A 71,152-nucleotide genomic window follows, 5' to 3' on the forward strand; every position below is an offset into this window, starting at 1 on the left:
AATTTTATAGACATACTAGTATTAACACAGATTATCTGATAGAAATTCTGACAAAATCCCACTGGGGGAACAGGGAATGAGAAGGGAGCGCATAAGTGGTAGGGGTCGGGGAGGAAGGGGAGCTAAGTTCCATCCACACTGCTGGGAAGTTCATCTTCGGTGGTGGGAAGTTAGAGAGTCTCTAAAACAGAAGCATCTAGCAGTATTACTACAGGTGTGTCATTTAGAAATGTGTGGTAAAACCAACAGGGAAAACATAGCAGAGATGAAAGTAGGAACACCTGGAGGTTAGGAGATGGGGGAGGAGGAGGCCTGGCTGTTCTCCTATCAAACTATCCAGAACAATGTGATGCTTCGAACATATGTACATATTACTTTAATAAAACACAAACCAAAGATAAAAATGAACAAATGACTAGTTGTTCTACCGAGTGAGAGATCTCTTTCAACCACTAGGTGGTGCTATTGGCCACTTGTGGAAGCTGGGCAGGGCCTGTTGGTCAAGCATTTCTATGGAGTTTTCCAGTAAAGCAGAATGAGATTTTATAAATAAAGTTAGGAAGGAATTAAAGCTGTTTATTTTCTTTCATCTTCAAATGCCATCCCTCTTCACGGACAGGGAAGGAAAAAATCATCTGCCCTCAGTGGTGCAATAATTGAAAGCTCAACGCTGGGAACAAAATCCCTAGTCTTCTCGCTGTTGCGTGCTAGGAGCACAGATGTTGTAAAATCAACTGTGCAGCCAACTGTGGTAAATGTCTCTCTGGGGCACCCAGGCTGGACTCACGAATAAGGATATTCAGGGACGGGAAGCTTGTCTTAGGAAAGCCAGAGCTACACTGCGTGCTAACGTCAGAAACCAAAGAGATTCAGTGGAAAATGGATTTGGGATCCTCTGTTGACAGGTGGGATGCTTACTGACTCAGGAAACAGAGAGGTAGGCATGGAAATCAGGCATGAAGAAAGGCTTATTTAACACATCCTGCAATTACTAATGACATCTTGATAGCCTGATCGATGCTGTTTTTCCCCTCAGTTCTGTTTCCCTTGACTATTCTGGATGGGTGGTCAGTGGGACCCGTGGGAACATGTTTCTTAGCCTCCACTGTGCTGAGCACACGTTTTTCTGAGATAAGGAAATATTTTACTAAGGAATAAAGCTGTTACACTGACCACAATGTTTTCTTGCCCCTCATCCTTTCAGTGTGGTGCCCCCCCATTACTCCCGCAACCCCACCACAGCAAAGCTCCCCTCCAGCCATTCTGTCTTGTTCTGGGTCCTCCCCCTCCTCCTCCCTCACCCCAAATGTGAGCGTGGCCCCCAGTTCCGGCCTCTTCTCTCCCTCTTCACCCTCCTCTGGATATGTAAACTAGCCTAGGAGTTCCAGTCTTCTCCTCACTGCAGATGGCGGTCCCTACCCCCGTCCCTGATGCCCTCCTCAACTCGGGCATCCGTTCCTGCCTCTTCTCAGACAACTCCATTTAAGAGGCTCGTCCAGCCTGTAGGCAGCATGCACTGCATCTACAATCAAAGTGTATGTCTCCTTTCCCAGCCACCTGCTCCTTCTGATTTCCTGATTCCCATCATGAGGCACGCATGCATTCGGCAAGCATTTGCTGAATAAAAGGCATGATGCCAGACACCGGGAAAGGAAGGATTTTAAAAAAACAAGGACCCCACCCTCAAGATGCTTGTAGATTGTAGGTAGAGGGGAGAGACGGGTAATGAACTCCCAGCACCCCGTGATCAGGGCTTTAGTGGAGGGAAGAAGGGGCAACATGTGTACTCAGCATCCCTGGGGAGCCTGGGGAAGCTTAGCACCGCTCAGGGAGGAGCCATCCGGGTCCCCTCCCCTTCTCTCTGCTCCGCAGTGCTGGATCTGCTGAGTCTTCCTCAGCTGTGTTTTCTAGCCTGTGTCCTCTCGCCAACCTCAGTGTGCGTAGGTGTCACTTGGGGATTTTGTTAAAATGAAGCAGGATTGGGGTGGAGCCTGGAATTCAGTATTTCTGACAGGCTCCCAGGAGCAGTGCTCATACCACTGGCCCGTGAGCACACTATGAGTCGTAGTGAGGGTCCTGCTGCCCCCACCCTTGTCGTGACCTCAGGCCAGCCCCATCGCATAGCCCAGACTGCACTCCCCTGTCTTGGATCCTAGCCTGGGCGATCCGGTAGTCACCCACTACAGTGCCTATGTAAAAGAAATGAAATAAGATTTAAAATTCCATTTCTTGGACACCTGAGTGGCTCAGTCAGTTAAGCTTCTGCCTTCAGCTTGGGTCATGATCTCAGGGTCCTAGGATCGAGCCCCACGTTGGGCTCCCTGCTCACTGGGGAGTCTGCTTCTCCCTCTGCCTCTCCCTCTGCTTGTGCTCTCTCCCCATCTCTCTCTCTCTCAAATAAATAAAATCTTAAAAAAATAAAAAATAAATAAAATTCCATTTCTTATTCGCAGTAGCCACATCTCACGTGTTCAAGAACCACACGTGCCATATTACATGGAACAGAGAGAGAGCATTTCCTTCATTGCAGGAGTTCTATCGGATGGCACTGCCTAATCTCTCTGCACCTAAACTGATTAGCTGCAAAACTAGTTACATACTGACTGGTGTCCTCACCAGACGGTAAGCTCCTTGAAGACACACACTGTTTGTCTTGCCACTTTTTTCTATCCCCAGAACCTAGCCCATCACTTTTTTCTCCTTTGACAAGTATTTATTTATCACCTACCATGTACCAGAAGCTGTGCTGAGCACTGGGAGCAAGTGGAGGTCAGAGGTGAACCACACCAATATGGCCTCTGCAGCCCCAGAGGTCCCAACACAGGGGCTCAGGAACGACTCACTGAAATGAATAAATGGGTGAATAATGTACAAAACGCCCCAGGAAGCTCTTCACAAAGATGACTTCCATATATCTCCCCAGCTCAGAAATCTTCAACTGTCTACCCCTTCTGCAGAATAAAGCACACATTCTGTGGCTTGGGATGCAAGGCCCTTATGCAGCAGATTTACTTCTCACCATTCTAGAGGCTGGGAGTCCAAGATCAAGGTGTCCGCAGGGCTGGTTTCTCCTGAGGCCTCTCTCCTTGGCCTCTCTCTGTGTCTCTCTCTTCACATGGCCTTTGCTCTGTGTGCACTTCCCCCCTCCCCTGCCCTGCCCACCCCCTCCCCCCATGTCTCTCTGTGCGTCCCAGTCTCCTTCTCTTATAAAGACACCAGATTGGATCAGGGCCTATCCTCACAGCTTCATTTTAACTTAATCATCTCTTTAAAATACTATCTCTAAATACAATCACCATCTGAGGTACAAGGGGTTAAGTCTCCAACAAATGAATCTGGAGAGTAGCGGAAGGGGGGACCCAATTCACCTGTAACAGTCAGGAATATGGTTTTGGAATCTAACAAAACTGGGTCATGAAAATCACTACTCATGTCTGTGCCACAGAGGACACTTTACTTGTCTGTGCCTCAGTTTCCTCATCTGAGAAATGGTGATACTACAACGTTCCTCACTAGGTGTTAAGAGTAAAACACTTACTGATGTGGAGCACTTAGCTGAGCTCAGTACACAGTAGGCACTCAGTTAATATAGTCCCTGTCACCATCCCTTCCTCACATTTCACCTGCCCTTTCCCCCGGCACCAATACCTCCCTTCAGGTCCCTGACACACCTTTTTTCATACACACCCTAACCCCTCATATTCAAATCCTCATCTTACTTCAGGGGTCACGTCAGATACCCCTTCTGTCTGTAGCCAGATGTCAGCCCTCTCCCCAAGCTGGGTTAGCTGTGCCATCATCCCAGCCAATTAGCACCTATGAAGTAAAGCCCAAGTTGTTAATTTGTCTGCTAACTTTTCCCGCACATGGGCTGACCCTCCCAATTAAATTATAAGGCATTGTAGATCAAAGCCACCATTATCCTTCTTCGTTTTTCTCACAGTACATATCAAAGTCTCAAACACAGTAGGCCTTCATCCACCAAAAGAGTTTGTAAGGGCAAAAATCCTGATATATGGTCAATATTCACTGATTGAATAGGGGTGTGGGTGGGTGGGTGTGGTCTTAGCATAAAGAAATTAGGAGAAAGAAAAACACCAAATTCAGGCTATTGATTCTCTCTTGAGGAAAGGGGACCTAATGCAGGGCGGATTCATAAACGTCGGCAACGTTGTGTTTTGTTTTTTTCAACTGGGGGCAGCTTCACGATTATCTGCTACCCTCTTCTCATACCTTTTTCAATTCTTAAATATTGCAAGTTAGTATTCATTAATTGACACATCTCTGGGGTTGATAGGTTGACTTATTAACATACACAACTAATGTACAAGGAATTCTCCTGACATGAGAGAAAAGACTTCAAATATTTGTCTTAGAAGAGTTTTAGTTAGGACTTCAGAGTATAACTCAACAAACTCTTTTAATTAATATTTTATCTGGCAGGAAATATTTATGAGACATTACCAGCCTCATAAATGCAAATGGAATTTCTATAAATAGGAGAAAAAAATAATTTCCTGTGTGTCACATTCGAAAAAGAAAACTTTTATTGTGATTCATCTCTCGCTCAGTGAAGGCAGGTAAGAGAAGCCGAGGCAGGTGGACAGAGACCGTGGCTCTGTACTCTAATTAACAGTGATGACACCCCCAAATTCTCGGTGCTTTCAAGTACCCCCTCATCAATTTTCAGACACTGAAAGATGCCCCCAGCATCTGCCAAGCCCCCTGAGCGGTCCTTGAGTTGTGTCTCCGATCCTTAAATATTGTCCATGCTCTCTGGGAGACTGAGGCATATGGAAAGGTTAAGGTTCACTCCAATTTGCAAAAACCAGTCAGGACAAGAACGCCCATATGTCTCATTTTTCAGATCTAGGTCAAGAACTGCACCCAGGTTTTCTGTCTCTTGGTCCAAGGCCCTGTTGCTGTGAGAATACTTACAAAACATTTTCCAGACCACTCTACATTTTGCTTCAAAGTCAGCCAGCTCCTTGATTTGGCAGAAGAAATCCCATGGTTTTTATATGGAATCCAAAAGCAATGGCTACCCCAGGACAGAGCACCTCATAGGCTCGGAAAATGCATATAATGGATGTCATCCAGACCACAGAGCTACACAGTCAAGGCTTCTCCCAATAGCTAGGAAATTAAGGAATTAAGAACTTTCTTCTCAGAGTATTAATCCATTAGATCAAAATGTAATGGATGAACAGGAAGACAGGCTAAATCTCCTAAGGGGACTTAGAGATTTCCTACTTAGGGCTGATTGCAGCCACACTGAACAACTGGACCCCTCTATGGAGAGAGAGGAGGGGGGTTCCAGGATGCAAACCCTGGCAGGGACCCTCTGCACTCTAACCCTGGGTAGTGGGCTGTGTGCGTCATGCTCTGTGTGGCAACAGGAGCCCCGGGGTGGCCCTCATGAGACCAAGCTTCCGGGACGCCGCCATGTTGCTGTGCTCACAGGAGAACATAGGCTGGGTGCACCCCAGTCCCCGTGACTACCATTTGTCTTCTTGTAATTTAATAAATCAGTTTTCCTGTTGTTGACAGTGTTCACTTGATAAATATTCATTGAGCACTTGTGTGAGATGCTGCGGATACAGCAGAGAACAAGACAGCCACAGTCCCTGCCCTGGCCGAGCCCACAGTCTCATGGACACCGACCTCACACACTTGATCAGGTGGGCCTGCTGGGAGAGAGGAGACACACTCGGGGCCTAGAGCAAGGGTGTTGACCCAAATTGCTGCCCTGAATGGACCTGTCCGCCAAGAAGCTTGCCGGCCCCTCCCCAGGCAGCAGGCCTCTCTTGGCAGGGGGTGCCCCATCCGCCGCCACTGCCTTTCCAGCAGCTTCCATGGACTGAGGAATAAACAGCACGCAATCATCTTTCCTCCAGGCAGGGAAGGGAGGAATCCAAAAGGAAACACAGCTGCTCTTCTCAGCCTAGGTTCCATTGAGGCAGGGGCTCCCCCCTGTGGGGGGCTTCTTTGAGCAGCGGGAGGGAGCATTTCCTGTTCTTCCTACCCAGCCAAGGGCCACATGCCCTCGGAGAGCACATTTGGGGGTGAGCAGAGAGCCCTGGGAGCAGAAGACCCGTTTCCTGTTGCCAACCAGACGACCAGACCATGGGCCCGCGAGAGCCAGGGGTGAGGAGGGTGCAGCAGGGTGGAGAGACCATGCAGCCCGGCCAAGGCCCTGCCCCCAAATTTCTGCCTTCCAGTTCCTCCCTTCTTTCCGTCCCTACCACCGCACCCACAAAACACACGTGGGCTCGCATGTATGCACAGTTGGGCACTCACACAGACACAGGTGCGTGTCACACATGCATACGCGGGCACTCACACATGCACACGGGGGCACTCACACACACGCACACGCGCGCTCTCACACAGACACAGGTGCACGTCACACACTCACATGTGGGCGCTCACACGCACACACGCGCTCTCACACAGACACAGGTGCGTGTCACACATGCATATGCGGGCACGTCACACATGCACACGGGGGCACTCACACAGACACAGGTGCACGTCACACATGCACACACGCACGCTCACACAGACACAGGTGCATGTCACACAGACACAGGTGCACGTCACACACGCACACATGCACTCTCACACAGACACAGGTGCACACCCACACATGCACACGGGGGTGCTCACACAGACACAGGTGCGCATCACACACGCACATGGGGGCGCTCACACATACACGCGCACTCTCACACAGACACAGGTGCACACTCACACACGCACACGCAGGTGCTCACACATGCACACGCAGGCACTGTCTCTCTCTCTCACACACACTTGCACAGATCTCCGTCCTTGGCCTCTGCACGGCCAGAAGCAGCCCCAGTACCACCAGCCTGGGCCAGCAGTGGGGGGGGGGGGGGGGGGGGGGCGTGAGGGAGGGGAGAGCTGCCCGCCCCTCCCCTCGGGTCCTCTCTCCCCCTCCGGGACCCCATTCATCCGGCCTCGTCCCGGAACTGCCCCTCCTGCCTTTGCCTGCGGCCCTTTAAGTCAGTTATTACACATTATTACACAGAGAGTCGTTTGTACTGGGGCCGAAGGGGAGGAGAGCCGGGAGAGAGAAGCGGGCGGAGGGGAGGAGGGGGAGAGAGGGAGAGCGGGGGAGAGAGAGCGTGCGAGCGTGAGCAGAGCCTCCCGCTGCCGGAGGAAGGGAGTGACTGAGGGGCTGGCGAAGGAAGGGACAGAATGGCTTAGAAGCCTCAGGCCACAGGACCCCACGCAGGGAGGAGCTCTAGGCAGAGTCGGAGGCTGTGGTAATGGCTGGGGCTGGAGAGTCCCCTCGAGGGCCCTGAGCGCCCCTGCACCGCCTCTAAGGGAGGTCCAGAAGTTAGCATCAGTGGGACCCGGCAGCTCCGATCTCAACAAGTAAGTTGTCTTCTTTTCCTTCTTCCTTTTCTCCCCAGCTCACTGGCTCTGGAAGGCAGGATGTGCACTCTCAAGGTGCCCATTGCCCCTGGCAGTTGGCTTTTGCCAGGCACCTGCCACTATGGGAGCCCAGTGAAGGGCTTAGGGCCAGTTTAAAGTTCAGCCAGGAAATCCCAGCTCTCCAGAGCCTGCAGGTGTCCTGGGCAGGTGTAAATGCGCTGTGCTGGTACCAGAGCTGGGGTACCCCCGGGGGGCCCTGAAAACCCCCTGCCTGCTATGAGAGGCCCAGGCAGTGGGGGGTGGGGGGCATCATTCCCCTGGGTAGCAGGTCTGCCTTCAAATGGAGGTGTAGAGGGCTGGGGTGGGGCGGCGAGCTCCCTCAGAGCCTCTGACCTCAGCTTACTCTTGCTTTCTTCTAAGTCTGGCCAGATTGGAAACGTGGCCTTGCTATTTCTGCCCTCCTTGCCTCCTGGTCACTTCCTGCATGCCTCTCTATCTCTTTCTAAACATCTTTCCAACTGTTCAGAAAGGGCCAGAAGTCCTGACCGCAAGGGTAGGGACAGGGAACAGGAAAGGCCATCATTATTCCTCTTCTCCCAAATCCATGTGTCTCCCTGGAGAACTGTCTCTGCTTCCCGTCAAACAGGGCTGTCCCCCCTCCTCCCAGGACGGGAGAGCAGCCTCAGGGTAGTGGGACCGGGCCTCCCCCGCAAAGTTCCAGGGCCTAGCTACACATCAGGTCAGGTAACGATAGCCCAGCCCCTGTTCTGAGAGCCCCTTTCCACCACCAGAAGATCAACAGGCACAGGAATATTGGCTTTGTGTCCGAATGTGCTAAGTGCTTTGCTCTCTTTGGATCCTTTTAATAGAACAGATTTTTGCATCTTCATCGAGCTTGGTGAGGCTGTGTAACTTTTGGGAGGTACAAAGCTTCCAAGTGAAATTCTCACCTGGGTCTGACTCCAAAACATACCTTTGTCTCATCGGGCTCTCTGGCCCACAAAGCACTTTTCCATGTGCGGGAGGGGCAGTGAAAAACAGCTAATATTTATGGAACCAAGGACTGAGCCAGACACATTCGCATGAGTTCATCTGGACACCAGTCCTGTGGGACGGAGGTCATTCACCAGCTTTAGCGATGAGACCGCAGCTTGAGTTCTGAGCAGGAAGAACGGCAGAGCTTACCCTCTAAACCCTTGTCCTCTGACTTCAAAGCCAGACTCTTCCCACTATTAAACACTAACCCTGAAAGGTGGGCTGACCTTCCCAAATCTGTGCCTTTTCCTCCAAGCCAGGCGTAAATCCCGTCAGCTGGCTGGATGAGACCCTGGGGCGCCCTCGAATCTGGTGGAAGGACCAAGCAGGGTGGATGGCGTGGGAGCTAGAGGGAGAGGCCCTTGGTTGGGTTCTGACACGAAAAGCTTTGTCAGGCTGCCCGGGATTTATTTTATTTTATTTTATTTCATTTTATTTTATTTTATTTTTTAAAGATTTCTTTATTTATTTATATGACAGAGAGAGACACAGTGAGAGAGGGAACACAAGCAGGGGGAGTGGGAGAGGGAGAAGCAGGCTTCCCGCGGGGCGGGGAGCCCGACGCGGGGCTCGATCCCAGGACCCTGCGATCATGACCTGAGCCGAAGGGAGACGCTTAATGACTAAGCCACCCAGGTGCCCCAGGCTGCCTGGGATTTTAAACTATTGATCTGCCCTGAGATGGCCCCACTCTGTTTCTTGGCAATAACATTAAGAAATTGTCATTTATTGAACGCTAACTGTGTGATACTGGGCATTTTGTGATGCCATGTGATGGGATTGTTTCTTCTTCTTCCATCCACTGCTTTTCCTGCTCTTCCTCCCAGCCTCCCCCGACCTCACCTCATCCCACCCCCTAAACCGTCCTGGACCCAAACAATCTGAAACTAAGTTCACAGAATTGAGACTTACAGCCTAAGGTGAGAAAAAGACAAACTTCTTTTACCTTGGAAGGAATGTGTTGGGACATTTATCAAGTGTTTATTACTTGCCGGGCTCCGTTTATTAATTATGAGGTGGATAATAAATTGTTACGACAACCTAAATGATCAGAACAGCACCAGGGCCACCACCGAAAGGGGAAACATCAGGTAGGGAGCTCGTTTGCACATTCCAGGGGAGGACAGTGCTCCCTAGGTCCCCTCAGCCCTGTTCTAGTTACCCTATCTAGCTCTCGGACAGAGAGGGGGCCACTCAGGCAGACTTCCCCTGTGCTCTCCAAAAGCCACTCTAACCTGCTGGTCCACCTCGCAGGCTTCTTGAAGGAGCCCGCCTGCAGTACACAGAGAATGAATGAACTCCGTCCAGCAAGCAGTGCCGCTAGAGGAGAGGGCAGGAGGGCAGGAGGACGTTGTGAGCAGAGAGAAGGGGCTGTCCCGGACACTGTTGCCTTCCCTGAGGATGAAGTCAAAGCTCACTGGGATTCCCCAGGGAGAAGTCTCTCGTGGGTACCCCCAGTCTGTGGGCACATCCTGAGCAGAGCCAAGCTCTTCCACTGGGGGCCCAGCAGAGATGTCAGTGTGGCTCCGTCACAGATGTTCTCTGCCCGCCTGTCCCCGGCGGACTGCGTAGCAAGATCCCTGTGGGGCTGTCTGCCAGTGCCTGCCTGGATTTCTCGGCCAGGGATGCAGGGGACTCTAGCGCTGTCTAGCCGCCTGTGATGGAGGTAACCCCACAACAGGGAAGAGACAACCAGAGCACCCCCTTCTCCAGTTCCCACTTACTCTGCCGATGACCTGGTTCTCACTGCCTTCTGTGGTCCAAGCCACAGATGGGTGTAATGTGCACTCACGTCCTTGTAAATAGCATCTACTTCTGTTTCTTGTTTTTAAATCAGTTCTATAGCCATTTATTTGATTGCTTAGCATGTGGCAGGAGTAATTAATGTTTGAAAACCTTGGAAACATGATCATTCAGGCAGCTTTTCCACTTCGGAGCATGAGCACCAAAGCTTACATTTTCTGGGCAATACTGATTGAATATTTAGGCTGGGGTGGGGTTGCAGGGGGGAGTACCATGGGGAGAAAGGAGGAAAGCATGAGGTGGTTCGAAGGAGCCATTTTTAGATTCAACTTTTCACTGTGTCTGAGCTACACATCGGGCCACGGAGAGCTGGTTTCCAAGAGAGGGTCTATCATCAGATGTGCTTTGAGACAGTTGTCAGCCATAGAGGAATTTTTCTGTTTTTCCTCAAGACAAGAGAAGTTCAGACATGGGAGTTCAAACACAAAGGATTGCAGTGTGGCATTTGAAAAAAAAAAAAAATGCCTGAATGTATTTCTCTAAGAGACTTGAGGGTGGCTTTCTCTGGGATTATTTTAAAACGGACGGGACAGCTGGCCCTTCCTGAGACCCTGGCTGCCGAGGGACGGAGCCACGGCCCCTGCCAGTGCCACAAGCTTATCTAGTTCCCCCTACCTTGACATTCTGATAAGGGAGCTATTCTAGTCCACAGAGCCCTGGATGGCAGCAACCCTTGCCAACAACCGTGTTAAGTTAAATGTCAGAGCCAAACCTTTAACACATGACCCTGGAGCTCCTGGCTGGTGCGTAAATGTAAAGTTCCATTATCATTCCAGACCAGAACGGGCTGAGGGTCAAAGGTCAGGGATCATCCGACCAGTTTGTCAGGTGGCCACAGCACTTCCTGGTCCCCGAGGGTCAACCCATCTGGTGGCCAGGGACGTTAGGGGCCAGGGCTGGGGAGTCAAAAGGGAAATAAGTGGAGGGTGGAGGGAAGGAGAGATCATGGCAAGCTTTCAGACTCTCCTTCTCGTCTCTTGTGACTTGGTTGTTGGAGGCCAGGTGTGTGCCCATCCCAACATCCTCTTTCACATTTTAGGCTCCTTACCTGAATATAAGTTGGCCCTAATGCCATCGTCCTGCATTATCTCTTGCTGCTCACAAAGGAAAAGGAGGGTGAGGAAGTACAGCGGAGAAATGCCGTCAGGGGCCTACCCTGTGTCCTGTGTATTTTGCCCTCAGAGTCTGTCCCTCCCAAGATGGTGCCTTTTTTTTTTTTTTAAGATTTTATTTATTTATTTGAGAGACAGAGAGAATGAGAGAGAGAAAGCACATGAGAGGGGGGGAGGGTCAGAGGGAGAAGCAGACTCCCCGCTGCGCAGGGAGCCCGATGCGGGACTCGATCCAGGGACTCCAGGATCATGACCTGAGCCGAAGGCAGTCGCCCAACCAACCGAGCCACCCAGGCGCCCCAAGATGGTGCCTTTGAGCGCTTGATGCTCAGAGTCTGGCCAGGAGGAGAGGCAGAAGAGCAACAGAGACGAGGTATTGCCTCTGCTCCAGGAAGCTGGCCATCCAGCAGGGATAGCAGATCCCACAGGTGCCTAGGTCCAGGAGACCCTGACAAACAAAGGTTATGCCAGCCAGCTACCCCGGGCTGCCACAGACAGCAAGGTATGCAGGCCTCACAGCCCCACTCAGGCTGCCTGAGTCACTTCAGAAAGTGCCCTTCATTGGACGAACCTCAAAGTCACTCACATATTCCTTTAAATATGGGGCTGGAGCTACTACCACAAGCCAGAGCGTGTGTAAGAACCTGTGTTACAGGATTGGGTCCTTAACACCCCCTGCCTGCCCGACCTTGGCGCTTTCTCCGAGGACTGACTGAGGAAAGCAGACGTGCCCACGGATATGTTATGGGATCAGGGATAAGAGCCATTGAAGAGAGGCAAAGGGGCCAAAGAAAGGCCAGGGAGGACCAGGGAAGGCTTTCCAAGGGGGCTCGAAGAAACAGTGAGGTGCAAGAGGGGAGGGAGCCCAAGGAGGGAGCTTCTGTGGCCCCTGAGACCAGCCTCTGCTTGCACTGGTCCTTCCTTCCATCTGTGTGGATATTCCCTAATTCTTTCCCTTAAACATTCACACAATAAAACAACATTTCCATCACAGCAAAGATCTCTTATGTTGCCCTTTTATTTATAGCCAAACTTACTTCCCTCCTGCCCCACCTCTTCCTTACCCCCTGGCAGCTATGAATCTGTTCTTTCTATAGTGTTTGTCGGCTCAAGAATGTTATATAAATAGGATCATATGGTATATTACCTTTGAGTTTTCTTTTTAAAAAAAAAAAAGATTTTATTTATTTATTTGACAGAGAGAGACACAGCGAGAGAGGGAACACAAGCAGGGGGAGTGGGAGAGGGAGAAGCAGGCTTCCTGCGGAGCAGGGAGCCCGATGCGGGGCTCGATCCCAGGACCCTGGGATCATGACCTGAGCCGAAGGCAGACGCTTAACGACTGAGCCAGGCACCCCCAACCTTTGAGTTTTCAATCTGTACAATTCTCTGGGGATTCATCCAAGGGGGTCTGTGTGTGATACTTCAGTGTGGTTATTGAATTTGTTCAACCATTTATCCCTTGAAGGATATCTGTTTGTTGTTTCCAGTTTGAGGCTATTTTGATTAAAGCTGCTCTAAATACATGTATATGGGTTTTTGCATGAACATAAGTTTCCATTTATTTGGGATAAGTGCCCAGAAGTGCAATCGATGGTTCACATGGTAATTATGTTTAGTTCTTTAAGAAACTGACACGTTGTTTTACCTTCCCATCAGCAATTTGGAGTGATCCTTTTTCTCTACATCCTTGCCAATGTGTGCTGTTGTCACTATTCCTCATTGTTGCCATTCTGGGAGGTGTGCAACATATCTCATGTGGTTTTGCATTTCCCTAATGGCTAATGATATTGACCATCTCTCCATGTGCTTGTTTGCTCTCCGTATGTTGTCTTTGGCTAAATGTCTTTTCATGTCTTACACCCATTTTCTAATTAGATGGTTTTACGGTTGGATCTTGAGAGTTCCTTATAGTGCAAGGTACTAATCCTTACATTTTCTCCTACTCTGGAGCTTGTCTTTTTGTCTTAACAGGATCTTTTTTAGCAAACGCTTTTAGTTTTGATGAAGTCCAATTTATAAGCGTTCCCTTTTATGAATGAGATTTTTGGTGTCAAGTCTAAAAATTCTTTGCCTGCCATAGATCTTGAAGGTTCTCCCAGGTTTCTTTTTTCCCCTAAAATTTGTATAACTGTATCATTTATATTTAAGGGCATGATTCATTTTGAGTTAATTTTTGTATAAGGTTTGAGGCTTAGTTAAGTTCATTTTTTTGGTCTATGGATATCGAATTGTTCTGGTGCCATTTGTTGTAAAGACGGTCTTTCCCCCATTGAATCCCTTTTGCACTTTTGTCAAAGACCAGCTGGGTATATTTGTGAAGGTCTATTTCTGGGTTCTGCTGCATTGATCTATGTGTCTCTCTCTCCTCCATTACCACATAGACTTAGCTATATAACAAGTTTTAAAGTTCAGTAGACTGATTTCTTCCACTTTATTCTTTTTCAAAATTGTTTCACCTATTCTAGTTCCTTTCCCTTTCTACAGAAATTTTAGCATAATCTTCTCTACATCTACAAAAATATTCTTGTGGGATTTTGATAAGAATTGCATTAAGCCTGCATATTCAGTTTGGGGACAATTGGCATCTTCACTGTATTGAATCTTCCAATCTATGAACATAGTATATTTCTTCACGTGTTTAGATATTCTTTGATTTCTTGCATCGACGTTTTGTCATTAACAACAATTCTTTCTGATCTGCCATGAACCAACAGTGCGACCTTGGGCATATCACTTAGTTTCTCAGACCTTCAGTTTACCCTCTGGTAAATGGGTATAAGAACACCTATCTTGAGATGGTGGGGACAAGGTTATATAAGACGGCAAAGGAGAGGTGTCTGACGGTACGCGCTCAATGACATACTCCCTTCAATAGATCCCATTCTCTGTTCTTTTTTTTCTTCTTCCCGATGCTCATTTCTGATGCCCCATTGACTAATTGCCTTTCACTTTGTCTTTGTTCCATCCTTTGTTTCTTGACCTGCTTTCACTCTCAATTCTTTAATTCTCTCGACTGTATTTTTTTCTTACTCTCACTGGCTTTTCCTATTCATTCATTCTCCCGTAAGATTTGTCTCATTCCTTTTTATTGGAGCATTTGGGGCATTCTCTTTTTCTTGTCCTTAGACTTTGAGAGTGACTAGGGCCAGTTCACCTGGGTTTCAATCCATGTAAATACCAGCTTTGGGGCACTTGGCTCACCCTTTCTGGTGCCTCAGTTTCTTCATCTGTAGAATGGGGGAAACAGTACCCATCTTAGGCTTTTTCTGAAATGACTAAATGAGTTAATACAGGTAAGGCATTTAGAATGCAGTCTGGTGTAGGGTGAACCCCCAATAGGTTTCAATTCTAATTACTGGGATGTTACCTACTGTGCCCTAATCTCTGGTCTTTTCTCCCCATCCACTCACCTTCTATCACCAAACCATCTTTTCACTTGTACATAAGTACGTTCATACTCACATTACCCTGCTTTCTGGTTGCCATCTTCTCTGTAACTCTGGCCTCCTAATCTCTAATCATCGTTGATAAATTGGCACCAGCCCAGGAAATCTGTCCTTTGGGCTGTAGACAGGAAACAAGTGTTTTTCATTTTGATTTAATTATTAATCTCCTTTATTATTTAATGCAGAATACTACTCACAGTGCAGGGTTACAATGAAGAGAATGTATTATTAAACTGCGCTGTTCGCTTTCAAAGAGATAGCGGGCTTAAAAAGGAAAAGTACTGGATAGACAGATACAAATGTGGGGAAAATGGAAAATGAATTAATTTGATTTTCATGCCCTTTTATTCACGATTTCTCATACATCATCCGCAGGGGGCTGGGTGGGTGAATCGGGACTGCGGCCAGTAAGCCATGGCCGAGTATTAGGAAGAACAGACGTCAGACCCCTCAGCAGCCTGCCAAGAAGGGCCATGAAATATTCCATCTTAAGCAAATGAGAGCCACACAAGTTGGGAACTTCAGTCACAAGCTTCCAGACCTGCTCCATAGAAGCATTCCTCAATAATTAGGTACAATATGAAATGTAATATTGCCGGAAAGGTACTCACGACATGATTAAGACTTTCAAATCTATATTCCGTACCTTGAATTAAACCTAATTTTGCCCTTTTAAAAATTGCCGGAAATATTTGGACTCCCTTAAATATATTCAAATAGATCTTTTAAGTACCATCAAAATGATCTTTTTGTCTCTGTATTTTCTCCAAAGAACTAAAGTCCACCAGCAAATGCCAAATCTGTCGGCTCCCATTTCAGACAAGAATTCTGTCTTCCTAAAAAAAAAAAAAAGGAAGAAAGAAAGAAAGAAATCCCTTGAGTGAAACACCATTTAATCCTTCTCACTTTCCTTTTTATCTTTATTGTGAAGTGTCAGTATTTTTGTTTCTTTAATGACAAAGCAAGCATGGGATTAGTCCGCAGTCCTTCTGATAGAGTACATGTTTCTCTACAGATACCATAAAATAATGCATGAGGTTTTATTACTTCCTTAGAATCATGGTGCCAAATCCTCCAAGGATGCAGTTGGAATGAGCAGTTAATTATCTTCCCTTGTCTGGGCTGCCCAAGGCTCTGAAGGCCCCAGGCTCATCTTCTGGTGGCCTTGGAGGCATTGACTGGATCCCTTCACGGCAGAGCCAGAAAAGTCAATGCCACCCGTTGGGCCTATTGTTATGGCATTTATATTACATAAAACTTCACATTCAATGTTACTACATCTACCATGTCATCATCTTGGAAGTGCCCTGGGTAAGCCACAACTCCCCCACTAGAAAGTGGGATTAATATTATAGGAGTCTCACAAGCCAATCCAGGAGTTCTGAAAGAGACCCAACAGAGATGCCAATTACTATTACTATTCCATCACAATTCCATATAATAATAATAATACTGGTTTATTTCAGACCTCATAGCCTGGAACAATGCGAGTTAGGCAACCAAGTGCCTCATACTACTATTTGGGAAGGTAGAATTTTCCTGAAACAATGGGAGCTATTTCATTAACATTAGGATTCCCTTGGATACTTCCATTTTTTACGTAAGAAAGAGACCCAGGGTTAGGGACCTCAGCAGCAATGTGTAATTCAGGGCAAGAAATGTGGCCAGAAAAGTCAGGATTATACTTCAGAACAAGATCACACTCTCTTTGGTGCTCTGGACTTGGAAGGCTATCAAGAGAGCATGGGCTCTGCGGGTCCGCCACCGGTCAGCCCAAAGCCGGGTTCAGCTGTTCGGGAGCCACATGACCTTCGGCACCTTCTCTGCCTTCTCTGACTCCCAGTCCCCTTTCCTGTGGAACAGACACACTGTACTGAGATGATTAAGTGAGTTAACATACACAAGGCACCTCTTCACATCAGCATGCACACACAAATTTCACTTCCCGGGCTATTCTGCAAAGAAAAACAAGAAGTCAGCATAACCAGCTACAGGCAACAAATTGAACACGTGCTTAGAACAATAGCAGAACGAGTGTAAAGGGCATCGGGAAAGCCGCACAGATGGGATAGATGCTCCCAAAGGGGCTTGCTCCTGTCAGGGTGTCTCTGACTCAAAACGAGGGACAGCTGAGTGACTTTGGGAACAGCCTCAGTCCTGCATCCATATCCCCACCCTGACTTTGCTCTAAATAACAATCCCATTCACACTGAGGGGCCGGATTCAAGGGCGCCCCTCGGAGGGACAGAAGCCGCCCGGGGGATGGAGGCCGGGATGCCTGGGCTGGGGAGATGCATGCGTCTGCGAGCTCCCCAGGAAGGGGCGGTCTGAGCCGGGCCGAGGCAGGGAGGCCCTCAGCTCCTGAGGCCTCCTCACCCGCCTGACACAGCGGCTCTCTTGCAGTGGCCTTAGCAGCTAAGCCATCAGGGACATGGTGTGCCGGGACACCCGCAGTGATGAAGTGTCCTATCTGACACAGCCCGTCCCTCCAACTACCCTGTCCCTGGCTCCATGTGCCAATGAAAGCCCTACAACCTGCTCCTGGCACACGGACTCCCACCTCACACAGCCACGGGAGACCTTTGCATTCCAGAGAGAGGGGTGCCAAAATTCACTTTGGCTATGGCAGATCTCTGCAAAGCCCCCTTTATGGGGTATTCGGCTCGGAGCAGAGCTATGAGTATGCATTCCCTGAGCCCCTGTGGGCCCCCGAGAGTGAGGAGCACGCTGGGCATAACACCGGCACATGTGGTCTAACCCTACTCGTGTCAGGGCGTGCCGGTCCCGTTAGACCAGGATTCCTTAGTCGCTGGTGGTCAGCAGCCATTCCATCTGAGCCAGAAATGAGCTTGGGAGGTGACCTGACCCATGTTCCTGTTCTTACAGCCCTCCTCTGGGGAGAGAGCTCGTTCCACCTTCCTTGAGGCATTTAGAGTTGGACTTTCTCCCCACTGAGAACCACCTGCGCCATGATGGAAATGGAGGGCTGCCATGCTCGCGCAGGATTCTACTGGCTACGGCATATTCGCAAAGGGTGCAGCTGGAGGGGACAAGGCCGCTAGCAGAAGGTGCACTGAGAGAAGGCAGAGGGGTCATGACAACCATCTGCACAATGGAGGAGACGGGGGAGAACGAGACTGTGGGCGAGGCGACAGGGCTTGTTGGGGCCATGGGAACCAGACTGATGGGCACGGGGGGGCCCGTCCGTGCACCCCTCTCCTTACTGTGGTGTGAGTCCCAGGTTGGCCCCCTGGCTTCCCTTGTACTGAGGGCTGACAGGCTGTGCTCATGGAAGACCTGTTAGCGAGGAGCATTTATTTGGCGCTACCACAGCTCTTCACACCATGCTCAGCATAACTCAAAGTCCAAGCCAACGTGTCCACGTGAGGAGAAAGCCTCTCTCTGGCTCAGTAACCCAGAAGTATAAGTGAGCAGCTGACGCACGGAATCTGACCCGCAGAGATATTTTCTTTGATTAACTCACGGTCCAAAAATTGTCAAAATAGTGGTCGATGGTGAAAAAAAAATTCAGGTTTAAAAGTCTTCACTTCTAGCTTTTCTGGAAAAAGAGAGAGAGAGGAAGGTCTTACCGCAGCACCTCCACATTCTTGCATGGCAGCAAGGAGCGCCTGCTGGACAGCAGTGGCCCCCACCAAGAAAGCGCGTGATCCCACCTCGCCTCTGTCCCCATCACTCCCTATTGTGTCCCCAAAACCCAGAGCAAGTTTTGACTGTGCTCATAGACTTGCTTGCCCAGAATAAAGAGAATTATATCTCTTAAAATCTCTTTATCACAAACCTGAAAATGAAGGTCTAAGCAGAGCTTATATTGGAATAAAAAAACGGGAGAAAATATATTATCTGTACATGACCCGTAAAACAAGCACGTCACAGTGTGTCTGTGTTGGAAGACGCCAGTCTAGCCCCTCCGCTCCCTGAGCTTCGTAGACAGCAGAGTTTGGTGCCAACCTCGCGGGTTCTGGTTACCACAGCATGCGCACCCCGCTCAGCCAAAAAGTTCAAGTATTCACCCCGCGCCTGGCAGAGGCAGACACACTTGAGATGAAGGAGAATCGCTATTAGTGGGATCCGTGGCTGCTGGTTAGTTTTCTCTTCCTTGTAAGGGGCCATAGTGTCCAAACACAGACATTTCTTTTTTTCTTTTTCTTTCTTCCCTTTTTTAAAAATTTAAACTCAATTAATTAACACATAGTGTATTACTAGTTTCAGAGGTAGAGGTCAGTGATTCATCAGTTGCATAGAACACCCAGTGCTCATGACATCACGTGCCCTCCTTAAGGCCCATCCCCCAGTTACCCCATCCCCCTCCAGCAACCCTCAGTTTGTTTCCTGTGATTAAAAGTCTCTTATGGTTTGTCCCCCTCTCTGATTTCATCCTGTTTTATCTTTTCCTCCCTTCCCCTATGCTCCTTTTGTTTCTTAAATTCCACATATAAATAAGATCATAGGATAATTGTCTTTCTCTGATTGACTTATTTCATTTAGCATAATACCCTCTAGTTCAAGCCACATCCTTGCAAAAGATTTCATCTTTTTGATGGCTGAGTAATATTCCATTGTATATCCATACCATATCTTTATCCATTCATCAACACAGACTTTTCTAGACGTGCAAGAGGCGCTCGGGGACTACACTTGAACAGGTGTTAGCCGGGACATGTGGACACCCTGTCTCCTTGGAACAATTAGGTGCCTGTGAGGGGCAAATATTGCCATTGTTAGAAAATGTCAAGGAGCCGCTGTAAGCCACAGCAGGAGCCACTCTGAAGGCAAGCAGGAGGGTGGATGGAAAGTACAGCCCTCTCGGGAGGAAAAAGGGAACGGCTCCGGGCAGCCTGGGCATGGGCAACACAGCAGCAAATCATGGACGGGTTTCATGGCACAGACCAGGCGTGTGTCCCTCTGGCAGTCTCTTGGATCAGGCATTTCAGGGCCTGACCCCCACCGAGGCTCAGATCCACTGACAGCCTGGTCCAACCTCGGGGGACTGAGGACCAATAACCCCAGAGGCAGACCTATTTGAGTATTCAAAGTGACAATGCATAGAAGTCACCTAGCACAGAGATGGCACGTAAAGGGTGCTCAGTACATGAGCTTCTCACGGCAAGTAGGCTCCCCTCACCGCACTCACCACATACTTTCTTCACCATGTCTTTCCTGACCCTTCCTCACTCACCCTGGCGAAGCCAAATTAAGAACTCCGTCTTAGTCTCTCTGTCACTCTCTACTGCACTGTGTTCCCCACCAGACCGTGACTCCCAGAGGGCAGAAAATACAGCAGTGGTCCCTAATATCCCCTGGGTCAGGGTCTCTGGGTGTGGGACCTAGGCATCAGCATGGGGTCCAGCTCCCGGCTGATTGCAATGTGCACCCACGGTGGAGAAGCCTTGTAACTCAGAGGACCAGCAGCATTAACAAGGCTGGGAGCTCCTTGATAAAACGCAGACTCCGGGAGCTCCAGACCAACCTAATCAGAATCTGTATTTTAACAAGATCTCTGTGACTGGAAAGCACAAGAAAGCTGGTGAAGTGCAGATCTACCTCCTCCTGCCCCCAGGGCCCAGCAGAGTGCCTACTTGCAGTGACTGTTTGGGGGAGGGGCTTCACTGATTGGAGGAAGGAAGGAAGGAAGGAAGGAAGGAAGGAAGGAAGGAGGGAAGGAAGGAGGGAAGGAATCTGTGTGTTACAGTTTTCAATGGGCTTCTACACCTAATATCTCATGCGCTATCACCCAGATAGTTTTTGAACTTGGGTTCAAAAAACAAAACCACAAAACATCCAGGAATTAAAGACTACGTTCCCATCTAAGTTGATAAGAATAAATAATAGCTGCAAAATGATTGGGATTTAAAATAAAATACCCTATGGGTTTTTAAAGATTTATTACTCTTGAGTTCTTCTGCCATTAGACCCCAGAATGCACTAAGGCTTTTTGTTTTTTAAAGGATGGTAATTTTGAAAGCCAGGAAACCAGGACTGGCCAGAGCCAGCCCATCAGTGTGGTTTGGGCACAGGTTTGGGGGGCTGGGGCCACCGGCCAACCCCTCCATGAATTTCTGGGCTGAGAGCCAGTCAGGTCTTGGTCCGGTCTTACTCTCCACCAGCCGCTAGTTCTGCAGCCAGGAAGGGCAGCTACGGTGGCCAGCGGGAACTACTATTAAGGCAGAGGCCAGAACTGCAGTTTCCAACATTTTGTCCTTGGGCAGGCTGCTGAGGAAAGGGGGGTCACGGAAAGCCCCCTGCTCTCATTCCTACACCTGCAATGGGAGTGTGGCCAGGGTCGTGCCAGACCCCACGGGGAACCCCAAGCCCACGCTCCAGGCACCCCCCAATTCTAGGGATTCACAGATTCCTGTTGCACCGGGGCTCCCCTGTCTGGGTCACCTCCCCTTCTCTTCCTCGCTCCTGGCTCCGGGCTCAGGGAGGCAGCTCATTCGCACCCACGAAGGGAGCAGCAGAGGATGCAGCCTCTGCAGGTCTCCCTGCAGGAGAATCACCCAGATCTTAGCACCAGAACAGCCTCTGCGTCCACGTAGAAGAGCCACAGACGAGAGAGTTCTTAGAAAGTTCTTCAGGCACGGCCTCTGGGGATCCCATAGAGACGGAAGCGAGCTGGAAACTCCTCTTCCAGCAACAATTCTGTCCATTGTAACCACTGTGGATTCTAGAGATTGTCCCCGCAGCATCTGTGTGACTTGTGGGCAAGTTATTTAAGCTCTCCCCCAGTTTCCCTCTTCGTAGAATAAGACAACACCTCCCCGTGGAGTAAATGAGGCCGCGGAAGAAGGATGCTGACCCACAGTAGGCACTCCTGAATTGCCTGAAGCTCTCCCACCCCACCCCCGCAACTCCAGTCCTGGATGGAAAATAAACACTAGCCTCAGCCAGCATTGCCCATGCACCTTCATTCAGTCTTCACGCCTGCCCTCCTTGGTTGGCACGGTCATCATCCCCATTTTGCTGAAAAAGTAACTGAGGCTTAGAGCAGTAACTTCCCCCAAAGTCCCTCAGCTCAAGGTGAAATCGGAAGGCGGGCACTCTGATGCCAGAGTCAGCTTTCCTAATCACTTATTACCTGGTTCCCCCTTCTATTCTGTGTTAGATTTTTATTTCTGCCTTGGCAAAGGACCACAGACTAAATGGCTTAAAACAACACCTAGTTTTTGGCTCAGCATTCTTAAGTGAGAAGTCCAGGCATGATGTGACTGTGTTCTTTGCTCAGGGTCTAACAAGGTTAAAATCCAGGTGTCAGCAAACTGCACGCTCCTTTGGAACTCCAGCTCCTGCGGTTGTGGTGGAATTTAGTTCTTAGTGATCATAGAAGGAGGTCCCTCTTTCCTTGCTGACTGTCACGGGGGGCTGCTGTCAGTTTCTAGAGGTCCCCACATTCCTTGCCACATGTCCCTGTCCATCTCCACAGCTAGCAAGGAGCTTCTCCTACTTCAAGGAAAGCCCACTCCCTTTCCGGGCTTATCTGATTAGGTCCGGCTCACCCCAGAAGGTCTCCCTTTCTTCAAGTCAGCTGTGCCGTGACATAGGCTCATCATGGGAGTGAGTATCCCATCCCCGGGTCCAGGGGCATATACAGGGAGTTTGTTTCAGGGGGCAGGAAACGTGAAGGCATCTTAGAGTTCTGCCTCCCTGTGTGTGCCTTCTCTATACCTGGCACATACACCCTTGATAACACCTTTAATACTTCCTGCTAATCTTGAAGGTCCTTGAGGGCACTGGGGCAACCACCATGGAGTGTTTTCATATTTTAACAACCAGTACAGCCATATAGATTCCTGTAGAACAGCATACAAACATCTAGTCTGAGACAGGAGTATATTCTCCTCCACTACCCTTCTTCCAACCTCATCCCATATCCCAAAACTCTGGGAAGCAGACTTTGACCCAGCAAATATAAGAGAGAAAGGAAGAAATCGTTAAGGATGTCTGCTGTCTTCATTTTCACAGTAGGGAAACTGAGTCTGAAACAAGACTCCCAAGCCACCCTGAGTGGCTCAGTCGGTTAAGCATCCAACTCTTGATTTCGGCTCAAGTTATGATCTCAGGGGCGTGAGGTCAAGCCCCACATCTGGCTCTGTGCTGGGCGTTGAACGTGGAGCCTGCTTAAGATTCTCTCTTTCCCTCTCCTTCTGCCCCTCCTCTCCCAACCCCTTGCAGTTTCTCTCTCTCTCTCAAAAAAAAAAAAAAAAAAAAAGGACCCCCCCCCAGGGCCCCCTTCCGGAAACCCCTGCTGATTTCCAAATGCAGTTTCTATCAAGATGTTGCCTCCACGGCTCCTGACTTTCTAGAAAAAGCCCCCCCCATGACACAGGGCTTTCTTTACTGTGTGTGTGTGGCGGGGGTGTTTGGGAATTCTTCACACAGAGGTCCACTTAAAAGGATGTCAGATTCACTCGTGCATCACCTAAAATACAACTTCCTTTGATTTTGCTTCTTTTGATTCTTTCTCCATTTGTGTTTCTATATCAAAGAATTTAAACCACTTTGCTGGACTTCAGGCTCTGTCTTCCCAAGAGTTTTAATCATGTCCGGGCACAGCTTCCTATCCTCAGACACAGGAGAGGGTTCCAGATGAACAGCTACACCAGGCTTGATGAGCTTGAGTGGGATTTGCTCCTGTCGGTGCCTTCCCCGGGTCCTGCGGGGAGAAGCTCTCATACTCACTTTGCCTCCTCCAGCCCAAAGCCTTTCCCCACGGCCTCTCTCTCCACAGGCAGTTCTGCTCAGACCCCTGGGCTCAGAGGGGGCGGTGCTAGACTATAAACTACACGAAGGCTGGGTCTGCATTCAGCTTATTCACTGCTTAATCTCCAGCTCTTAGCACAGAAGCTGGACGATCGCAGTTCCTCAACTAATGCTTGCTGAATATAGGTGCATAAATGAATAGAATAGATCTTGAAAATCTGATTCAAAAGCTCATCTCCATTGTCCCTGAAAATTCTTTTGATGTTATGGGCCCACAGCACTGGAGGCCAAGATTTCTAGAGTGGGCATTTCACTTACTCTTAGGAAGAAATCTGGGGAGGAGAGGTTCTACACCGGTCAGCTTGATGCCTGCCCTGCAAGAGGCCCACTGGGGCTTTTGATACTTGACTTAGATGCTCTATGTCTCTTTCTTCATCCTTAAAATGGGGGTTAATGGGGCATTGCATTAAATTTCACATCAAGGGGTGTTTATGAATATATATTTACATTTATATTATATTCATGTTTGTATTCATGTAGTCTTTCCCTAGATCCTCATAATTGCCCCCAGAGCTGGAATGGCAGAAAATATTATCTGGGGTTTATAGCAGTTTGAGGCAAAGAAAATGAAGATGGTTTTTCCTTGGGTCACAGAACACGTTTCTTGGAAGCTGATCCTAGAACCCAAATCTCGCCCTGGGCTGAGCGAGGAAAAACTTCTGCCGAGGATTCTAGCACACTTGGAGGATGGATGCCAATCTCAAATCAGAAGTGACCCCTTTCCCTGTCCGCTGGACACAAAAAAAATTCCTCAGGTCTTGCTTGAGGTGTCCTAGAAAACCTTTCTCTGTTTCTAGTACAGTGCAAGGCTTTCTCCTACAAGAACATACGAAAGTATATTCAAAAAATAAAGAAGGAAACAGTGCAGAAAATCAGCAGAGGGCGCCTGGGTGGCTCAGTTGGTTGAGCGACTGCCTTCGGCTCAGGTCATGATCCTGGAGTCCCTGGATGAGTCCCACATTGGGTTCCCTGCTCGGCGGGGAGTCTGCTTCTCCCTCTGACCCTACCCCCTCTCAGGTGCTCTCTCTCTCTCAAATAAATAAATAAATAAATATTTTTTTAAAAAAAAGGAAAAAGGAAATCAGCAGAAAAGCTATTTCTCTGGAAGATCTGAAGGCAGGAGAATGTGCTTTGCCAGGTGCCCTAAACAGTGACTCATTCTGGCCAGCACTGGGCCTGCCCTGCCCAACACCAGTGGCTTGAGGAGTCCATGGGCAGCCCTCCGATCAGACCCCTATCTGGGTTCCAATAGCTGGGCTCCCCAGGAGCCCCCAGGGCATTGGGAGTAACAGCATTTTTCACCTTTTCTGGGCATCCCTGAGTTCTCCGTAAACAGTCTCTGACCTAGGGGCAGAGCAAAATCATGCTTAGGATTCTGCAAAGCAACATCAAGCATCCAGCTCCTCATTTCATTTATCTTTGTAACTGCCCATGTGACGGAGCGGGGAGCAGGTGGCCCTGTGCAGAATGGGAAATGGCCAACAGACATCTGAGACAAACAGCCCTTCGGATGACCCTTCAATATGATATTTTAAAAATTACCTTGAAATTGCCACAACCACCAAGGTAGCAAAGAAAAAGGTCTGCCAGGGTCTTCTGACTTTCCACATTGGGGGAAATCTTCCTTCATGGCTTATAGAACATTCAGCCAGGTTGTTCTATCAGGTTCACTGTTTCCCAGGAGTGGGACTACCTGTGAAATCGAAACAAGCTTGCTTGTAAAGATGAAGGGCTGAGTAATAGCATCCCCTGAGGTGAATTCCCCCAGGATCAGAAGCTCATAGAACTTTCTGGAGCAAGCAGCTCATCAGTCTAAGCAGGAGCCACAGAACATCAATGTCTGCAAGCCACTGTATGGTGGGTACTGTGAGACCCCAGGCTGGAGCAGATGAACCTAGATTCAAACCCTAACTCAGCCACTTAACTACTTGAGCTTCATTGTCTCTGCCTGAAGATTAGAGGGATAATAGCAGTTCTTCTTTAATAACTTTATTGTGAGGATTATAAATGAGCTAATGGATATAAATTTCTCAGCACAGTGCCTGGCTTGTGAACGCTCAGAAATTTAAGCTGTGATTATTAGCTGTGGAGATTCTCATGGTCTTTCCTAGCCGCATCAGAGTCTTAAAAGTATTTTCAGTGGGAGTGAGCGGAATATCAGAAAAACAGTGGACCAATGCAGGTGTCTGGGTGTTTCTTTAAAGTGGGGCATATACTCCAAAACATGGTACAGCCTTTTTGAAAAGTAATTTTTTATTCAGATATTTTATTGAGATAACAGACATGTAATGCTGTATTAGTTTAAGGGGTATAACATAATGACTTGATATATGTATATTTTGGGAAATGATCACCACGATTAGTTTAGTTCACATTCGGCACCATATATAATTACAATTTTTTTTTGTGATGAAGACTTGAAGATCTACTCTCTCGGCTTCTTTCAGATATACAGCACAGGATCATTAACTATAATAGCCACGCTATACATCACATCCCCAGGACTTCATTTGCAACTAGAAGTTTGTACCTCGTGACCACCTTACCCATTTCACTCGCCCTGTACAACCTCTCCCTGGCAACCACCAATCTGTTCTCCGTATCTGTGAGTTTGGCTTTCATTTGTTTGTTTTTGATTTCACATATAAGTTTATAGGCCTTTTGAAAACCTTAGGGGCATTAATATCTTGTCCATTTCAGGTTTTTAGAAGGCAGGGAATTACTGTGTCAAGATTTTTAATGGTGGGTCTACACAACGATTTGTCATATTCGTAAGTGCTCAGACAGCCACAGACTCCCCCCCTCAGATGGTAGGAGTGACCACATGGTGAATCAGACACTCACTGCCTTTTCCTTTCTGTCTGCTGCTAAGATCTGAGACATAAAGAAAGGAGACAGGGAGATATAAAGAAGAAAGCACAGGCTCTGGGCCCTGTGAGCAGGAATCCAGATATCCACTCTGCCAGGTAAGTGTTTGGTGGCCCAGGTTATCACTTAACCACTTACCTTTTGGGGGCTCTTATTTATTTTTTTATTTATTCATTCATTTATTCAACAAGTGCTTTTGGAGTATACAGTATGTTCTGGGCTACCCTCTGGGTATTTGGAATGTATGAGGGAACAAAACAGACATACCTGTGCCCCGTGGAGGTTACATTCTAATGGAGGGGGAGAGACTCTGAGAAATAAATATGATGCATATGCAATCAGTGTTTACATACGGGAGATCAAGCTCCAACTCTGACCAGTTGCTGTGATAACAAGTGACAGTCTGGGTGTACTGTGTGGACTAGAGCAGGCACTTAATAAATTGTTGCGATTATTATTTTCTTAATTGCTCCCAGATTTCTTAAATCCTTTCAACACCATGTGTGGTTTGCACCTACATATTTATTCATTCAACAAACAACTATTGAGCTGCTGTTATATGCTAGAATCTGTAGGAGATACCAGGGATACAAGCAAATAATATTAAAAAAAAATGGTCTCTGCCCTTGAGGACTCTGCAGTAGGCTCCACTGTGCACTAGATGAGGACCCTTGAGAGCACAGAGGCAGGAGTGACCTTGAAATCTTGTGTTTCTATGAATCAGCACAGCCCCCTTCTCTGATGATGTCTTTTTTAACTCACGCATCCCAGCTATGGCTGGCGATTCTAGGAATGCTATGAACCAGGATATGGAGATTGGGGTCACTCCCAGGGACCCGAAGAAGATCCCCAAACAGGCCCGCGATTACATCCCCATTGCCACCGACCGTACTCGCCTGCTAGCAGAAGGCAAGAAGCCCCGCCAGCGCTACATGGAAAAGAGTGGCAAGTGCAACGTCCACCATGGCAACGTCCAAGAAACCTACCGATACCTGAGCGATCTCTTCACCACCCTTGTGGACCTCAAATGGCGCTTCAACCTGCTTGTCTTCACCATGGTCTATACCATCACTTGGCTGTTCTTCGGTTTCATTTGGTGGCTGATCGCTTACATCCGGGGTGATCTGGACCATGTTGGTGACCAAGAGTGGATTCCTTGTGTTGAAAACCTCAGTGGCTTTGTGTCTGCCTTCCTGTTCTCCATTGAGACAGAGACCACCATCGGGTATGGCTTTCGGGTGATCACAGAGAAGTGTCCGGAGGGGATCATACTTCTCTTGGTCCAGGCCATCCTCGGCTCCATCGTCAATGCCTTCATGGTGGGGTGCATGTTTGTCAAGATCAGTCAGCCAAAGAAGAGAGCAGAGACCCTCATGTTTTCCAACAATGCAGTCATCTCCATGAGGGACGAGAAACTCTGCCTCATGTTCCGGGTGGGTGACCTTCGTAACTCCCACATTGTGGAGGCCTCCATTCGTGCCAAGCTCATCAAGTCCCGGCAGACCAAAGAAGGAGAGTTCATCCCCCTGAACCAGACGGACATCAACGTGGGCTTCGACACTGGTGATGACCGTCTCTTCCTGGTGTCTCCACTCATCATCTCCCATGAGATCAACGAGAAGAGCCCTTTCTGGGAGATGTCCCGGGCCCAGCTGGATCAGGAGGAGTTTGAAGTCGTGGTCATTCTAGAAGGGATGGTGGAGGCAACAGGTAAGACACTTTATCTTCCTTGGCCACAGGACCCTCCCATGTGCTGGGAACCTAGGCCACCAGGGCTAGAAGACGGCAGTTGGTGCCTGAGAATCCTGGGATTCTCAGCCGGCCCAATCTCTAACTGTGATCTGAGGGGTGTTGTCATTCAATCAAGATGCAGTGATAACAACAGCTAATGTTTACTGAACGCTCTAACTTCTGGACATACTTCTAAACTTTAAACATATGGTATTGCACTTAATGCCTTCCCAACCCCTGTAAGATGATGTTCCTTAGGTTACAGAAAAAGAAACAGAGGCACAGACAGGCAAGTTATCAGTCTAGTTTCGTCCAAGAGCAAGTCATAGAGCCGGGATGCCTGGGAAGGCAGGGGACCTCAAAGCTGGCCTTTGTTTTCAACAGGCTATCTTGCTCTACCACATCCCGGGGCATGTGTTTACCCAAAAAGAGTCCTGTGATCAGGTGACTTGGAGAAATACAGTGAAACAGAGTGCACAGGCTTCTTCACAGTAGGACTTTGTGGTGTCTCTACATGCCATGAATCACTCTGTGATTTCCCAAACACAAAGCTTCCCAAAGTCACAGAATCCTCCTTTTGAAGAGGTGTCTATACCCCAGACCTGTGAGGGCAGCTCTTCTGGCTGCCTCCCTCCCCCCCCCGCCCCCCACAGGAAGGCTGTCCCTGAGCTTTCCTGTGGAAGGCTGGCTGAGTGAACAGGGGACGAGCCGAAACCAGTCCATCTGCATCCACATAGGCCCAAGCAAGATGCCCTCTTCGTGGCCAGCCCGGCACCTCCCTCCTCAGCTGCCAACTCTCACGGGCACCCGGCAGCCAGGAACTTCCACCATTCCTCAAGGCCAAGGCCTCGGTGCAGGGCTCCAGGGAGCCCGAGGCCAGCGGAGCACAAGACCCCGGTCCCACCACTCCTGCCTGAACTCCTGGGGAGAGGAGCCCTCCCGCAGATCCCTGCACCCTGCTTCTTACTGCCTTTCTTCCTCTTTCCCTCTCTTCTTGTCACCCGGTGACTGAGCACTTGTAGAAAACTCACTCAGGCTCAGAATGATACGCATTTTTCCAATTCCTGCAGGAACACTGGAGACCACGCCAATCCCATTTAACAGACGTAGATGCTGCATCACCCAGCACTTCATGCAGATGGTGTTTGATTCAGGTCTTTCACTTACGAATCTTAAGTGTTGAAATTTCAGGGGCCAGTCACAAAGATGGCCAAACAAGCCTTCCTTACCTTTCGGGAAGCTGGTTGCTGTGCAGGAAACTCAGATGGGGCATCCACACACCTTCTCATGTGGCCGGAGCCCGTGGGACCTGGCTGGGGGTGCGAATTGGCTCCGGGGACTGGCACGGAGGGGGCTGCTCGGCCATCTGCTGGGAGCTGGAGCCTGGCCAGGCAGCATATGGTGGCAGCCGAGGGAGCCCCTGGGGCCAAGGACAGCCAGGATGCAGGAAGCCTGCAGCAGAGCTGGGGGCTCACAGGTCATGCTGCCCTTGGTGCTGGGCTCGGGAGCAGAACACCGGCTGAGTTTCTGGGGGAAGAGCACCACTCTGAGGCCACAAAGGAGGGGTCAGGTCAGAGATGTGGGGACAAACAGGAGAGTTGTGCCTTACAGTCCCCCCGTGCCTTTACTGCCACCTACCGTGGAGGGATCAGGTGGTGACCCAGCTGAACTGGTCCTTCCCCTGAGTATCCTTCAATGTCAGTGGTGCCCAGATGACCTGCCCTGTCTAGTTGACCTCCTCTCTTCCCATGAGTACAGGGGGCCCCCGGAAGACAAGGGAAGGAGAACCCTCACCCACATCTGTTCTCATCTCGGCGACTGTGGTGGCTTGATGGCCACATTACAGAGCAGAGCATGCGCTGTTGATTCAGGCCGAGTTTGGACGGGCACAGCCCTGCCATAGCCTGCCTGTGTGTGTCTGGGCAAGTTGCTTAACTCGTCAGCAAAATGAGCATAATACAACTCATGGGGTCGTTGGGGAGATTGGACGATTTGATGGAGTATCATACGTAAAGCACGGTGCCTGGCACCCAGAGGGGCTTCTTTCCTTCCCAAATGCATGGGAAGATGAGTGCCAGGGACATAGGTAGGGTCTCTCGATACAGGGGGTCCATTGCTACATCCCAAGGGGTAAAACAAATCAGGAAAGCCTCCAGGAGATGTGTCCCACAGGTTACCGTGGGGGTCCTGTCCCGCTGTCTTTCCTGAGGCCCCCAAGCCTGTAGACACCTGGTCGGGGTCTAGGCTGCTCAATGCCCAGCTCGGGGCCTCTGCTGAGACGTGACTGGGGAGGACTGCATGGAAAGGCCTGGCCCAGGCCAGACCCAGGGAGCGGAGAGCAGGCTGCAAGCCCACAGTGTGGAGGGCACCTCGGGGGTGCCCAGCACCGGAGCACAAATGGGTGGGAAGCAGCCTTGCACTCGGGTCTGGTGTGCACAAGGCCCCAGAGAAAGCCCATCCTGGGAAGCTGGAGCCAGCTTCTCCTTCGTTCCCGAGAGCACACGCCAGTACCTTCCTTGGCCAGAAGATTAAATATCAGCAAGCTGTTTTCCTGTGACCCCAAGCACAGAGGCTTCTTCATCCATAAACAAAGCTGCCTTCCTCCCTGGAGAGAAAGCAACACCTAAAAATAACATAGGCAAGCAAGGGCTGAGGAGACAGGGAATGGAGGCTTTGGAGCATGCTGCAATCAAGGAGCCAAGGGGTGTGTGTGTGTGTGCGAGAAAGAGAGAGAGAGAGAGAGAGAGAGAGAGAGAGAGAGAGGCTTCTGCCCATATGTGTCTACCCCAAACAATCCCTGCGTGCCCTACAAGATGGTCAGCTTCTTTACATTCACTCCATCTGAATTTCTTTTTTTTAATTTTTTTTATTTTAAACTTTTTTTTTAAGATTTTGTTATTTGAGAAGGCGAGAATGAGAGAGAGCACCCAAGAGGGGGAAGGGGCAGAGGGAGAAGCAGACTCCCTGATGAGCGGGGAGCCCGAAGCGGGACTCGATCTTGGGACTCCAGGATCATGACCTGAGCCGAAGGCAGCCGCTCAACCAACTGAGCCACCCAGGCGCCCTAATTTATCTTTGTTCAAACCCTTTTCCTGCCTCTTTTGTGTCTCAATCTTTGAGACCTTAATGCTCTTCTCAGGAACCACGTCCCTGGCTCTAGCTATTCCAGAATTATCCACTCCAGTCTCTAGGAACCTACCCCAGAATCTCACATGTTAGTTTCTAACGTTCTGCCTCTAGCATACCTTGAACTCCTCCAGGGCAAGGACTGTCTTATTCAGCTCTACACCTCCAGGGTGCTTAGCCCAAGCAGAGGTACAACAAATGCTGGTTGGCTGGCTGATGGATGGATGGGTGGATGATGGATGGCTAGCGGTGGCCACACCTAACCCCTGTGCCCTCTGTCCCCACAGGCATGACTTGCCAAGCACGGAGCTCCTACATGGATACCGAGGTGCTCTGGGGCCACCGATTCACACCAGTCCTCACGTTGGAAAAGGGTTTCTACGAGGTGGACTACAACACCTTCCATGACACGTACGAGACCAACACGCCCAGCTGCTGTGCCAAGGAGCTGGCCGAAATGCAGCGGGAAGGCCGGCTCCTCCAGTACCTCCCGAGCCCGCCCCTGCCGGGGGGCTGTGCTGAAACAGAGGCCGAGCAAGAGGGAGAGGATGAGCCTGAGGGGCTGAGTGAGTCCCGGGAGAACAGGGGCTCCGTGTGAGGACTGTACTTGCCCCCCAACCTCCCCTCCCTGGCCTCTGAGCACAGCACCTGCTGCAGAGCCAGGGGGAGGAGGGGTGAAGGAGCTGAGTGCGCTGTTGGGGGGCCCAGGAGCCATCCAGGCTCTGTGGGGAGGAACAGTATATCCCTTCCTGGAATCTCCCAGCTCAGGCCTCCCTGAGCAGGTGGCACCGCGCCTGGGCGCCTGAGGCAGCCCTGCCTCTCCGCTCCCAGCTTCCATCAGTGCGGCTCAGGGCCAGGCTGGGATGGGGTTCCCCACAGTGAGAGTTACAGGGCAGCCTCTGTCTCTGCACACACGTCCCACTGGCGGGGTCACCTCCCTGCTTGGGTCTCACAGACCGACCAGCAGCTCCCCTCAGGGGCTGACACCTGGAGAGGGCTGTCCCCCACCCCATTCCTACCACCCCGAGGCTTGCTGTGGGTTCTGCGTGGAGAGATTCTGCCCACCTGGAAGCGCCACCCCTGGTCCCAGGGTGAGCTCGCAGACCTCATGTGTCAAGGTCCATGCGAGTCAGGCGGGCAGTCCCTGTCAGCTCCCAGCCGAGTGTCCACTGCCTGAGAGCCATGGAGGACGGGGCCCTAATGGTCTCTTATCATCTGTGAAGCATGTGCGTCTTCCCTGCTGTATTCTGCGCGTCGCATGTAGCCTACCAGATAACCGATCTCCTTACAGTGACCCTCAGAAGGTGGCTTGGGCCACAGTGCACCCCTGAGCACATGGAGAGCTGTCGTCAGCTGCGTCCTCGCCATTCCCGACCGCAGGGTGGCCCGCTGCTCCCACCCAACGGAGAACCTAGCAGCCCGTTCTTTTCTGGTACTTTTGGCCCCAGAATCTCAAAGTACTGATAACCTTCACTGTAGCTCTCGTCCACCGCCTCAGCCTGGGGTGTGATCCATGGAGAAAGCTGGGGTTCCGAAGGCAAGATGAGCCAGTCAGAACAGAAACCAGGAGCAGGGAGGAGAACAGAGGGGCAAGGAATTAAATGTTTAAAATAAGCATCCCCACCAATCACTGCAGAGATATTCTGACTCGGGCTCAGCGCCCCTATCCGGGGGGAGGTGGATGGGAGGCACAGAGAGGGGGCTCCCCCCCCCCACCTGGGGTGACCTGGCCTTCAGGCCCAGCTGAGAAGAAGCCCCTGGGCCTCCTCCCCACAGACTGGGCCGGGAGAGTCCACATGAGGCCTCAGAAGGGGGAAGGGGTGGAAACGGGTGAGGGCAATCTGTGGGGGAATCAGGGAGCCGGTGAGCCTCAAGAGAGAAAAGAGAAGAGAGCAGAGAAGAGCCTTAAAGAGGACAACTTGCAAGGGCTTTTCTTTTAAGGTCTGGAGGCCCAGCAAGAGGACAAGCGGACAGGGTGCATTGTCATGTCAATGAGGCACGTCTGGTATGTGTTGAGGCCAACGGGCTCCTGATTAGCTGACCTAGATCTGGAGAGAGGTCGCAAATGTTTCCTGGCCACAGAATTATGGAGCCACAGAATTATGAGTTTCACAGCTCTCAGCTTACCTTTGATAATGGAAGCATTTACCTGCTTGCTCCAAGGCACCTTCCCTGGGAGTGAGCACAGCACCTGAGTGAGGCAGAGGTTAAGGCAGAGCAAAGGGGATGGCTCTGGGATCTCAGGCCCACATCACCTCAGGCTGGGTGTTCTAGGTCCAGAGGCTGGTGAGAAGAGGAGACAGGCAGCCTGAGATGGGAAACTACCTCTCGTGGGGCTGCCATACGCAGAGGAAGGGGATCCTTGTGCTTGGGCCTGTGGATTTGGAGAGGAGGACCTGGATCTTGAGAGGAGGCTCAGGGACACAGGGAGCAAGCGGGGCCCTTCCTTCCCCGGGCATGGGGCTGAATCCTGATTCCAGGCATTTTTCTGTGGGGAAGCAGGTCCGGAGGGAATAGAGAATGCACTGGAATCCTGCCCCCATTGGAAAAGGAAGCAGGCAGCCTTGAGCACCCTGGTGGGGAACTACACGCTATCAGGAATCTAGGGATGCCTTGGGGGGTGGGAGGACCTACAGCTGCAACTCTCAGTGGGGGGTCAGCACTCACCCTGGGCCTGGCAGACCTGCGGCTTGCACAGCAGGACTATTTCCTCCCCCCCCCCCACCCCCCAGCCAGATCTAAAACCGGCCTTAGTCAAAACCCATCAGTGCTTCTCAGTGAGGCAGATAAGTAAGGATGGGGACAGCAAGCCACTCCTCAGTTCTCAAACTCTGCGGCAGCCTCCATGAACCCGGGCCCTATCATGTCCCCGCCAACTATAGAAGCCGAGAAGCAGATGAGATCAGTACATCCCAGCTCCCTGAGAGGTCAGAGCCCACAGCACTGCGATTAGTCATATTAGCTGCTTTCTCTCATGAAAATTCAAATGCAGGAAGACTGCCTTTCATATCCCAAGGAAATCCTTCTTCATGTCCAGTTGATACAACTGAAGTTAGAAACATCCTTCAGATAGTTTTCTGGAAGTTCTTGTGTAAACATGCACTCACTAAGTGTAAAGTCCGATGAGGGCCAGAATTTCCGTCCATCACACACCAGTCATATGTGGGTCATAGCCCTGAGCTACAGAACTCTGAGCCCACGCATCACTTGTGATGGGTCACAGAGCTGAGCTAAGCCAGTCTATAAGGTGAGCCCACTGGTAACTCCCATGGGCTTCAACATCTCCCAAATCCCAAAGCAGGATCTCACAGGTCAGTCCCTGAAAGCGCTGGAAGCTAACTTCCTGTCTTAGCTTCCAAGACCTCCCTCTCTGAAATCATCGCCTATAAGGGAGGAGTCCCCGAGAACTCAGAAGAAGGTAAGCTCCCCGTGAGTCTGACACGTGATAGTGGTTGACAGTATCGCCCAGGACCTTGTTTCCAGACCAGGTAGAATGGGTGTTGCCTGTGACCCCCGCCTTCAGAGGCCACCTTTGGGCAACCAGAACCCACATCCTGTCATTTCCTTCTGCTGCTTTAAGATCCTGGCCTGAGCCGTTGACCTTGCTGGAGGAGGAAAAAGCCTGTGTCTCTCTGGGGAGAACCCCCCTTGCTCACCGCCTGCAACAACTGGGCACCTTCTTTCACAGCCCTTACCCCAGGCCCTGCTTTGCAGTCTGCCTCCACCATGTGTCCCACGTGAGGGCCATAGCAACTTGAAATTTTTGTACTGAAATTGCCGAAAACAAAAACACACACAAAAAAGTTGCCATTTGTGTCCTAAGATGCCCTGAACACAGATCTGCACATTATGCCCTTTCCGGAGCACCTACTATGTGCCCAGCAGTGGGTTAGGCACCTCACCTGGATGACTGCACTTAATTCTCAAATGCTACAGAGAAGCTCTTAGTAACCCCTTGTTACCAATGAGAGAAGAGAGGTTAATTCGTTTGCTCAAGGCCACAGATGATAATAGGCAGGGCCTGTGAGCCAAGTGGCTCCCAAGCAAATACAGAGAGGCCATCAGCGTGCATAGCACCCACCTCCAGGACATCTCCTAAGCTGGGGCAGGAGTAAGGAGAGCCCCACCTCTTCAGATCACCAATTTCTGGGCTGTGCTGTGGAGCTTCAACTTCCATCCACCAGCAATCTTCTGTGGCAGGATAATTGGGAACACCTTTTTCTGATGCCTAGCGAATTAATGAGCTGTGAAAAGAAATAGATGGGGAATTACTGCTTTCTGGAAAAAGCCACTTATTCTGCTTGGCTTGTTTTTTTTGCTAACGACATCTCCTTAAACTGCTATGTCAAATCTCTTTCTCCCTGTGTAAGATTTGTCGGTCTTCTTATTAAAGAGAACATCCTTGCACTGCTAAAAAAAAAAAAAAAAAAAAAAAAAAAAAAAAAATTCATCCAATAAAGTGGACTTGATCTTACAGAACACTCTCTCCCATTTTAAGTAGATGGCCACAGGGGTTCCCATTCAAAGTCACTGCCAGTTGAAGGAAACTTGTCCTTCTTGTTCTCATTAGTCTAAAAAGGCAACCTCAGTATCCAGAGTAGATTGGAGGTGAGAGTGTGGGCACAGGTTGGGAGGAGACTGGATTGAGGAGAGCGGGACCTGGGGTCAGGGCTCAGCCTGCAGGCAAAGTGAAGAGCTAGCAACATAAGCAGCGTGGGTTCTCAGATCATTCATTCCCTCTCTCCAAATCATTTTCACACACACGTGAGTGTTAAATATTCAGAATCTCCTTTGCCTCAGTAATGAGTAACTTTTACAAGATCCACCGTGGGGAGCCCCAGGACTGGCAGTCTGCATTCATGGCACTAATTGGCAAAATGTTCGCTCTTGCTGAACAACGGGGCACAGGCAGAGGAAGCTGTGATATTTAACATCAGCACAGGGCTTCAGGATTTTTCAAGTTAAGACCAAAAGTTTCTGTTGGTAGCCATAGAGGGTTTACGATTGATTGGCTTCTCTTCCACTCTAGCCAACGCAATGAGAATAGAACAGTCCAGATTTTCAAAGGAGGTTGACTGATGCTCCCTCCCTCAAACCATTCTGAAAGGATAAAACAACTTGCCAGGGTTGTTCCCCATCTAATAATTCCCCATCTTATTCATATAGAACCAGGAACAATATTTTAACTCGCAAAGGGCCATGTGGCCCTGGCATGCGTGGGAGCGTTTCCCGTGTCTGGCTCAGAGGCGGCCCATGGTAACCAGGTCTGTCTGGGGCCACTCAGGCTGCTATAACAAAAATACCATAGGCTGTCTGGCTTAAATAACAAGCACACATTTCTCACAGTTCTGGAGTATGGGAAGTCCAAGATCAAGGCTCTGGCAGACTGGGTGTCTGGTGAGGGCCCGTTTTCTGGTTCACAGATGTCTGGTCCCCTTCACAGGCCCACCTCCTGATAGCATCATATTAGGGGTTAGGATTCCAACACATGAATTTGGTAGGGACACAAGCATTCAGTCTATAAGGCATAAGCAGATTAGTGTGTGTGACCAAGGCCAAAGGGGGTGCAGGGCCTCCAAATTAGCCTTGGGCCCAAGTCCCTGGTAATATGGTGGGGGAGCTACCTTCCTGGTGGTGAGGGAAATAGAAACCATATGCAAGGGTCAGGAAGCTCTGGGAATGGCTGGCTGTTTGCCTTCGGGAATGCCTTTTGGCCAGGGACTACACTACAAATACTGTGCAGGATCAGAAAGGAGACATGACGTCCAGGGCCAAGAAATGGATCCCTCAAGGGGCACTTTGCCAGTCAAGCCTAGATGTCAATTTGGGGAAGGAGAACTATACACACATTGCTAGTAAAGGAGCAAAAACCTAAATGTTACCCTCGGAAAACCCAATCTGGCCCAAAAGGCCCAGTCTTTGCTTGTGCTAGGCAGACGACCCGCATGAGGCACACAGCCTGGCCATCCCTTTAGGCCCTGCTAGATGCCAGCCATAAGGCATGTTGACTACTTTATGGCAAATAAATGTCTAGGGAGGAGTTTCGGAAACAGAAACACTGCTTTTTCTCTAAGAGACTATTTACTTTTACTCAGAAGCTGCTACTGAAATAACCTCAACTTTCTCAGTTGAGGCAAAAATCCCAAATCACAGGGGAGGAATTAATGAGAATTTGAGTGCATTAACATATGCTTTGAGCTTCCTTCTCTACCAAGTGGCAATAGCGTAGGTGGAAAAATCTAGGGCTGAGTGGGGTGAGGCTGCTGGTAGTAAGAAAGTAGGTGACATGTACGCACATTTAGGATCCCTTTGTGCACACACTGAATGTCATTGCCACGTTCCAGATCGCCTCTGAAATGAACACCCTCATGGGAGCAACTGCAGTCAGCCCTGCGGGATTTGAACACCTGCGTGGTAACTGCTTTCTCTCCTAACCCGAAGAAGTGTTCAGCCACAGTCATTCAGGAATTCACCCCCCACCTGTTCCCCTCACGGCGGGGCGGGGGGGGGCTGTTGGAGGACAGACATGAAAGAGGGGAAGGGTGTTAGCGGGACCCAGACCGCTCCCTGATGGATAGAGGCGTGGGTGTCCAATGCACCCCCCACCCTCCTTCTTCTTCAGATCAAGCTCCAGACTAGAATTCTGCCCTGTGCACGCACCCCATCTTCAGGGGCCCTCACAGTCTTTCCTTATAGAAGGAGAAAGTCCTGGGGAGGGGGGATCCGTTCCTCTTTATATGTGTCCCAGAATCCCAGTGTTGCCCCAATGGCAGGAGAACCTGGACCTTACCCCTGACCACATCTTCCCTCCAGGCTCAGGGGAGAGCTGTTAGGCATTTCAGCAGCTCTCTCGTGGCAGAACCCACAGGCCGACTCCACACGATGTCCAGAGGCTCTCTCACTTTCCATTGCCTCAATTTTCCTACACGTTCCTTCATTCAACAAAAAGTTATTGAGCACCTTCTATGTGCCATAAGCAGGAGGCATGGGCCCTGTGGACTCAGCAGCAACCAAGCCGGACAGGATCCTCTTCCCCATGGAATCTGCTGTCTGGTGGCGAGCGCAGAGAGAGACAGGAAAGGACACAAACGAATGAGAGAGTTAGTCTGCACTAAGGGCGGTGAAGGAAAGAGCTACAGAGGTCAGGGACAGCGCAGGTGCACCTGAGGAAGGACGCTCGACCTGCCTCCGAGGAGATGCCCTGGAGCTGAGACTTGGATATGAGGAGGAATGAACTCATCAGGCAAAGTGGTGGGAGAGTCTGATTCTGGGCAGAGGGAAGAGCAGGTGTGTGAGTCCTGAGCTAGAAGAAGCTGGGAACGAAGGCTGGAGGTGCTGCAGCATGGGGCGGGGTGGAGGGAGGGGAACAGGGCTCAGACATGCCCAACTGGGAGACATGGCTGTGAGTGTGGGCTGTATTCCAAGTACAGTGGAAAGCAACGGAAAGGGTTTCGTCAGAGGGGCAACCGACGGGACACGGTTCTATTTCGAGATGGTGTGGGCTCAGATGTGCGGTCCTGTCATTCCCCAGGGGGTCACAGTTTATCAGCCACAGTGGGAGGCTTTCTGAGCTGCTCCGTCTGGCTGCCCTCAAAAGCCACAGCTGACTCTAAATACTCTATAAATATTTCCAAGTTGTAAACTCGGTACTATTTCTGAGCCATTCTGAACAAATTCATTCCAGGTACTATTGCCCATCCCTTGGGCGTCAGATACCGATCGGATTGTGTGAGGATCCTTTAAGGGCCGCAAACCACACCCGTGTCCACCTGTTGCGTTTCCCCCTGCGCCTGCCCAGCAGCATCATGGAGCCACCTACGCGGGTTGCCAAGCTGCGTGCAGCTACTTAGGAATATCCAGAAGCTTTCCTGCTGTATAGCGCTGACCTTGACAGCTCATTCCACATTCATTTGCAAGTAGATAGCAGGCTCTTTGCATTGCAACACTTCCAGGCAGCATGTGAAAGAGAAAACTGGTCTCTTCAAAGGCTTTAAAGTTTTCACTTTAAAAAGGAAATTTCATTCTGTAACACACTACTCATGTGTATGACAACGTGTATAACATCTTGAAAATTGGGACTGCTTTGTGTGACACCAAAGAAATCTAGCTCTCATGACACTTCTCCTCCCTTTCCCCTTCATGACCCCTCCTCCTAGCTTCGATCATGGGCACTCTGACTTCCCTGCTCCCCTCCTACCTTCCACTGCTGGAGCCTCATTGCTAGAGAAATGTCCACTCCGCAGGCTTCTCCAAGGATATTAGCCCCCAGCCAGGTTAAACCTACCATTTCCTTCCTCCTCTGCATATGAAAATAAGGTTGTTTTAAAAATACAACCAAAACAAAACAAACAAAAGCCTTTTCTGGTAGAAAGGTCCAGGAGAAGGGTTTTTACAGAAGAATTAGGTTGTCCCCAGAAATCTCTCTAGGCCATCCTTCCAGGCCAGATTTAACTTGCAATCATTCATTCACTTAGCACATTTCAACATGCCCCTTCTGTGCTCTGAGCATCCTACCAGGAGCTGGGGAAACAGAATTGAAGAAGACGTGGTCCCTGCCCATTGGGAGCCTGCAGCCAAGTGTGATGAGGGTTTCAGATTGATGGCTCTGACTTGTCTCATTGACCAACTGTTTTAATCTCTTTCATAGACACAGACAAATGCCAATGTTGTTGGTTACTAGAGGACCAGGTAAAAATACATGAATATTTTCATGAAAAATTATTGAAAGAAAAGACTTAAAATGCAGGTTTTGTCTGTAAAATCAATGATTTGCTAGGGTGTCCAGGTGGCTCAGCCGGTTAAGCATCCAACTCTTGACTTTGGCTGAGGTTGTGATCTCAAGGTTGTGAGATCGAGCCCCACGTTGGGCTCCAAGCTCAGTGCAGAGTCTACTTGGGACTCTCTCTCTCTCTCTCTCTCCCTCTGCCCCTGCTCGTGTGCACACGATCTCTCTCACGCGCGCGCAAATAAATAAATCTTTAAAAAATAAAAGTAAAATAAAATCAATGATTTGACATCAAATCAGTGTTCATGATTTATGCACTTAAAATGCACTATTAAAAGACAATGACAATTCCAGGCAAAACCTTCGGATCCTCCACTGTCAACTCATGTTCATACTCCTCAGTTTAATCTATGGAGAACTGGTCAACCAGCAAACCTCCCTCCTGTGGACTATCAGCCATTTTACCCTCTGTGATGTGTGGGGTTCACAGCGTGCAGAGAACAAGTCTGAGTATTGTGAGGATTTTTACTGAGTTCCTCCTGGCTAAAACATAGGCATGGATTGCACCCCTTGTTACATTGTGAACACAGTTCCCAGGATATTTTTCATGCTCCAACTAAGAAAAACAAAACAAAACAAAACAAAGGAATCACAACCGTTCATCATGAACCTGGGGAAAGGCTGCCTGTCCTGATTCAGCTGCGGTGTTCTGCCTGTCCCCCACAGCCCTCACTTGCCCATATCACTGCAGATGGCCAGAGGGAGGCAGCATTTCCCAACTGGAAACTTGGTCCGCAGGCGGAAGTCCTGCAGAAGCAGCAGTTCCGGCCTCCCATTTGAATATATAAATCTGGAGTTCAGAGGCCCAGCACAGGAAAAGCTCTGAGTTTGAGTGTCATCAGCGGATAAGTGGAGCTGAGTCTGCAGATGAGATCGCCCTTGAAGGAAAGAGCACAGAAAGAGAAGCAGGTCCTTGAGCAGACTGAGCAGAGAAAGAGCATGGAAAAAGAATGATCCTTAAGGAACTCCTTCATTTAATAGGCAGGCTGGAGAAGAGGGGTTTATAAAGGAACTGGAGAAGGAATTCATGATACCCCCCTGCCTTCCAGCACTCTGAGGGATGGTAATTCAGGGAGACCCTCCCAGAGCCATACCCAACTACTGCTCCTAGAGCCTCTGGGATTCTGAGGAGATGCTGAACGAGGAGTCCGAGGAAGAGTCATGAGGTGAAAACAGCAAGATCACGCAGCATGAGGCAACACTCATTCACCCACCTGGAGCAGAGTGCATCCTTCAAGGTCCCTCCTGCACTGGGCTGCTTGCTCCCAGGAACCCCAGCCCCAGAATGGCCAAACAAGAGGACCTATCCTTGAACAAGAGGATTCTCGGGCGTTCACTCTAATACCTTCTTCTCTTTCTTCTGAATATGGCTTATTTTTCTGGCCACATGATCTAGATGGCTCTGAATTGCTCTCCTCATTAGTTCTTTTGACTTTGTAGCTTTGCAATTTCTTTTGACTTCCACTGCCCATCTAAATGCTTTATCTCCATTTTTGAAGCATTCTTTTAAACTTGATGTCATCTTGTTGGTTTCTATTGGGATGTCTGACATGTAGCTAGCTTAAAAGAGTGAATTTCCATATTCTCCTCACAGATTTGCATTTTCACATCAATTGGAGGAAAGACGGTTGACTCCTATGATATAGCTGGTGGGCAGAAAGGTGTATGGAATGAAGCTACTGGCTTCTTTTCAATATGAGATCCCAGGGAGGAAAACTTAAGAAATTACCCGTGGGTGGAAAATTTCATCAATAGTTAATAGAGTTGATTCCCACATTACTGCCCCTCACTCCACCCCAGCCCCATTTAATTGTGCCTAGAATAGCATATTCTGGAAGATAATCCAGAAGCAGCTGCAGCTGCAGTTTCAACGAACTGTTCCAGAGAATTCCACTAAGTTTGTCTTATTCACTTAAGGATGGTCTTCGTGTCTCATGAGTTAGCGCCTTTCATTTCCAGGGTGTTCATCCAGCACGACTCTTCCATTTTCAGGAAGCTGTGCTTCCGGTTTCTGCAGCAAGATCCTTCAGCCAAGACTCATGAACATGTCCAATATATGGTAATGTTTTCACTCACACATTTACAAACCAGTGCACAAGGCACACACACCCCTCCAGGATCCACAGTGGGCATTAATTCATAATTCTGGTTTTCTTCTTCAAATATGTTTCCCAGCCCTTTCTCTCTCTCTTCTTCTGGGACACCTATAATGAAACAAGTATTTCACTTGATGTCATGATATCCTTTTCTTCCTTCTTTTTTTTAATTGAAGTATAGTTAACAGCCAGTGTTATATTAGTTTCAGGTGTACACTATAGTGATTCCACACTTCTATACATTACTCAGTGATCATCTGATCTGTGATCAGTACACATAAGTGTACTCTTAATCCCCTTCTCCCATTTCACCACCCCCCACCCACCTGCCCTCTGGAAATCACCAGTTTGTTCTCTGTATTTAAGAGTCCATTTTGGGGGGCACCTGGGTGGCTCAGTCATTAAGCATCTGCCTTAGGATCAGGTCATGATCCCAGGGTCCAGGGATCAAGCCCCGCATTGGGCTCCCTGCTTCGCGGGAAGCCTGCTTCTCCCTCTCCCACTCCCCCTGCTTGTGTTCCCTCTCTCGCTGTGCCTCTCTCTGTCAAATAAATAAATAAAATCTTTAAAAAAAAAGAATCCATTTTTTGGTTTGTCTCTTCTTTTCTTGGTTTGTTCATTTGTTTTGTTTCTTAAATTCTACATGTGAGTGAAATCATATGGTATTTGTCTTTCTCTGTCTGACAGAGTATAATACCCTCTAGGTCCATCTACATTGTCACAAGTGGCAAGATTTCATTCTTTTTTATGGCCGAGTAATATCCCATTATATATACATATCTATATATGCCACATCTTCCATTCATCTATGGATGGACAATTGGGCTGCTTCCATATCTTGACTATTATAAAGAATGCTGCAATAAACACAGGGGTGCCGATCTCTTTTTGAATTAGTGTTTTCTTTTCTTTGGGTAAATAAATACCCAGTGGTAGAATTACTGGATCCTACAGTAATTCCATTTTTAATTTTTTGAGTAACCTCTATACTGTTCTCCACAGTGGCTATTTCCCTACTGACCTTTGAGTTGGTCATAATGACCATTGCCTTTTATGCGGTACATATTTGAGACCAAATCCAAATCCAGTCATGCTTCACGTGCTCTTTGTGCAGGATAGCTGGGCAGCAGGCCCATCTTGGCCAACAAGGTGACTCCTGTGCACAGAAGGACAGATCAGAGGCAGAGAGTCAGTTGTCACGTGTCAGAAGTCATTGAGAGGCCAGGGTTTCACCAGGTCCCTCTGATCTTCTTGCCTGCTCAGCCACTACCATCTGTTGGGTTGAGGGATGGGGACCCTGCCGTACCGCACAGACAGGGAAGATGGCTCAGTTGGGCACATCGGGAACTGGGAACTCAGGTCTGGCCCAAAAGGGGATGTTCAGGAGCCATGTGACAGCCTGGCACTAGGAGCACAGTGCTATCTTTGCGGCAGGGAGATGGGGAGATGGTACAAGGGGCCACTGCAGTGCTGGGGGCCTGGACTCTTTTGAATTGACTGTGGTCACTGATGTGACCCTAGGAAATGGGAAAGACCACATTGGGCTCACAGAGCTCTGACATGGCCCCGGCAGCCGATGGCCTCAGGTTGCCCATCACAGGTTCACTATGACACTGACGTCTCCTGAGGTTCTCATCAACCTCACGAGTCAACCTGGCCTTTTCAGGCCAGTGGCCTTGTCCCAGGTACAGCTGAGAACTCAGCATACCCCAAATTCTGCCATTAACAAGAATCCAATCTCTTTCGGTTTCCTCATCATGGCCTCCAGTCAAGCCTTGGATCTATAGCTCGCCCCCTGACCAAGTGCCAGTTGCTTAGCATCCCCTGCAAATGGAGAAAATGATCTCCTTTTGTGACAAAACCAGCCACAGGGATGCAACTGATGGACAGCCTCCAGATGCAGGTACCTTCAAGCTCTGCCTCAGCCTTCAAAGTCCATTTATCTGTCACCCTCTATAAGTCTCTCACACATCTAACTACATCTTAGCACAGTCATCCTGGAAGACCCAACTGGCTCATAAATGACCCACCAATGGAAGCTGGAGGATTTACATACCAACTCTTTTCCCTCATCAGATAAGGGTTGCCCTAGAGGTTTAAGATCCCCAAAATTTCAGGACTGGGCTGTCTTGAACACTGGCTGAGCAAGCGCTCATTGCACTGAGAAAATGGCCTTGAGTGTGTGAGCTGAGAACTTGTCAGCACGAATGGGGACTATCCACTGCACCCGTGGGAAACACAAAGGTGGACCAAAGGGGTGGGGTTGAGCCCCAACCTCATCTTCTATGAAGAACATCAAATTTGACCTTCTCAAACTTACATACTTCCATTCCTGGGACCACATGGCAGTCATGGCAGTGTATGGGGGCCCCACGGGAATTAGGAGACAGCTTCTTGGAGCATCCCTTTTTGTGTGTGTGGATTTTGTGGGGAAGCATAATTTCTATTTTTTACCAAATGGATATTGTAGATTGGAATGCAAACTTCACATGAATTTTTAAAACACACTGTGAAACTTCAGAAAAACATCATGCTTGACATAGGCTGTTCTGTGTAACCTCCTGCACCCCCTTCACCCAAGTGGAAATGATTGACAAGTAGAGCCGTGGGTCAGTTGAAGCCACTGAAGAGTTTGGAAGTAAGAAAGTGCAGCAAACAGATTTGTGGTTTCGAGGGTGAAGCCAGCCAGCAGCAGAGAGGTTGGAGTGTTGGGGGGATTCCTGAGGTCCTAGTGTGTGCAGCACCCAGGTCAGGGCACCGCAGAGGGAGCAGATGAACAGGGGAGGAGGGGAGGTATCTGCAAACGAATTCTACAATTAATGTTGAATTAGCATTTCAAGATAAGCTCTGAGCGGAGTGCCCTGAGAGAACGTATAACCAGAAAACAAGAACTAGGTAAAGGCTTAGAAGGAAAATGTCCTTAGACATAGGGGACAGCTTGTGAAAAAGCCAGGAATAAGGCATGAGCTTGGGGTGCGGGAGGAAGTGACAGGGCCGGGGGGGGTGCGCGAGGGAGAAGGCTACCGTGGCAGGTGCGTGGTCAGCCTTGCAGCAGCCAGCCCAGGCGCACCTCCCGGCCACCGGAAGGGTTTGGGTCTGCAGCAAAAAGAGGCTACTGGCAGGTTTTAATTAGAGCAGCTGCAAAATTATATTTGCAATTTTTTAAAAGATCAATTTGGCTACAGTATGGAGAATAAGATAGAGGAAGGGCAGGAATGGATGTGGGGAAATTGGTTAGAAGTGAGTTATTAAGTCCAGGGAAGAGATGTTGGTGGTTTGGACTAGGGGAGTAGAAGTAAATCAGCAGAGATATCTATCTATATATGTATATATCTATATCAGGGATCTCCAGATAAACAGAACCTGTAAGATATACAGACATATATGTGTGTGTATATATATGCCTGTATATATTATATATAGTATGTTGGGCTTTATATATATATAAGCATTTATATATACATATATATAAAGACAGAGAGATTTATTGCCGGAATTGGCTCACCCAGTTATGGAGACTGAAAAGTCCCACAATGTGCCATCTGCGGGCCAGGGACCCAGGAAAGCCAGCAGTATGACTTAGTCTGAGTCCAAACGCTTGCAAACGAGGGGAGCCAATGGTATAAATCCTGGCCTAAAGGCAGGAGAAAATGAGATGAGATGTCCAGCTCAACAGTGAGGCAGGAAAGAAAGGGAGCAAATTCCTCCTTCTCTGCCTTTTGTTCCGTTCAGGCCAGCAATGGATGGGAGGATGCCCTCCCACATTGGGGAAGGCAACCTCCTTTCTTAAGTCCACTGATTCAAGTGCTAATTTCCACACCCAGAAACAATGTTTCATCTGAGCACCCTGTGGCCAGGTAAGTCCATTTAATTCTTCAAGTTGACACACAGAATTAGCTGGTGACATTCAAGAGGTAAAGTGAAGAGGACCTAGTAATAGAAAGGAACGAGAGGAGTGGACAGAATAGGGTGAGGGATAGAAACACTCACTCCCTCGTTTTGGGCTTGAGCAACTGGATGTACAGGGATCACATTTATGAAGACAAAGCTAGTGGAGAATGATCAGGTTTGGAAAAGGGGCGAGTTTCACTCTTCACGTGTTGCACATGAAATGCCCCGGTACGACATGCCAGTGAACATGTGTTGAGAAAGAAGCCTGGACGGGACAGTCTTAGAAAGGTAGGGGACAAACCAGTAGCACCTGCCTGGGGTCCCTGGGGACAAAGGAGAGGGCACTCCCAGGAGAAGCGAGTGGCGAATACTGCCAGATGCTGCTAAGACCAAGACAGTGGTGAGGACTGACAAATGTCCCTTAGCAAGAGCTGTCGCAGGGGACTGTGCGTGCAGAGGGAGGCCGGCTTCGAGGGGCCGAGGGCTATGGGAGGCAGAAGTCGGAGGCTGACAGTATACACCTCCTTCTGGAAGATTGGCTCTGAAGTGCACCAGAGAACCTGGGCATCGGGGCCTGGAGAGAGACGGGGTGGGGGCTGATTTTCAAGTTCTGACCGTGTGCTGCTATTGGCAGGTGCTAGAGGCTTAGCCCGTTGAAATGCTGGTAGGAACGAGCTCCCGGAGAAGGCGCGGCAGCGGATGATTCCCGAGGAAATGGGAGCGCGGGAATGCGGACCACGGGGGCGAGCCCGCAGTGGAGAGCCCCCTCTCTGGGGCGTCCCGTTCCTCCCACGTGGTCCCCGTTGCCTTCCTTCTCCCCTCCCTTTGCCCTTTTAAAGTCCTGTTTATCCTTCCCTGCCCAGGTGAAGTCAGCACCCCTTTTTTCCTCTTAACCGAACCAAGCCTCAGGGCTCCCCGCGCCCCGTGAATGCCCACAGTCTTGGTAGCACTCACTACTCACACCACATAATGACCTGTGACCTCTAGATGTGCCAACTAACCTGTCGATCAAGGTGAAACCTCCTTTCTTTTCTGGTGCCTCCCTCACCCCCAGCTCTGGCCTGAGAGAGAAATGGGCTTTTACTACAAAGATATCTCTATCAGGAGTCAGGGTGACCTTACAGCAGCCGCGTGCTCACAGGACTCCAGCCCTTGAGTGAACGCTCAGAGACAGACCGATGTCCTGCTAACGAGGTTCACATTTCTCACGAGGATGGCAGGGCGGAGCTATTGGAAATGAAGAAAAGGTACAAAATGAGAGTGCAAGACGGTGGACGTAGATGAGCCTGGGGTGTTGACAGCATCCCTGGTTCCTGGACGTGTCCTCCTCTCTTCATCAGACGTGTCAAACAGAGAGGAGATAATCTCAGAAGCAATTAGAAAGTGCGAAGAACTGATGAGATGTGAATGCCACGGAGTGGGCATGCCCACCCTGAGCAGGCATTAATCAGTTGCTCAGTAAAAAAAGCAGGGAAGGAGATTGGCAGGTGGGAGAGAGACCGCTAGCCCCAGGCAGCCTAGAGCCCTGGGCGGGAGGTGGGGGGGGGGGGGGGGGGCGGGCAGCCCAGGCCATGGGGACTGCAGGCGCTTCACACCTTCAAATGACTTCTTTATCACATCAGTCTGCAGCATTCTAGGGGATGGTTAGGACACTGAGCTCATTTAAAGTGTTAATATATGTAAAGTGCTTAGAACAGTGCCTGAAATATAGTAAGCCTAAATGCTAAATATAATAAAATAATAGCAACCATAATTATTATTATTCTTGACGAGCAAGAGCTAATGACAGATAAGGCTGGCTTTGAGTCATGCATCATCTAGTTGCCCAGAGTTATCTATTAATAAGTCGTTTAAACTCTGATTTTTGTTTCTTCATTGGAAAAATGGAGATATTTCTGCCTAACGTACAGAGTTGTTGGGGGGATAATAGAAGACATGATTGTAGAGTTTAGCCCAGACCAGCAGGACTTCACAGGGGAGGAGGAATGGTATCCCCAAGGCAAGTACACAACACCTTTACTCCAGACATCTTCTCTGTAAGTCACTGCGATGGCGAATTTTTGTGACAATTTAGTTGAGGCAAGGTGCCCAGATATTTGGCCAAACATTATTCTAGATGTTTCTGTGAGGGTATTTTGGATGAGATTAACATTTAAGTCAGTAGACTTTGAGTAAAGCAGATTGCTCTCCGTGGCGTGGGTGGGCCTCACCCAATCAGTTGAAGGCCTGGCTAGAAGGAAAGATTGACCTCCTCTGAGCATGAAAGAATTCTGCAGCGAAGGGTCTTCAGACTCGAACTGCAACAGTGGCTCCCTCATGGGTCTCCAGCCTGCTAACCTACTCTGTACATTTTGGACTTGCCAGCCATAAAATTACATGATCCAATTCCTTTTATATATGTAGTACATATCCTCTTGGTTCTGTCTCTCTGGAGAACTCTTACTAATCCAGACACAAGACTATCTCTGATTGTCAGAATGATGCAAAATGAGTCAACATACCCACCCAACGCTGTGAAGCCAGCTAAAACATCTGGCCTGATGGTTCAGGAGAAAGAAATGAGATGACCACATGTCTAGAATCAGCAGCTGCTTGTCTGGCTAATGGAGCTTCTATTCTGATCATCACCACGCCCCCACTGATGATCACACTGGCATACCTTGAAGCACTCAGATACCAGGAGGGGAAGGCCTGGAGAGACACCTGGGAGGTCTAAGTCTCCAGAGAATGTGGTTTTTCCAAAAGTACATCAGGTCCTCGTTATTTTACCAGACGTTGTGCTAGAGGCTGGAAATAATTACTACAATAATGAATTTAACTGAATCTAAAATACAACCTCCTGTAAGGAACACCATATGTTATGTACCAAGAAGACAGAAAAAAAAAAAAATCTTCAGATTTCAGAGATGTCTCTCAGGATGAATAAAACAGGATAAAGATGGTAATAATAAGATATCTAGAACTTACTCTGCAGAGGATGTTCTGAGCACTTTTTGTGTATCCATTCATTTAACACAGCAAGTCTATGAGATAAAGTCTGTTATCATCCCATTTTATGGATGAAGACACTCTGACTCAGGCCACGTTCCCTGCTCAAGTTCACACAGCTCCTAAGTGGCAGGGCTGGGTTTTGAGCCAGGCACGCTGGCCCCAGAGTCTGCTCTCAACAGCTCTGTAAGAACTACTGCGAGGAGACTGCTCGTTCCAAATCTGTCCCCTGTCCAGGGTCCTGCTGAGTAGCCCACAGCCCGTTCCAGAAAGTTCCATGGCTATCAATCAACTTGGTTGTAAGTGACCACTTGTAAACGTACCATTAGCTTGTTTGAGGAGTTCGAATAAAATGTATCTGGGGCAGTTCATGGCTCCGTCATGAAGTCACTTTGTCAGGTGGCACATTTGGGGAGAGGCCAGAACTCAAAGAGCTCTATGTTGTTATCTGGATTTACTGAGAGGACATCGCATTACTTCATGTGCCCACAGCCCCCGCCCCTGAGTCCCTCGGGAAGCAATTATCACACGCCACCCAGGCATGGGACAGTTGCTAAGGACCGAAGATCTAGACGGAATGGAAGAGAGCAGCCTATTCCTCCACAGCCTCGGTGAGTGCGGGGACACGAAACCAAACCCCTAAAACCCCCCTGAAAGTGGAGGCAGATTATAAGGAAGGGGCCCGCAGGGCAGTTTCTGAGATGGCTTATTGTTCTCCTCCCGCTTTTCCCCTAGGTGTTCACGGCATCCTGGGGGCAGGCACCTCAGCGGAGAGATGATGGGGCCGCTCCAGTTCCCATGGAAACCGACTGGGAGAGGAGGAGCAAAAGGCTCATCAAGGTCATCAGAGCAAAGGAGAGTGGAGACAGACACAGCAAATAATGGGGCTGTTCCTCCCCTTCTCGTGGCCACAGGCCGTGGCCTCCGTGGGCCTCGCCAGCCCAGCGACTGGGCTCAGGGACAGAGGCAGAGCCCTTCCTGTCCCCTGGCCTTCGTTCTCCCAGCAGGCCCTCTCCTCAGCGTTGCTCCCCCCTTGCATGGCCGTCTGCTGCTTTAGCTCTTCCTCGCCTCGCCCCCACCCGTGGTGAACTTCTTCCTTCCGAGAGCCCGGGCCACCCAAACTGTGAGGACCTGCCCCCAAGTCACAGCGAGGCTGGGAGTCCAGGGGCAGAATTCAGGCTCAGACCGACTGGCACAAGACCCGGGCTTCCCGCGGTAGCGGGCTGAGACAAGTCCACGCGGTCTCCTCCAGGGTAATTGGGATCCACACTGTGCCGGGCTTTCTGTACCTGCTGCCTCCGAGGTATCACCCCAGGGCTCCGGATGCCCCGCCAGCCCGGGCCCTGCCTTCTGGACCCCACCGTCAGCAGCTCGAGCATCCCTGAGCTCACCGCTGGGGAGAGTCCGTGTGCAGAAAACTGGGGGGATTGGATGCTCCTCCCTTGTTATTAGGGCCAGTGCTTAAGAGAATAAAGAAAAAACAAAAAAGTGCAGGATATAAAACCGAAGAGGAAGCATCAGGATCGGGCTGATAATGATTATTTTTGATGCTAGGGTGCATTTATTCTTACTTCTGTTTTCCTTGCATCACCAAAGGAGTGGTCTCTCCACCCCGAGTAAAGTAGCAGGGTCCCCTGAGAGACGCTGTACAAACTCAAGCAGAAGGCCAAGGGGACTGGGGGGGAGGGGAGGGGGCCACTAAGTAACCTGCCCTGTGACTTTGGGCGAGGCCACGAGCGCTCTGTTTCCACACTTGTAAGGTGTGGGAGGCCAGGATTCTCCAAGGGTGCTTCTAGCTGTAAACTCTGACGGTTCTCCGGGAAGGAATCACGCACGTTAATAACTACATTCCTCCAGGCATCGAGCTGGAAGCTGCCGGCCGGACTCTCAACTCCCTGCACATCTACCCAGAGACAAAGAACCAGCTGCCCAAATGGAGGCCTTCCCCCCGCCGCCCCCAACCTCCTGGACGTGCCGGGCGCGGAGGAGGCGAGCAGGGAGGAGGAGGAGAAGCAGAAGCAGAAACAGAGGAGAAGCCACAGGTCAGCTTCACTGAGCCAGGTCTCACCAGTGCTGGGCATGCGCCCCCTCACACCGCTCTCACAACCAGCCACCCAGGACACGCTGTTATTGTGCCCATTTCACACGCAGGGACAGTGAGGCTGAGGGAAGTGACACCATGTGCCCAGAGTCACCGCGGGGGGCGAGGGGGAAGCAATGATGCGGGTGCCAACAGTCGGGCTTCAGGATCCATACTCATAAGACAGACTGGGCCCCGAGAAACTCCTGAGAATTCTGGAGAAGGCTCGGCCAGTGATTAGCCTGGGCACCAGCTGGAAACAGACAGTACCTGCAAACAGGGTAACTAAGGGATTTGAATGCAAGGCCTACTAGCCAAGGTGGGGCCTGGTTTGAGGGGAAGCCACAGTGATGGTGCAGTCTCTGGAACTGAAGATCCAAGGTGAGGGAAAGTTAGTTGAACCCGGGCAGACAGCAGGATGGAGAAGTCCACCAGCCGGGGGCCCAGCAAGGACACAGGTTGATCTCGTTCTACTCCCACCTCTGCCCCCTGCAGCCCCCCCCCCCACCCCACCCCCCGCCACTGACCAGACCCTGCTGCTGCTACGTGAGGTCATGTTCTGGGGTGCGGAGCCGAAGAAGGGGCCGGGAGATCTGGGACAAACGGAAGGCCCCACCTACTGTGAACACCCTTCCACGGGGGGTCAGCACAGCCCCCGGCATAGGACACCCCCTTGGGGTCACCCGTCAGGCAGTTTCCCCAAAGCACTCCTCCCGAGGGGGCATCCAAGCCTGCGGCTGGCCCCCTGCACCAGCTGGGGGGGGGGGGAGGAGAAGGGGAGTGGCGGGTGCCTCTTCGTTCAGGAACCCCACGGAAGGCCGAGCAACCGTGAGAGGCGGCACAGGCAAAGTTAGGGGAGCCGCGGGGCCAGGAGGGGTGTGCACAGTCCAAACTGCTGAAATCATTTCCCTTAAGAAAGGACTCCTAACGGCCCCCCTTGTCCCTGACCCCACGGCTAAAAACCCTCCCTGAAGTCAGTGGCCACGATAAACAGGGCAGCACCCTGGCCCTGCGCCCCGGCCCGCGCTCCTGGGACGGCCCGTGCTGGAGCCCTCAGACTCAGGTGGAAGCTCCGTCTCGGGGAAGACGCTCAGCTCTGTCCTGGCCCGGCGTGGGCAAGGACAAGACTCCTCCGCCCAGGCAGCTGCAGCCCCTCGCCTGCCCTGCCCTCAGTCCTCTCAGGCCCCGTCCAGGGAAGCGCTCCTCCCGGGCTGGGGCCGCCCCCTCCTCCAGGCTTCTGAGGACCTTCCCCACTGTGGGGGGCCTCCTGGTCTCCCCGTTCTCCCTCCCACAAGAGTCCCTGGCTGCCCCAACCTCTGGGGAGGAGCTTCCTTCCACCTTTGGGGCCTCAGTTCTGACGACTCGTGGCCTCAGTCCCCACGACCTCCAGAGGCCGCCCAGGAGCGAGCAGCTCTCCACACACAGGCTGAAAGGAGAGTCCACCGAAGGGCCCCCGGGCTGGACAACAGCAGCTTCTGGGACAGAAGCTGGAACTCAGAATCATACACCTCGGGTGCAAAAGAACACAGAGACCATCACCTCTGACCCTCCCTGTTTCCAGTCAAATATGGCAGTTCAGCCAATTTGCTGAACACTAAGTACCAGACAGATCATTTCGTAAAATCCGTCCTGCAGTCTTGCAATGTTCTTTCCCAATTTTGTCAAGGAATAACCAAACTCAGAGGGAGCTCACCCAGTTGCCACACGTCGGGGAAAATGTGAGAGCCCTGGTGGCCAAAGGTCAAAGGTCATGTTCTTTCCCTGAGGCCCCCTGTCCCCTGGGGTTTTGGGGAGGTTACACCACCTAGGCCCTGGGCTCCTGGAGCTCAGCAGCGAGAAGCAATTCACCCTCTGAAGAGCTGCCCCCAGCCCTCACTCCCTGCTGAGGGTGGTGCAGTCACCCTCCTCCCTGGACTCACAGAAGGCCCATACCGGCCCACCCGGAGCTGCAGGATGGCAGGTGGGGCGCGAAGATTTCCAGCTGGGGCCTCCATCCCTACCTTATGGCCGCTGAGAACGAGAGTCTCCAGAGTTCGCTTTGATTCGTTGGGTTCTCCTCCTGGGGTTTTGTCCACTGCCAGCCAGCCCAGGGCACTTGGCTCAGGGACCACCTGCTGATGCGCCTCCTCAGCATCTGGACCCAGCTTGGAGGATTCACTTTCCCGCCCGCAACCGTCCGGTTCCCTAAGAGGTCCTGCTACAACCCATCTTGATTCAAGAGGGACGGTGAGTCAGCTACCCAGGGGCCCTTTCGGCCACACGGTGCCTCAGTGTCGTGAGAAGCCTGTTGCTGCTTTTTGACAGGGGGCCGACCCTCCCTGGGGCTGGCTGTATGGCCAGCGGCTCCCACGCATACCCTGCTCCCGAATCATAGCTTTCATGCCCCCCAACAAGCTTTTTTCTTCGACTTCCTGTTTGAAAAGTGAGAATAACAATTCAGAAGGAGCGGTCCGGGCTGTGCTGGAGCTGGGGTTGAGGCTGTGCTAGGCTTGAGGCAAGTGGGCGATCCTCAGCGATTTGCAGGGGTGATGCTTCCATTTGCGAATTTAGCGGGGTGCTCCTCCCTCCTTGTTCTGGACCTGCCCAGAGGGTCTTCAAACATCTGGAGGCTGAATATGACACGATACCCATTTGCCATCCCTGGTCTATTACCACAACGAAGCGCGGAGCCTCCTGGAAGGGACCCCAGACCTTACAGGGTGCAAGGGCTACATTCTGGTTAAGAACCTGGGCTGGTGTTGGAGGGGAAAGTGACCCAGCTCCTCTTCTGTCCGGGCTCCCAGGGCCAGGGAGAGCAAGCCGCTGGGCGCCCCGGCCTCAGGCAGAAGCAACCTTGGACAGGATGTCAGTGGACACCAGCACCTGCCGGGGCCACAGTGGCGGCCATGTTCGGCGGTTTCCACCAGCACGCCCGACAGCAGGTATCCGGGAGCTTTGGCACAGCCCCCGGAGGGGACTCGGTGAGGTGGAGGTGCCTCTGGCGGGTGTGGTATTGGCAGCATCGGAAAGTTCCTCCATAATGAGCCACAGCAAGAGAGGAGGAAAATAGGGGGAAGAATCACGTGGATCCCAAACTGGAGACTCCCAAAACTACTGGGGAGAAATGAGAAGGAACCGGGATTCTCGAAAAGAAGGGGGCGGGGCTCTGGTGGGCGGGGCTAAGAGGGGCGGGACTGTGGGCGGAGCTGGGAGAGGGCGGGGCTAGGAGGAAAGCCACCCGGAAGTAGAGTGGAAAGCAGGGGGGTCACTGTGGGGAGGGGAGATGAAGGAGTGAGGGTGACATGAGCAGCGGCTTCCTCTCATCCATTTTGGCCCAATGAAGTGAAGTTTTCTATTGAAATGGCACCTGATCTTAGGAAGATGAAAAGCTCACTATCTGCAGTTCTCTTTCCTCCTGAATGGTTTCTTGGGAAAGTTCATGGTCTTCTCCCCCTTCTGATCCTTCATACAAACTATTCTTTCTGTCTGCAATGCCTTTCCTCTCCTTCCTCCAACCAGTTTCCATGACAGAATAGAAAGTATTTCAAGGGCGACTTCGCTCATCATTTCCCAACACGGGTGAATGCATCTCTCAGGGCCACCATGCTTCTCAATTCCAAAAGGTCATTCACACTGTAGTCTAAGTAAGTGGATCCCTGGTGGGTGCAGTTATCAATGGATAGCCTCTCAATGCACCTCTCAATGCCTTACTTCGTGATGATGAGACTGGACTCTGTGAACATGTCTCTTTTGCCATCTGGCATGATGTTCAGCTTGTGTGGAGGGCATGGAAGAGATGCTGCGGGAGGAAGGGCCTCTCTCCCTGGTCTATGCTTTTGTTTCTGCTTCCCCGTGGCTGCCGGGAGCACATGAGCTGAACCCCCAGGAGCACTGTTGCCAGACCCAGCCTGGGTTACTGGCCTGCTGACACCTCAGGAGGAGCTGCTGGTCCTGGACCCATATTCTCTGCCCGCTGGCCTTGGCCTTCTCGTGCCCCAGCAGGAAGCTGGGTTTCCTTGCTCTCCAGCCAGAGTCTGCCACCTGTGGACCCGCTATGGCCCGCGGCAGCCCAGTCAGCTTCCTCCCCCAACAAGTGAGACCCCTTGGGATAATTTACCTCAGCCTTAGGATGTTCTTGAGTTTTGTTTTTTTTCCTCTCTCTCTCTGAGCAGTTAATCTCCTATAAATAGTTAATACTATTTATATTACACTTTCCCTGTAAAAATGTGTGGTTTCTGCTTCTGACGGAACCCCAACCGATAGACCTTGAGTTCTTTTGCTCCGAAAGTAGAGCTGAGAGGAGGAGGGGGGCCATTGGTGTAATATGACAAGAAGTTGTATAACACAGAGGCCCTGCCTGCCCCTCTTCCAGGCGTTCGGGAGGACCTGCCCACTGCCCCTCCATCACACGTGGCTCACAGATCGGTAGCCATCTACTGCCTGCATCCCCACAAGACTGTGGGCACCTGTGTGTCTCACGGTGTGGGGCCTGGACCACCAGCAGCAGGGGCGGCCCCAGAGAACTGGCTGGAAATGCAAATTCTTGGGCCCCATCCCAGATCTATAAATCAGAAATTCGGCATTCTGCACTGTCATGAGCCCTTCGGTAAGTCTTGTATTTGCAAAGGTTTGAGACCCATTGACCAGGGGTGATGTCACTTAACATCTTCAAGCCTCATCTGCAAATGGTCATAATTATATCTTCCTCGTGTGATTGTGAGGAGTTGTTAAGACAGGACAAAGTAAGAGTACAATCATGGTGGATGGAGGTAGATCTGTAGATACAGAAATATAGGTATAATATAAAGCATCAGGGCATCTCTGTTCCCTCTCTTCTGTCCTCTCCTTCCTAGAATTTGGGGGACCCATGGAACTGGCTTCCTGCACACTGTCCCCCACAGGCTGGGGGTATAGGTCTCACCAGAGCCTTTCTAAATGTGCCAAGGCTGGGAGATAGGTGGCCAGAGCTCCGTCTCTCCAGAAGGGAGTTACAGACTCCAGAGCTTTCCCTGGAAGTGCCTGTGGTCCCTTTGCCGGAATGGCTGAATTAAGGCCTGTTCTTGGCAAAATGGCAGTGCTGGGGGCTGGCTCAGGTATGCCAGTCCTCCGGTCACAGTCGGAGCGGCTGGGTGGGAGTGATGGGTGGCTGAGCAGGGACAAAGCATGCTCATTGGCAGGAGGTCCAAGGCCAGCCTGTAGCCGGTAAAATGGAAATCTGGAGTTTCTCCAGAAAGCCTTCCTCACCTCTTCTTCCTTAGCTCGAGGGACAAGATGGCAGTACAAAACCTTAAGGCTCACGAAGGTGCATGAAGACCAGGCAAGGCAAGCTTCCAAGCAGGCTCTGGAATTTGCCTTGAACTTGTGTACTTTGCCAATTGGATTTCCAAACTTTCCATGCTCTGCCTTACACTCTGGCCTTCCTCAGGCACTCGCCAAGACTTGGTCTCATCCCTACCACCAGCCACAGCTAAAACGAGACCGGGAAAGAGGGCATGAGTAAAGCTGAGAACTGCTTTTTCTGAGGACGGGCTGCCTCATGGTGGTCCTAGGTTGGGATCAGTTACCAGTGAGAGAGTCTAGCTCCTACCTGGAAGGGAGACATGTCTGATGTTGGCTAAAGCATTATCCACTAACGATATTATCACAGGCAGAATATGAATTTTTATCCCTATTCCACATTTCCAACTTTCCTTCTTCCTACGTGCAAATTCTTTGAAAGAATTCAGAGCTCTTTATTCTCAGGACTGAGTAATTTTTCCCTGGCTGCATTTTAATTTTAGAGAAAGGAAGCCTGATGTGATGAACAGTCACTGAATGGAAATCCTGGGGCTCTTAATTAAACCAGATAAGGTATCTCACCCTGGGAAACACTCTCATTGGCTTCTTAGAAACTCATTTGTATTCTCTAAGAGATGTAATTCATATTTCCTTATCTCATTCCTGAATCAAAAGTTACCATTTTGCAAAAGATAATCTTTGCCCAAATATATTTTCTTTCTAGTATTCCAAAGAGTCTCTGATGGCAAGGAGTATGGAGCTCTGTCCTTGAGTGGCTCTGACTCCGTCCTTCCTCCAGCAGCTGGGGAGCAACAAGTATCTGCTCTCTTCCCAGGCTTCCAGCCCCTGCCCCATGCTCTCCCTTCCAAGACCCCTCCCCCAAAATAAGGGAAGAGAAATCAGCTGCTTTTTATTTATGAGCTGTTACTGTGGTTTAAATATTGCTAGCTGTGCATGGTACTTCTCTTAAACTTTGTGCTCCCATGCAATAAGCACACTTTTATGAGGGCTATCTCCTTAGACAGCCTCCACTGACCCTCATTCTCTGCTTCCAGGTCTCTGCCTAGACACAGACCCGCTGTTGATCATCAGTTGGACAAATGAACTCAGGCTCGGCTTTGTACAGGTGTCTTGTTTCCTTCCCTTTATCCTCTGCTCCGCCATGTTTAGCGTTACGGTTTTTTATAAGGGAACCATGAACTCAAGAGTATTGGGCATAGTCTGAGCCATTAGTAATATGGCATTTTTCTTACTTCTGTTATAGTCTCGGGATAGACCTCCTTCAATGAGATGTTCAAAGGAAAACTGAGTGACTGGCAGGTCAAGATCCAAGCGTTCCCAGGCTCCCGGTCCTTGGCCTGGGCGCTGGATTTTAGGACACAAATGGAGGAATAGACATAGATGAGGTTAGAGAGGTGAGTATATTCCAGAAAATACTGAGCATGCTTGCCAGCCCCAAGGGACCGAATTGTCCCACAGCACAGTGCTTCTCAGAATGGGATCTAACCACCCATATCAGAGCTTTGACATATTTATTAAAGATGTTGATTCTTGAACCCTATTCCCAGATCTACTGAATCAGAATTTTTGTGGCCCAGGACCCCACAGATTTACAAGACGCCTGGGTCATGCTGCACACTTTTCCATTAGTTGGAAAACACTGACACCATTGACTGAGAACCTAAGCAGAGATGTGACATAATCAGATGGTCACTTTGGTTGCACTTTATGGAGTGAATTTTAAAAACTGGAGACCAGACAAGTGATTATTGTAATACTTCAGGTGGGAAATGATGAGGCGCTGAGCTAAGCCACTAGGAGTGGGGCTGAAGTAAGAAAAGGAAGTCAACCCTAGAGTTTCTGGCTTGAGTTACTGAGTCAATAAAGAATAGTTAAAGAATTTTGGAGGCAGTGTAATTTGGGGAGGAAAATTGTTAGTTGCTTTAGACACGTTGAGGTTGAGGGGTCCGTGGGATATCCTGATGGGAGCTGTCCTGGAGGAAGTTGGATTGATGTCTGGAATTCAGGACAAAGTCTGTGCAAAAGATACAAAGCAGTAGGGAAGGAAATCCTTGGCATGGATGTGATTTCAAGGAAAAATGGCGAGCAAAGAACAAGCCGTAGGACACAATCTCTAAGAATATCAACATTAAAGGGCCGTGCAGAAAAAAAGTTGCCCGATGAATAGGGCTCATCATTAGCGAAAGTATTTTTTTACTGTTTTAGGTCAATTTAAATTTTAATTAGACACAACATTTTGGTGGGTAGTAATTGGTAAATACAGTGCTATTCGTATTCTATCCCAAGTTATTTAATAAATTGACTCAATAATCATGATGATATTCATGCAATTAGCCAAAGTCAAAAGTTCCAGTTAGAGGCAGGAAGAGAGAGGATTGAGGTGGGCAGGAGAACAGCTGTATTATCAGTGTGAGTTCAGGTGATGAGGACAGGAGAGAACCTTCCTCGCAGGGGCTCAGGTCCCTCCACATTGAGAAAGTCAGTATTCTTTCAGTAAAATCGCCTCCAGTAACAAATGTCATTAGCCAATTCTTTCAGGTGTAAGGATAAGAAAAATCAAAAAGATATCTTGGAAGGACAAAGTTACACCACACATTTGAGTGGGGAAAGGAAAGATATTTGTTTAAATAACTCTTGGCTGGAAACAAAACAGATTTCCCCTCTTCCCTCTTGATGTGGATATTGTTGCTAATAATTCACAAAGTATTTTCTTATTTGTACTTCAATTCTCCCAAGTAAATGTTTAACCATGACTGTGCCTTCAGGAAAAAAAAAAAAGAAGAAGAAGAAGAATTTACAGTGACTACTTTACCAGGCCCCAGAATGTTCTAAGTGCAAGATTGATCGCAGCCCCTTTGTTCTGCAGGAGCGTGTTACAAGGCAGGTGTTCTCATCCTTATTTTACGGAAGAATAAACAGAGGAGTATGGAGGCCAAATGACCCCATCAAGGTCACTCACCTAGCAAGAATTCACACCCAGGCACTCCTGTACCTGTTCCCTTTGCCTATTATTTTATACTACTTTTTAGTTCATAAGTCTTAGTGGTTATTAACAAATGAAGCCTTTTAGATTATCCAGGTACTTTTGAATTTCTCAGAGGAAGCCAAATGTGGTCAACAACTCTGAACTGCCATGGAGCTTTATGACAAATAATCAGTGAAGCAGAATAACTCATAAATGTTTGTTCTTGATATTGGGCTCCATAATATATGTGCATCTCATTATAAGACCTTATGCATATTTATCACTTTAGATGGTTTTCACCTGTCTGGTTTTCACTAGATTATAAATTCTCTGAGGCTAAGGAGTGCATACTCCCAGTGTTTGGAGCCCTAGCTTAGGAAATCAGTGGAAGTCCAATGATGCATTTTTAATGAATGAGTCAAGTAATGAAGGGGAGCTCAGAAGAGCTCACAAAAATATTTTCCAGTTATTTTCCAAATTGCCTGAGTTGGAAAATCTAAATCTAAAATATGTTTTAGGGCTTGGTATGTATTTCTCTTTTAGGAGATGTTTTAAATATATTTTTATAACATCAAGGGAAATGTATCTATATGGGCATGATTCATTTTGAAAGGACCCTATGGGATTTATAGCACTAAGAGCCTTTTTTTAAATTAAAGAGAAGAACAAAAATTCTTGCCCAAGCCAATCTTTGAACCAAAGGGCTGCAACTGGAAGCTGGTTGTGGTCCGAAGTTAGCCTGAACCCCTCTTCTGCCAACATATTGAATGTCTTGCTCTCTCTCTCTCTCTCTTTCCTTCTCTCTCTCTCCATCAAAGGTATTCTCAAATACAACTCTTGCTACTGAACAATGTCTGATATTAAATGTTAAAGAATAAATGCTGGTGGTCAGAGCTCCTCTGCTGAAGAGAACTTCCAGCTCTTGGTGATGGGAATCCGTTAATTTAGGACAACCCTTCTGCTGAGAACAAATACTAAAAGTAGATAAAATCTTTTAAAAACTGCTCTTGAAGGCATCATTAAGTCTTGTTAGTGAGCTAACAAAAAGAATTATTAAAGAAAGATCTAGAAGCCAGACCAAAGGTCCAGAGAGGTAAGCCCAGTAGCTGGGCCCCTCCTCCTCCGGGAGTGTGTGTTGACTCTAGAGAAGCGGCTGAAAGGTCCAGCAGCACATTTGTAGGGCTTGGTGTCCCAGGAAGGGAGTGCAGAGCTGAGCAAAATAGGGGTGAGCCAGTGTACAGGGATGGTCTGATGAACCCATTTCCTTTTGGGTTGGGGTCACAGAAAGGCTGTACCGTAGGAGCAAATGGACAGCAGTAGATTGCTCTCAAAGAGGCTGCAATTCAGCTCAAAGGTCTCTCAATGTCTGGAACTGGATTAGGTAACTCCAAGTGTTGGCCTTCCTACATGCACAGCAGAAGCAAGCATACATCCTTTCTGGAGCAAGGCAATATTATTCTAGTCTTCAAATTCTTTTAGCAAAGAATTTTTCAAAACTAATGGTCAGCACACAATAAGAATTAACAAGCACAGAGAAGAGAAGAGAAACTAAGAGAAAGAGTAGGCAATAGAAACAGACTTACAGGGACTATAGAAACGGGAGTTGCTGGACATGAACTTTAAAATATCTATGCACGTGTATTTCAGATGACAAAAGCCACTATGGAGAATTTTGGCAGAGAAGGAGAACTATGTTTTTAAAGAGTATTCCAGAACTAAAAAATACAAAAGTCTATTTTTAAAACTCAGTGGATTTAAAAATAGATTAAATTAATCTGAAAAGGTAATTATGGAATTTATGAACTGGTGAAAAGAAAATGTCCAGAATGAAGCATGGAGAGACCAAACAATGGAAAGTAGGAGAGTAAGAAACAGAGAAGATGTGGTGAGAGTCTAACACACATACACTTGGCATGTCAGGAGAGCCGAGGGAAAACAAGGCAGAGACAATATTTAGAGATATAACAGCTGAGAACTTTACAAAAATGCTGGAAAATATTAAGCCATAGATTTAAAAGGTTCTATACCCCTAAGCCAACTACATTAAAAATATATATATCATATGTATTTTATATTTTTGTATACGTGTGTATATCTATCTACACACATTATCCCCACATCTAAGCACACTATAGTGAAAATACTAAAATAAATAAATAAATAAATAAATAAATAAAGACAAAATGCAGATCTTAAATGCAACCAAAGGGGTAAAAAAACAGATTACCTTCACAGGAGTAACAGTTGAACTTAAAGTGGATTTCTTCATAGAAACAACAGAGGTAAGTAGTTAACTAAAAGAAAGTAAAAGCCGGCCTATATCCAAGGAAAACGTCCTTTAAGAATGAAGGTGAGTAAGCTTTGCGCAGTGGCAGTATCAGAACCAATGAGGTTTATCCGAGGCACGATTATTGCTAATTGAAAGAATGAAGGTGAGTGAGGGGCACCTGGGTGACTCAGTGGGTTAAGCGTCTAATTCTTGATTTCAGCTCAGGTCATGAGCTCAGGGTTGTGAGATCGAGCCCCGTGTCAGGCTGTACACTCAGCTCAGAGTCTACTTGAAGATTCTCTCTTCCTCTCCCTCTGCCCCTCCCTGCTGTTCGTGTGTGAGCTCTCGCTCTCTAGAATAAATAAATAAATCTTTAAAAAAAAAAAGAATGAAGGTGAAATGAAAACATCTTCAACTAAACAAAAACTAAGAGAATTAATTAATTAGTTAATTAGTTTCAGGTCCTCAAAAGGTATTATTAAGAGAGTGAAAAGATGAGCCACATGACATGGTTCTTGGTCCCGATCTAGCTGGGCTTGACCACTGTTCAGTATCTCAAGTCAGGTGGCCGTATCGCCACCCAAACTAGTATAAACAGTTAAGGAGACAGCGCATATGTCGATTCTGAAATGTCCTCGCTTTCTCCTTCATAGGTAGGGGAGACCTGAGGCAAATCATGATAAGAAAATATTGGAAAAAGAAGTTAGGGGGCGCCTGGGTGGCTCAGTCGGTTAAGCGGCGGCCTTCGGCTCAGGTCATGATCCCAGGGTCCTGGGATCAAGTCCTGCACCAGGGAGCCTGCTTCTCCTTCTCCTCCCTGCTTGTGCTCTCTCTCACTATGTCTGTCTGTCTGTCTCTCAAATAAATAATAAATAAAATCTTAAAAGAAAAAGAAGTTAGGTGTGTTCAGGGTTAACTAGAAAGCCCCAAATTCCTGTCCAAGTGGATGTCCTCGGGGCTATTGAGAAGACAGCAGAATTCTCCAGATGGACATAGCAGGCACCATGAATTGAGCTGAATTCCGGAGACCTCTTGCTCCTCCCACTGTGGCAAGGTCTCAAAAACATTTTCCTGACTATTTTGACTCTCCCAGCTTCCTTAGCTGTAACATTTGTGAGTCTTCATATCCATTTTCTGAAGCTGCTGTAACAAATTATCAAAAACTTAGTGGCTTCAAAAACATAGTTATTGTCTTGCAGTTCTAAAGTTAGGAAGTCTTACAGGAGTCTCATTGGGCTGCAATCAAGCTGTCAAGAGCGGTGTCTTCCTTTCTGGAGGCTCGAGGGGAGAATCCATTTCCTTGCCTTTTCCATTTTCTTGCCATGTGAGTTGAGTCCTCACATGGCATCACTCCAGTCTGGTTGCCACATCTCTTCCCCCGACTCTCTCCTGCTGCCCCATCTTCCACTCTAAGGATTCTTGTGATTACACTGGGGCCACAGAGAATCTATCTTAGGATCGGCTGATTTACAACATTTAATTCCCCTTTGCTATGTAACCTAACACAATCATAAGTGCCAGGGGTTAGAGCGCAGCCATCTTTGGGGGGCCAGCATTCTGCCAATTGCATTGCTGCACTAGCCAGTTAGGCTTGCCTCCTCAACAGCCCCTCCAGTCAGCATGGGTGTGCCCAGGTGCGTGTGCACGGTTCATTCAGATTTGAACTAGGAACCGCTGATGGCCAGAGACATGAGGAAAATTTCTAACGTAAGGGACAGAAACAAAAATAAACAGATGAGAGAAAATTAAGGGAGAAAAGAAATGGAGGGGACAGAAGAAAAATAATAAAAACTCATTTAATATTTTAGAGACCTAGGTCCTGCCTGGATCCACTAATAAGAACAAAAAGATATAAATGAGGAGAACACTCAGAGAATAGGAAAGAACTGTTGGAAATAAAAAATATAGAAGTATAAAAATTCATTGTAGGGATTCATTTTTAAATGAGTCAATGTCCCACAAAGTAAAACAGAAGGTCACAGATGGACAATAGAAGAGAAAAGAGAAGAGAAATAAAATCAAAGATCAACTCAGAAGTTCCAACATCCAAATAGCAAGTGTTGGGAAAATAACTGAGAAGAAAATTTAAAGAAAATGTTTTAGAACCTCAGAACTGAAGACCGTGTATTTCCTATTTGAAAGGGCCACTGAATGCCCAGCAGAATTAGTTTTAAAAGACCTCCACCAAGATACATCATCATTAAAATTCAGAAAACCAAGAAAAAGGAGATCATAAAAGTTTCCAAAGAGGAAAATAGTTCACATATAAAGACTCGGACATCAGACTTCTCAACAGCTAGATTTGCCACAGAAGACAAAAACAAACGAAGAAACCAAACAACAACAACAACAAAAGATATTCAAAATATAAGGGGAATTGATTTTCGGTCTAGAATTCTATATTGATCTAAACCATCAAAAAGGGTAATGGTAAGAAAAAAATTTTTTTTCAGAGATGCAAAGTCACAAAAATTATTTCCCTTGCACCATTTTCCATCACAAAGAGGGAATAAAATAAGACAGGAAGGTGGGATTCAGGAAATAAGGGATGCCCTGCAGAGAGGTCAAGGGTAGTCCCACAGCAATCACAGCTGTGAAGCAGGTCCAGAGAACCACCGTTCTAGATTTGAGTTGGAAGAGGAAGAGCTCTAGGGGACACCTCTTTATCTAGCCCCGATCTCCAAAAAGAAAAACACACAGAAACAGAGAACATCTGATGTGTGGAACCGTATCGAGAGGAAATTTATAGTACCACACAGACGCTGAGGATGGATTAATGAATACATAGAAAGTACTGGGTATGATTAAAGGGCTCTGCACTGTAACTAGGATTAAAAATGTAGATGGAGTGCGTATTCGTGTGTGTTGTTGGGCAGGGATGGGGCAGTAACCAGACACAGCACCAGCCAAAGAAGATCAGCCTCAGCTTCCTTAGTGGGAAGTTAGTACATGATGTTTTAACACTGAAAAATCAAGAAATAGCACATTTTTTAGAAACTGGGTGGTAAATACCAGAAGAGACACCTAAATGAATTGGAAACTGGGTGGTAAATACCAGAAGAGACACCTAAATGAATTGAGAAATGTTGTCTTGAGAGGTGGTAGAAATTGGAAAGTGAATGGTAACTGATGTTTTATTATAAAGGCCTGTGATTCTATTTGACTTCTAAAACTAATCACATGAATCGGTTCCATTACAGCAAAGTTGTTACAGATGACAGCCATGATAATAAATGTCTATAAATGTATACACTGGCTTGAAAACCTTCAGCTCGGGGCACCTGGGTGGCTCAGTCAGTTAAGCGTCTGCCTTCAGCTCAGGTCATGATCCCGGGGTCCTGGGATCGAGCCCCACATCGGGCTCCCTTGCTCAGCCGGGAGTCTGCTTCTCCCTCTCTCTCTCCCTCTGTGCTCTCTCTCTCTGTCTCTCAAATAAAAATAAATACATCTTTAAAAAAAAAAAAGGAAAACCTTCAGCTCTAGGGAGGTTTTGGACTAATTCTCACATCCCACTAGACACACCTCTACCTCTCACTTCCATGGTACCTTGCTCTGTTCTTGTATATCACTTTGTTTGTCCCTCAACACTTCTGAAATAGTCATGACTGCAAGTACTAGTCCCATTTTGCAGATAAAGCAACTGAGTCTTCAAAGGATGGAATAACTTAGCAAAGTCACATGGCCATTGTCCTCAAATTTGGTATGGAATCAGGTGGCCATAAATATATTAGTCATGCTGTTATGAATAAAGAAGCCGTGGTGGAGCACCTGGGTGGCTCAATCGGTTGAGCATCTGACTCTTGATTTCAGCTCAGGTCATGATCTCAGGGTCGTGAGATCTATCGAACCTGGTGTCAGCCTGCATGTTGAGCGTGGAGCCTGCTTGAGATCTCTCTCCCTCCACCTTTGCCCCCTACCCCCGCTGGTGTGCTCACTCTCTCACTCTCAAAATAATAATAATAAGTAATAAAGAAGCTGTGACCAAAACCAAAAATTCCTGACACCTAGTCCAGATCACGTTCAACTAGACAATGCTTCCTAACTGTGTTCTGAAGAAATGTTCTGTGAACAAAATGTTTGTGATCCAACATTAACATTCCTCTTACAGACTTTAATGTACTACAGTGTGGTGTGGATCTAAGCAATTCTATGGCTAAAACACCAAACAAATCTACTTGATCCATTATTTTACAAACCTTGGGGTCACGTGATCTTTGGGGGCTGGGGGCTGGGAGACTCCCGTTAACAATGAAGATCCTGCAACAATACTTGGGTGACGGTGGCCTGGGGCGGGGTTAAGCCCAGACAAGCCGAGGAGTGACAGGCCGGACTGACAGGGCCTAGAAGGGAAACTGGAGGGATGGCTCCTAAATCATGGATGACACTGAATCTTCTGGAAAGTTCTTTGTAAAAATACAACTTCTCTGGCCATCAAAGAGACATGTAATTTAGCAGCGTGTAGAAATTTGTATTTTAAAAAAAAGGTCCACAGGGAATTCTGGCGAGCATCCAGCTTTGGCAACAGAGACGCCGGGCTCTACGCAACGGTTTATGCCATTTCCTGAAAATACCAGTAAACAGTATTTGAAAACTTAAAATCATAAACTCATCCTTTGAAAGTGTGGAATCTCACAGTGAAAGCAAGCCCCCACGAGAGTTCTCCAGACAGATGACGTTTTTATCGAAGTCCTGTGCGCGCCCTTCAGATCTTTCCCTTCCCTTTTCAGCGCTGGTTCCAAAGCAGCAGCTTCTCCCGTCAGCTCCCAGCATTTGCTGCAGGCCACTGCCCTTAAACTGCTCTTGTAAACGGGGGAGGAAGGGGGCCGGGGGGAGGAAGGCAATGCCGAAGAAAGCGCTGTTGAATCAGGTGGGGAGGACCCTGCCGAGAAACGGAACACTTGCCAATGAAAAGTGTGTCAACAGCACCATCTGGTGGCTGCTTCAATTTCTGGGCAGTAAGCATGTGGAGGCCCAACTGCGCGGGAAGAGAACCCTTGTGGTTACAAAGGACGGTCTTCTCCTGGGGGGCTGAGTGTGGGCAAAATAACAAAGTGCTCTGAAATTGTTGTTTCCGTGACCCCCTTCTTTCTTAAACATCGTTCATTCGTCCGTCTGTTCATTCAACAAGTACATACCATGGGCAAAGTGCTCTTGGAGCTTACGAATTAGTGAAGAGACAATTAATAGATAAACCAGTAATTACAAATAATTTCCAAGTGATACGTGCTATTTAGAGTATTAAGACGGTGACATGATCAAGCAGGTACCTCAAATTGGGACATTAAGGAAGGCCTCTCGATGCAGTGAATGCTCAGGGAAGAGAAGTGACTTCCCATTCCAAGAGCATTCTAGGCAGAGAGAAGAGCATATACAAGGAATCCGGGGCAGGAATTTTAAAAGAGGTCAGTGTCTAATTGTATTGAGAGAGAGAGAGAGAGGGAGATCAGGGCAAAGTCAGAAAACCAGATCATATAGGCCAGAGTGAATAGTTTGGATCTAAGGGCTACTGGAAGTCTTTGAGGGGGCAGACGCCACACAGGGGGTGGGGCGGAAGAGCACCCCAGGCAGAGAGAGCAGTGAGCTCACCGGGGAGCAGAGCCAACAGCCCCGAATGACCTCCAGGTGGCACTGGCCCCCAATCCTTAGGACTTCACAGGTACCACACAGCCTCCGGGTTGGGAAGGGCTTCAAAGGTTTGCTCTGATTACCCACCTAATGTTTCCATCCCTCCTACAACATCCTTGCTGGATGGTGATCCATTTCTGATTGCTTCCACTATTTAGGGTCGATGAGAACAAGTGTAAACGGTTTTCTTCTGAGAGGTGTGCACACACTTGGGCTGACTCACATGCTTGTTGCCTCCCCGCACCAAGTTGCCCCTCTTTCTCTGTACTGGTGGGTCACGGGTTCACTGAACATGTTGCTGAGGAGCTCAGGAGGAGCCAGGGCAGGTGATCAGGGACCTTCCTGAACAATAAGGAGGTCTTTGGACAAACATCACATTAGCTAAGATAGGGGACAAAAGGTACCCATTTGTATAAGGTGGAAACATCCCAGAGAGCCAAGATGACCTTGAAGTAGAACGGTGACACCATCAGTACTCTCTCCCGGAAAACTCCTTTGTAACTAGTGTAGCAAAGTACTTTCTGAGTCCAACATTGGGTGCTTTTGCCTAGCACCAAGGAAGCTCCTCCTCCATGTTTTAGGTTTTGTTTTTGTTTCTGTTTTTTTTAGAGAAAAGGACCATAAAAACCAAAAAGTCAAGATAGCCTTTGGCACCCTAATAATCATAAGCTCTGGTAGGAAGAAAACCATTTCCCACCATAACCAGTGTAAAAAAACCTTGCCAGGTGGCATTGAGAGGACCACCAAGGGAAGGGGTAGCTTCTAGATCAGGAGGAGCCAGGCAACAGTGAAATCCAGAGTCCATGGCAATTAACTCTCGAAGAGTTCTTGAGGCTTCCAAGGCTCAAGACTCCCAGTAACTTCATCCTGCAGGGTCTCAGGAACATCACGAGATGTTTTAGTTATTCCCTTCAAATTCATGTAGCTTAGAGAAGGAGCTCGTTCAGGAACTAACTCATTTATGTTTCCCTAGATTCTACCTTGGTACACAGGTTACTATAGAGGTCTGTGGAAAACTATCCAAGCCTCAGTTTTCCCCTCTCTTCCAAAGTTGCCACGACCTGGGTTCATTACATCTTCTCGGGCCCCCACCCTGAGGTGCTTTGTAGGACAGATGGGAGTGTAGGAAGCAAGCCCTCCTGGACACTCAGAACATCTCCCTTCTTCTCCTCCAGGTGACCTGCTTCCTGACTTTCCAAACAATTTGCAAAACTGACCTCCTTTAGAGAGATTTTCTGATTAGTTCTCGTCCTAGAGTCTAGTCACCCTGGCATTTTGAGATCATCTAAGCCTCCTTGCTTCCCTTTTGGGACCATGGAGCAACACCGCTAGTGCAAACCTGCTTGTAGCATATGAAAGTCCACCAGACAAGTGGTGTTGGGTCCATTCTGCTGCTGAAGACAGACGATCTGTTCTCTTCCGGTACCCGAACGAAGGGTTTCTGAGTACCCGCCCTCCACTGCATTATTGTGGAAAACAGAGACCCATCGGTACATCCGTTCAACAAATATGGATGCACGTTATGGCTGTGGCACTCTTTCAGGCACCAGGATCTAACAGTGGACAAGACAGAGTCCTTGTGCTCTTGGAGTTCACACTCTGGAGGAGGCTATCACTTGGTAACACGGGAAAGCAGAGTGAGTAGACTGAGAATAAGTGGGCATGCTGTTTTAGAAAGGGTGGTCTAGGGAAGTCTTTTCCAAGGTGGTGACATCTGGTCAAAGACTTAAAATGACAGAGCAAGCCTCATAAATACCTGGCACCTGTGCGTTGCTGGGGGAGGAACGTTGGTCTGAGATGGAGGTGGACTTGGCACGTTTGTGGGAGGAGGAGGAGGAGGCCAGTGAGGTCAGTGACAGAGCAGAGGGAGGATGGTTGTATCTGCCTCTCAAACAGTATTCACGGAGCACCAGGGCCCCTCGGTGAGCCTTCCTCCATTTCTCTGGGACTGGAGCAGGACACGCCATCTCTTCACTTACAGAAGCTCTTCTCCAATCTGTGGCCAGAAACCTGTGGGTGCAGGGCCAACGTCTTGCTACCATTTTGGGACCGCCAAAAGTGACACCTCACCAAGAGACCTGCCGGCCCTACACTGCCCCTCAATTTCTTTTGTCCAAAGAACTGTTATTCCCGGGGCGCCTGGTGGCTCAGTTGGTTAAGCAACTGCCTTCGGCTCAGGTCATGATCCTGGAGTCCCGGAATCGAGTCCCACATCGGTCTCCCTGCTCAGCAGGGAGTTTGCTTCTCCCTCTGACCCTCCCCCCTCATGCGCTCTCTCTCTCTCTCCTTCTCTCTAATAAATAAATAAAATCTTTAAAAAAAAAAAAAAAAAAAGAACTGTTATTCCCTGAACCTGAATCAGGGGCTTGTAACCATAGTGGTATTTCCCATACTACCATACGGTTGTCTGTAATCAAGGCGATGGGCGAGTCGGAGGGGTGAGCCCGGGTGTGGCACACGCTGTGCTGCTTACTGCTTCCCTGCTGGGCTCTCCTTCCAGGCCCATGGCAGACTGTCTTGAACTTGCCTCCTTCCCTGTGTTTGGGCAGGGCTTTGAAACGAGTTCTGGCTCATGAGCTCTGGGCTGGAACAACCCGAGTTACTTCTGGGCCACATTTTAACTACTTGTACAAGACCCTGTGGTGCTCTCCTCCTCTGCTGCCGCTTCCTAGGAATATGTTTCAGATGATGTAGCTAAGGGATGGGGAAGCGCCCTCACTCTGAAGGGCTGCGGGGCCACACAGAGGAGAGTCACCTGGAGAGTCACCTGGACCTGCGGCCGATTTTGCGTGAGCAGGAAATACACCTGTTTTTGTGCTAAGGTACTGAGATTTTGGTGATGTTACTACAGCATAAGCCTAGCCTAGCCTGATAGGGAGGAGTTGATTTCCCTGCAAATTAATAGCATGGTGTCTTCAGCACTTCTGTGTCAGGGTGTCCATAATCTTTGAAGATCCACTTTAAGCAGGTAACATAGCACAGTGATAAAAATTACAAGCTCAAGGGTGCCTTGGGGGGCGGTGGTCCATCGGTTAAGCATCTGACTCTTGATCTCATCTCAGGTCACGATCTCAGGTCATGAGATTGAGCCCCACCTTGGGCTCCACACTCAGCAGGGAATCTGCTTAAGATTCTCTCTCTCCCTCTGCCCACCCCCCCATCCTGGGCTCTTTCAAAAAACCAACAAAAAACCCGCAGAGGTATGAACTCAGGCGCATTACTTAAACTTTCTGGGCCTCAGTTTCATCATGAAGTGGCAATAAAAGTAATAATGCTACTTCACATAATTGTTAGGAAGAATGAGTTATATTAATATACATAAGAAAAAAAACCTTAGAATAGCCTGGTACCTGATAACTCATCAATAAATTGTTAGATCCATTAGTTACTATCAGTCCAATCACTCTCTTCTCTGGCTGGCCATTTTGCTTTAACACATGTTGAATCAGAAAAATGTGTATATGTTTAAGAACAAGGGGAAGGCCCTTCATTATTTACCAGGTATTACCATTCAAAACTTGAGAGATGGTCAAAGCCACCTCTCTTTAGCAACTCTTGTAAAATGCCATATTCTGCTACTCTTCTTGTGCATCAAAGCGGAGGGCTGCTTCTGTTCTGCCGCTGTGTGTCATCCTGGGCCCGCAGGCAGTCGGGGCGGTACAATATCGTGAAGCCCGTGGAGAGTAACTGCACTGGCAAAAAGGCACGGTTCACAAGTGTTCCCGAGACCATGTCCCTGAACTGCAGAGCTATTGGATTTAATGGAATGACATGGAGAGGACATAGCTCTAATGCAGAAGGTCGACGTGATTCTGTAATTGTCAGTGCTATCTACATAAAGGTCTCCACTGAGTGACTGCAAAATATTTT

General features: G+C 48.9%; 1 protein-coding gene and 1 pseudogene across 7 annotated transcripts; both read left to right on the forward strand.

The window, feature by feature from the left end:
- Positions 1–7,143: 7,143 nt before the first annotated feature.
- On the forward strand, positions 7,144–42,723 carry KCNJ5 (potassium inwardly rectifying channel subfamily J member 5). 7 transcript variants are annotated; one of them, XM_073903969.1, is made up of 7 exons: positions 7,144–7,404; positions 9,267–9,359; positions 26,029–26,186; positions 26,282–26,547; positions 27,221–28,159; positions 31,594–31,872; positions 32,598–42,723. In XM_073903969.1, the coding sequence occupies exons 5-7, from the start codon at positions 27,223–27,225 to the stop codon at positions 32,768–32,770; spliced, it is 1,389 nt and encodes a 462-aa protein (XP_073760070.1). In that variant the 5' UTR covers positions 7,144–7,404; positions 9,267–9,359; positions 26,029–26,186; positions 26,282–26,547; positions 27,221–27,222; the 3' UTR covers positions 32,771–42,723. The 7 variants fall into 7 exon arrangements, with proteins under 7 accessions (XP_073760070.1, XP_073760071.1, XP_073760068.1 ...); XM_073903970.1 differs by lacking the exon at positions 9,267–9,359 and having other exon boundaries at positions 26,282–26,352; positions 26,454–26,547; XM_073903967.1 differs by lacking the exon at positions 9,267–9,359.
- A 19,022-nt stretch (positions 42,724–61,745) lies between these two features.
- LOC112840639 (U4 spliceosomal RNA) lies at positions 61,746–61,814 on the forward strand (annotated as a pseudogene).
- Positions 61,815–71,152: the final 9,338 nt, after the last annotated feature.

The sequence above is a fragment of the Callorhinus ursinus genome, unplaced genomic scaffold (assembly GCF_003265705.2).
Source record: "Callorhinus ursinus isolate GAN/ISIS: 27379988/994484 unplaced genomic scaffold, GSC_fseal_2.0 scaffold19, whole genome shotgun sequence".
Lineage (NCBI taxonomy): Eukaryota > Metazoa > Chordata > Mammalia > Carnivora > Otariidae > Callorhinus > Callorhinus ursinus.

Excerpts from the sequence above, each read along its gene's own strand:
- KCNJ5 (XM_073903969.1), top strand. The coding sequence starts at position 27,223 with ATGGCTGGCGATTCTAGGAATGCTATGAACCAGGATATGGAGATTGGG. Across the intron at positions 28,160-31,593 it reads AGGGATGGTGGAGGCAACAG|GCATGACTTGCCAAGCACGG; the intron begins GTAAGACACTTT and ends CTGTCCCCACAG. Across the intron at positions 31,873-32,597 it reads GGATGAGCCTGAGGGGCTGA|TGACCCTCAGAAGGTGGCTT; the intron begins GTGAGTCCCGGG and ends ATCTCCTTACAG.